The sequence below is a fragment of the Melampsora larici-populina genome, assembly GCF_000204055.1.
Source record: "Melampsora larici-populina 98AG31 unplaced genomic scaffold MELLAscaffold_92, whole genome shotgun sequence".
Taxonomy (NCBI): Eukaryota; Fungi; Basidiomycota; class Pucciniomycetes; order Pucciniales; family Melampsoraceae; genus Melampsora; species Melampsora laricis-populina.
This window is the reverse complement of record NW_006768856.1, coordinates 73,712-142,631: the sequence shown is the minus strand read 5'-3', so window position 1 is coordinate 142,631 and position 68,920 is coordinate 73,712. Positions and strand designations below refer to the sequence as shown.

Here is a 68,920-nt window from a genome sequence, read left to right as displayed (position 1 = left end):
AACAATTTGAGAAATTTATCAAATGAAATAGGACACCATCGAGGAATACCTTCGGTTCCCAATAGTCTGTTATTTGAGCAGTGTCGTAATACTATCTGTGGTAGGTCCTGATTGACTCGCATGTTGTTGAGATTTCTCGAATCCTGATTACACATGTGATACTAGGCATACCTTCCATTCATTTACCTATTAGTCATAGATTCGCGTAAACTTCGTATCATGGCGGAAGTTGAGAAAGAAGAAGAGACTAAGTCTTATTTTGACGATGAAGCTGAGCGGATAAGATACTTGAACAATAAAATTCGACAGCAACACGACGCAGTGCTACAACATGTTGTGATGACCTACCTTTCAACGATAGTTTTTGTTCCAGTGCTCATTTGGCTGGTAAATCAATCTCTTTGAGAAATCTATCTACAACTGATGATCAAAATATGCTGATATTGATCTGACTTCTTGATCCTCAGTTCATCGGCTCATTTCAAGCTGCATATACAGTCAAGCCACATTGGTGGAACATTGCCTTGATTGTGAGGAAACTGATCTTTGAATCTCTGTGTTTGAACCAAGTGTACTGATTTTGACCTTTGTAAATCTACGTATCCAGGGGTTGCATGGTCCCTATGCGGTTGTAACTGCCATGTGAGTTTCAACTTCCACCTAACTGATCCGAATTATATTCTGATCAATTTGAATTCAATCATACTTCCTTGTAGCTCTATGTTCCTTCTGCAGAAGACTACGTCCTCAGTTTAGGCGGGCTTTTCGGTACGTATCAGGATACCAAAGGAGTATGTTTTCACCCCATGATGTGGAAGAAAGTTTGATTACAAACCTTAAGCTTTGGAAATTTCACATCTCCTCTTTCTTATAAACTGAATCCAATCTCTTCACATTCATTTCTTAATTTATAAGACCCGGTTGATCCAATTATTTGACTTGTCGACTTAATACTCATATTTTATGGTTCCTAATTTATTCTTCAATCACTCGAGTCTTGTTCTTGTTGATGAATCCATATCCGTATGAAGTAATTTAATCTTTTTACAAACTAAAGCACGAATTTCAAGTTCAACTACATAAAAGACTGAAATCATGATCATTGAGACCCTGTAACCGGTGACCACTAGTCCCACTGGTTGGGGAAATTTGAATTTTTGGTTATTGCTTTGCATTTTTCATCTCCTTGTACTTTTTCAAGTGTGAAACTGATAGTATGAGAAATTTGTATGCCAGACGCAAGCTACATCTTATGGAATTACCCACATTCCAAATCATACAACAATCAAATAAGTAAACCTCTCATGCTCACTTCTTGACAAAAATCAGTAGGAGCGGATGATTATTTTGATGGATAATACCTGATAATACGTCAAAAATATGAGCTCACAAATCCTTTTGAGTCTTGAAGTTGACATGATCAAAGAGAGTGATTCTCAATCTTCAAAACCCAAGATTTCTGAAATCCACTTCACTAGGTTTGAACATCATTATCCCTCCTTATATACAGACTGTAGGGCACTTCTAATCTCACAAGCTTAGTGTTCTGAGAAAGAGTTATCAAATATCTGATATTTAGGTACAAGACATATCACAGATGATGTTTGCACTTTTTAGATAGATCTCAGAACTCATCTAACAATCAATCATCATTAAGCAAATCACCCTTTAAAGAACACCTCGATCCTTCTCCACCAGCCCTGTTGAAGTTCCCGGTCTTATAACACCCACTTAACTTGTGATTTTCATCAAGCTATGATTCTATACAATTCTTGAGCTTCTCATCTATAGTTTTGATACCATCCTGGATTTCCTGTTATGTCAGAAGAGTATGTAGTACTAGTACAAATCATTATGGTGGTGTCAGTGGTACATTGTGAGGGTAGTGGCTCTTTTAAAGAAGGCTACACTCACTCAAAGGTGGTATTGGGACTAGGTATGTTATGGAGTATAATGGTTTATTATTATATTTCACAATATAAGTAGTTACAAGAGAAGAGGAAGATAAGAGGAAAGTGAGGTCCAGGAAGGATGATATGAGCATAAGATGGATGGAAGATACTTTTGCAACTAAGAGTCTGCTGGGACAAATCCTGGCAGACTACAGTTAGTTGACTCTTAAATAGGAGATTTAATTATGGAAAGTAATTCTTATTGAGAACTGAATACCATCCTTTCAGTAACAGGATAAAGAGTGATTATGAAGATCACTATCTATAAAGATTTGAATGAATCACTGCCTCAAAACAGGTATGACCTTTCAGAGGTATAATGACAATGAAGCTCTAGGAAATTGAGAAAACCTGAGGGCACAGGTGACATGTTAGACTAGAGCTACAAAGCTGGTCTACAAAAAAAGGTACTAAACTGACCTTTAAGAGGATCAGTCACCCACACACAAAGAAATAAATAAAAAGAGAAAAGATCAGAAAACACTATCTTGATAAAGACAAAAGAGAAAACTAGAAGTAATCTACCTGGGAGCTCAAAAGTAAACAAGATCACGCATAAAGGAATGTTTAGTTTTAAGAACAGACAGTAAAACTAATGAAGATCTTAAAACATAATCAGAAAGAGAAACATAACATAAAAAGATAAGAAACATTAGTGAATTGAGAAAACACACTGAGTTGAACATGAAGTGACTTACTGATTCTTTTTGATAAGGAAAAGAAATCAGAAGTGTTAGGGACAACACAAGCATATAAGAGACAGCAGAATGAAAAAAATCCACCCCTTGATCAATACCGCAACCGCTCCGCAACGCTATGGATTTTGGGCTATCTCCATTGCGTTGCGGAGCCTCCGCTATAATCCGCTCCCCACTGTGATCGCTATAAAACTTTAAAAAAGCCTCTTTGACTTGCGGAGCAAGAAGACCGCTAATTTTCCGCTACATAGCGCGCTATAGCGGAGGTTGCTATATAGTGCACTATATAGCGTTTCAGAGCGCTATAGCGCGCTATAGTGATCGATATAGGGCACTAAAGCCATAGAACCGTGTTCCAAATATATGTATTGTAAGTAAACAAACAATAAAAGGAAAGGTGGGCGTGTATCTTTAAACGTTAACAAAAATAAGAAATAGAACCTTCATTTTTATTTCAAATCTTTATCTTGAAGTTCAGAGGATAGAAACAATTTTTTTTATTTTTTAAATGATTATCTTGAGGTTAAGAGAAGGAGAATAGAGACAAAAAGAAATGATTTAAATCTTGATCTTGAAGATGAAAGGATATAAATGAAAATCTTGATCTTGAAGATGAAACAAGATAAATGAAAAAAGCTACTTTTTCTTTTTCTTGACAAGGCTTTTCATATAGACCTCAAGAGCTTCCGCAGCAGCTGCAAAATCACCGTCTGGTATGATGCCCTCTTTCATCCAGGATTGAGAGCCGACTAGGCGCTCCATGGTTTTGGGAACCATGCCGCCTCGTGAAGAGGTACAAACGTCAGCAGCGGCGGAAAACGTCTGCTCGCATGCACAAGATGTGGCAGATATTGCCAAGTAATCACGTGCGAGTGCTGCAAGAACAGGGAATCGATGCTCGTGTTCCTGCACAAGCACAAGAAGTGTGATTAGCAAAGTCAACAACCAAGAGTGAGAACGATGAGATTCAAACCTACCTTCCACCAAGTAAGTGGCGTTTGGTCCTTCCTGATAGGGCATTGCCCTTTCAAGTAATCGCTGAGCTCAGAGGTGTGTGATGATTTGTTTGTACTGTCATTGCAAACTCCGAAAATATCAAACGTGTCAGCATCGGTTGGGTCCAAGTCATTGTTTGATCCGTCCAGGCTTTCATCTTCTTGTGGTTCAGTTTGTTCCAAGGCTTTTTCAAAAGCGTTCTCAATGATTAAATTTGCAGATACATCGTGTTTGGGATAATGAATGGAAAAGAACTTTCCTCGAAATCGAGGGTTCAGGATGGTGGCCAAAACCACACATTCGCAATTGAGGGCCTCATCCTGGTATTTGGTAAGCCAATTGATCATCTCATTGATGGATTTGTCGATGCTAGGATAATCAATTGATTCATCTTGAAGCAGTTGGAGTTCGGTAATCACACGCTTGTATTCCGCAAGAAGTATGCAGCCGGTAGGGCCGTTGCCCTCGACTCGAGACGTCGCATCGACAAACGTCTATACATACATATGTGTATTAGATGCTCATTGTTAGTCTGATGTTCGATTTGGGCAAATTTATTAGAAAGAAACATTACTTGCCTTTAAAACCTTGTTGACCAATTCAACAGTGTGCCATTTGCCAGCTGAAATAGTGACACCCTTAAAGAAACATGCTTTGCAATCCGCGGCGAGCATTGAGTTTATTACCTGAAAATAATGGAGGACGCATTAAGAACAAGGAGAAATGTAAGGAGAATGAATGAAATACCTCGTGTGCTTCACAAGCGATCTTACAACTCTCTTAATGGCTATTCCATCGAGTCTTGCATGGCCGCTTGAGCATTCGTCCTTTGTATCCCATCCGAGAGGCACGTGCCTTGAAATTGCTTCGTCTAGCTGCACTACTAGCAATTTGCCCACTAACTGTATCAACCTTCATCAAGAAACAACAGTATATATCAATTATTTATCAGGCAGCTTGAAGAAAAGAAACCGAATAGAACTCACCTTTGCCAATGCAACAGCGACGATATCATCCTTCTCACAAACCAAGGCATCTGGATCACCCTCCTCGCTACCATCCTCATCATCAACTCCATCTGGCATTGCGGGTAAGCCTTCTTCATTCTCTTCGTCTGATTCAGAGTTGTCAACTTCAAGATTGTCCTCACCCCCGTTGATCTCGAGAGTTGGAATAGGGAGACATTGACCATGTGGAGTCAAAGCCTTTGAGTGACTGACGTTCTGCCCGAGTGCTTTGAGTCCATGGCCCACTACGAGATTCAGTTTGTGTGCATAGCAGCGCACATGGTGCGTGGAGCAATTCCAAGTAACGGGTTCTTCGGCGTGGCGAAACATGTTCTGTAATTCAGCAGCCATAGGTCCATTGTTCCCTCCGCTGTCTGTAGTCTGAGCTAGAATGTAAGCATATAAAATAAGGTTAGCTGTTTCACGTATAAGATATATTTGGAAAAAAATGAAACATAAGGGAATGGGTACTTATTTTCTTATGGAGGCCATGGCGGATTAAGAATTGGCCAATAGGCCTAGCTAGCAAAGCGCCAAAATGGCGCCAGGCTACCAACTTCAGCGTGAGATGCGTGGATTTGTAATTCCATTCGTTGTTGATGTAGTTTGCCGACGCCCCGATAAAAGCATACCTGTTCCCCTTCGTAGTCCACACGTCGTGGATAAGACAGAACCTACCTTTGTTGTCCTGTTAATATCAATATGATATCAAAGTTCATCAAGAGCATTAGAAAATAAACAAAAGGAATCAAGAGTGCATTTCACTAAAAAAAAACGAGTATAGTAAAAAATGAGCTTACCTTAACAGCATTAAGAGCCTTGTGGTGCAGCGCAGAGTGAAGCAAAACTGCTTGCTGAGCAGCCCAGGTTCTTGAACGAATAGTAGCACCTCGATTAACCGTATAAAAGGCAGCGCGCAGCGCTGGGTCTTCAAACCGAGACCAAGGGAGGGCGTGTTGGACAAGCCACATGACCAAGATCAGGTTTAGCAGATCAGCTGTGAACTTCGGTCCATTCAGAAAAGACGATAAGTCTTTTACACTGTTTTTCTGAGATACCTGCAGTTCAGAATAAGAAGGAGGAAGATCCCGTCCGGCAGAGATTGCTTTATGTCGTTGCCTGCAAGCGGGGCGACTAGCATTTCCGTCACGATGACCCCTTAAGTTCCAATACGAGGTAGCTCCACCTTGATATACATTGTGACACCATCGGCACTTGAAAGAGAGACCCTACATACAAAATAGAAAAGGCATATTAGCTTTGAACATAAATCGGACTGTTGGTGCACATGATATGAGATAACAGACTTACTTTGGGTTCATGAAAGAATTTGAGTAATTCCTTCACATCTTGTGACCGAGACTCATTATAGCCAGGGTCATTATTGGACCCAACATACTCAATATCGGAATCTTGAGACAAATCCATTTCCGCTGGTACCTCATAGACCTGGATGAGCAAAGTGTGAGTTGTTGGTCAACAGCTTGGACCGATGCATGAGCTGAAGACCAAAGACACTCACATCGTGCTGTGATGCTTGATCCTGAGAAGTGTCGCTTCGGCTTGGTGATATGGAACCTTTGCTAGTTGTTGGCCGATTCTGATTAGATGAGAGAAACAAAACAAAACAAAACAAAACAAAACAATGAGCATATAGAACGTTGTATTGAATAGAGATCACATTTGAAATGTGACTTACGTTTGTTTTGGATCTCTTAGAGGTAGAGGGTTGGGGTGAACGTGATTGAGGACTGGGTGATCTGGCACGTTTGCCTATTGATGAGCAATTCTAACATAATGAATTGATTGCTCAATCATCAGTGTCTTAATCAACCCTAGCATTAATTTGTAAAACGACTTACTTTTCCTGTGACCAACGGCTTAGGCTTTGGTTGGCCGGCTGATTGACGCTTCTTCTTCGGGTTACTCGAATGGGGTCGTGGTGAAGCAGGTCGACGGGAAAGGGGACCAGGGGATCCAGCATCATCTTCACGAGATGATGCTTGACTTAGAGTGGTACGCGAATTGGTTGGAGTGACGATGAAGCCTGGCGTTGTGCAAGCTGGGCTTGCTGGGCGAAGATTGCGAGTAGTCGTCTTACCGGGAACCTGGAGGCTGTTTTGAGACGAGGTTTGCGGTAGAAATCTGGACATGGTAATGATGGAATGCGGGAAGATCACAAAAAGATGAGAGAATCGCTGGGTCCTACAACAAAAAAAAGGGGAAACACACCTGATCTTGAACCACCCAGCACGGATCGAATAGGTTTGTTTAGGGTAGGAACCACGGCTTGGCCCAAATCGATCAGTCAAGGGATAGTTATCCAGTATTCAAAGGTGTGGAGGTTCCGACGCGCCACCATCCATCCTGTTGGATCGATGGAGAGTTGTTGGTGATTGATGTCGGAATTTGGGGGAATGTTTGAGGTGAGGTATGCCCTCTACCCCTGCGCCTGGGTACAGGGTTGTGCCCCGCTATATAGCAGGGCACTCACAGGCCCGACCCGTTGTGGAGCGGGTTTGACCGCTAAGGGGTTTCTAGGGCTATGACCCGGCCCTGGCCCTGACCGGCCGAGTTTGCCCGAGCGTTTTCTAGGTGAGGTCGAGGCCGAGCCCGGGGCCTCAAGTCCAGCCTGGGAATAGAAAAAAAGGCCCCGGTACAGGGCTACTCGGGGCCGGGGCCGTCGCAAAAAATCTTTATGGAGGCAATCTTTTGGAAAAATTGACGTCATCAAGCATCCTTCCCGAGCTCTCAAACACGCTTTCAAGGGGATGGTCCGAGCCAGGGCCTGCCCGGTGCTGCCCGGCAGCATCCTTGAGTATTGCGTGGCCGAGGCCGGGCCTGAATCGGCCCCGGGGCCGGCCCTGACACTTCAGGGCCGGGTCATACCCCTAGGGGTTTCTCACCCTGGGATTGCGGAGCGCAGTCACCGCTATGTATAGCGGTGACGTAGCGGTGCCAAAAATTGCTCCGCAACCACTCCACCATCACAATTTTGAGTGGAGCGGTTGCGGTATTGCCTTGATCCAATACACAAATTGACCCCTTGAGTCCACCACACATCTCAACCTATCACCTATAGACACTTGCCACATTTGGCAATGAGGTTTGAATACTCCCAAGATAAGTTTACATATCTTGGCACTATCTTGGTTATCTCTTAGAGGTCACCAACCTAATTGGTTATCAACTTGGAGGTCACCAACCTATTTGTTATTAACTTGGAGGTCACCAACCTAATATTGAAACTACTTAGGGGAAGTAGAGGATCCAGAAGTGAAGTGTATAGCTTACTAGGATCTTGTCAGAAAGGGCATAAGCCACCTTAACAGCATATCACCTTCCTTACAAACAAACCAATTACATACAAAAAGCTACATGTAATAATGATAAAAGAAAGGTGTAAATTTCTGATTACATACATAAACAGATAGGTAATCATTGATTATACAGAGAATGTGCACACTGTTTATTTCTACACTTCTCAATATTCAATTATCATTTATCTATTTCAATTATATTTTCTACCTTCTCTTACTATGTGTTATTCAAAAGATATAATCATTGTTCAATAAACAAAAGATTCACAGATCAATTTGGAAGATGGTCCTGAAGTGATTTGTTTAATGATAACCTTTCTAATACACATGTGTGATCCTACTTCAAGCTACTAAGGTGGATTGGGAACCCAACTTAGTAACTGATCATCTAAAACTGATTTTCTTGACATGTGATGGCCACCAAGAAAGGATGTTTAGGGTTCTTGTGCCAAAATGATAGGTTGTTGTTGGAGGATTAACAAGGGTGATTCAGGACTAAATGGCATTAAAAGCTACACATGCTAAAATAGATAATCACACATAGACCTTAGCCCCGGCCCCGGAATTTCGGGGGCTCCCCGCATCCCGACCCCGCGAGGTCGGGATGCGGGAGGCAATTTGGGACAGCAAATCCCGCGGGGAATTGCGGGGGCGGGAGTCGGGAGCTCAGCGAAATCCCCGCACTCCCCGCAGTTTGGAAGACCCTCTGGGGGGGCAGAAGAAGGTGGTTTTGCATTGACAAAGGGGTACATTTTTGTACTTTCAATTTCATAATATTCTTGTATTTAGCCTAATTTACTTATAATTCTAATTCCTAATCATCGAGGCAATCAAAAAAAACTGGCCCAAAGGCACGATACCACTCTTTAACACAAAGAAGACGCTCAACGGTAGCCGGATGGAGTGCTGATCTCTGATGTCGGAGCACCGCACGCCCTTCAGAGAAGACGTGCTCAGAGGGGCAGCTGGTTGCCGGAATAGCAAGGAAAGCCTGTGCCATCGCAGACAGGACAGGGTAAGCCTTCACCCTTCCCTTCCAATAGGCCAGGATGCAATTGTCCTTGTGCTCGAGGGGCTCCAAGAGGTAACGGGTAATCTTGTTTGTGACCGAATTATTGTCACCGAGTTCTGGCACCCAAAAAAGTTCGTCGTCGAGTGATGTAGCAGGTGTGAGAGCTGGAGCTTGGGTGTTGATGATGTCAGGAGTTGCAAACCTGGCATAAGCCTGTGCCGTGTCGATAAAGTCCGCTTTCAAAGAGTCCGAAGAGTGACCACATATAGAGAGTGAGTCGAAGTGAGTTTTGTAAAACTCCAGCTTCACACGAGGATCAAGGATTGTCGCACAAACGGGGCCTGGCTTCTTTAACGCAGCAGTGAGGTAAGTTTGAAGTTTATTGATCATGTCGTCCGCTGCTGGGATAAGCTGAGCCAAGTCGTATGTGTGCCGAACCTAAGTTTGGGAGAGATATGTACAAAGTCAGTGTGGCGAAGTTAAGGAGGTGAGGCGAAGTTAGAACCCACCGCTTGTAACTTATTGATCACAACCACATAGATCGGAATAACGGTGTTGATCGTAGGATACCTGGTCGCACAGAGACGCTCGGTAGCATCACTAAGAGGTTTGAGAAACTTCATCATAACTTCGAGTTGCTTCCATTCGATTGACGATAACTTGAACTTTGCGCCCTCTGGAGTGGCCGAGAATTGTTCGCAGGCAGTTCTACACGATATCAAATCATTGAATATCAGTGAAATGTTGATGATCATGAACAAAAAAAACTTACCTGAGTAACAAGGCGCGCTCAAACATAGCGTAGGTCGAATTCCATCGAGTTCGAACATCAAGGATGAGACACTCAGCCGCGGTTGGAGAGTCGGGTGGAAAGAGACGGATGAAGTTCCGAAACGCCTCGAGGCGCTGAGGACTGCCACGAGTGTAGGTAGCGAGACCGTGGACTCGTTTGTAGACAGACGCCATGTCGACATGGGCTCCATCGGGAGTGTCAACAAGTGCGTTGATCGCCATTCGATTGGATGGAGTATCCTCGGTCGATTCTTCAACAAGAGGACCGAGGACCTTGAGGCCAGCTTGAGCAGCTAAGTTCAGTACATGGGCTACACAGCCTAAGAGTTGCTTGTCAGCCTCAAAAGTACCACCCGAAGCGTATTCGATTTCTTTGGCCATCGTGTTGTTCGATGACGCATTGTCGGTAGTGATCGAAGCCGGGTTTTTGAGACCACCGTAACACTTGATTGCTTCCATAAACAATTCAGCAAAGTTCTTTCCAGTGTGAGCTCCTAAAAATGAATGTCAGTAAAAAAACAAAACAGAAAAGAGGGTAAGAGATAGACATCTTACCCTCTACGTGCGGGATACTAAGAAGGACATCGACCTTCTCGAACTTCGAATTGATCATATGAGCAGTAATAGCCATAAAAGCGGTGTTGTTGGGGGCGGTCCACGCGTCAAGGGTGTAAGAGACAGCAGGAGCTTCGGCAAGGAGTTGTCCTTCGAGGTGATCTTGATGAAATAGAAAGACTTCTCGTAAGTGTCGAGACAGAGCATCCTCCTTGACTATCATAGACGTGGTTTCTTGGTTACAGAGACGAAGTAAGGTGGTGAAGGACTTCTTCTCCATCATCGCAAAAGACACATCACTAGTGATCCAAATGAGCCTCAAGATTGAAGATGTAAAACATTTCTAAGATGTTAATCTTGTAAGTCTTGCTGTCTTGACCTTGATCACAGAGTCCTGAATAGTGGTCCTCAGTGTATGTACCACAAGTTGAAATCATGATAAGAAACCTTTAAAAGCTTAAAACCTTTCTCAAAACATTTCACCCTTTGTGTTTTGCTTCAAAAAAAACTCTTCAAAATTTGTTTGTACTTACTGATCAATCCAAAAAACAAGAATATATATCACAAATCTTCCTAATCTTCATGATCCACAGTGACAAACTACTAAAGAAGACAAAAACATCATCCACTTAAATCTTCACTGCATTCATTCCACTTAAACTTTCAAGTCCAACTCATTCCCTTTCAAATTCAACAAACTTCAAAAACCAAAACCAAAGAAAAACAAAAACCAAAGAAAAACAAAAAACAAAAACAAAAGAAAGGGTATATAAATTGTACTAAAACAAACAAACCTAACCAAATGATCAACCATAATTTGATAACCATGATGATCAAAAACCAAAAAAAAAAACACAAAGTATATAAACCAAAACCAAATCAAATAAATTACTCTCCAAAGAAAAAAAGGAAAAAAATTCAATCCAGTTAAAAAGAAAGAAAAAAAAACAAATCATCTTGATGGAAAAAAAGTCCAAAGACAATAAAAAAAACCAAAATCCTAATTTAAAACCCCTTTTAGAAACAACCCCCCCTCCCATCATGTCTTGAAAACTTCATAAATTCCACTGATTTCATTCTTAATAATGAAAATATGAATCACGGAAAATGAAAAAAAAAAAAACTTAATAAAAAAAATTATCACACCAAATCAAAGACACTAAAATGTACCCTAATAACCAAAAAAGAAAACCTAAATTAAATCAAGATCTTCTTTATACTTTGAAAAAAAAAACCGAAAATGATGTGTATGATTAAAGATTTAAGAATTCAAGGTTTGAGAATTTGAGCAGAGGTTTCAAAGGTTTCAATCATATTCCATTCTTAGGTTTTTACAAAAACCAATCTGCTGGTATAACACCTTCAACTCCATCTGCTCTTCTTACCAACCTATCACCAAAAAAAGAAAACAACCAAACCAAACATCAATACACCAAATCCAAATCCAAACATCCAATTCCAAAACAAAAACAAAAAACACATACCACCAATCTGGATTACTTCGATCTTTAATTTCAACAGATTCACCAGCTCCTACTCCAATTTCACCCGGCTAAAAAAAACGTTCAACGAAATCAAATTAGACCACTTGTTTTTCTTTCTTCGATTTTTTCTTTCAAAAAAGTATCAAGAAAATTTAAAAAAAAAGAAAAACCAATCATACCAATTGAGGATCAAATGACCAACGAGCTCTTCTAATATCGATTTCTTCATCAATACCATCATCACCCTCACCTCCACCACCATCACCTTCACCTTCACTAAACTGAGCTTGATCATCCACCCGATCTCTAAGATCTTGATGATGATCATCTTCATCATCATCATCATTAATCTCTACCATAGTCATCTGATTCTGTCCAACCATCGAATCACGTTCTCTTTGTCGTTCATTAGAATCACTCACAACAGGTGAAACATCTTCCATCAATCTCTTATTCCCATTCGTCTCACCAGCACCCTTCATGACCATCACACCCAATCCCGTTGGTTTTTCTTTTTCTTGTAAGTTTCTCATTCGATCCGTCATAGCTGCAGTAGCTGCATCAATCGTCGCAAGTAATGAACTAGGTCGACCTCTTTCTTCTTCTTCTTCTAATTCATCTTCATCTTCAATCGAATAATTTCCCGCTTGATTCACATGAGCCGATTCTTTTGATCTCATCTTCAAGGCAATCAATAATCCAATCAGTACTCCAAAAAAGACGATTCCTAATGAAATTGCCATGGAGATTGCAATGATCACTCCAACCGAAAGGAATCCTATAAAGTAAAAAATCAGTCATCGATGAATCTAAAAGCAGATCTCACACTTTATCGCAAAAAAATAAACACTCACTTCGAGCAGAACTAATAAAACTATCAGCCACAGAGACCATCTTAGAAACCACACCACTCGTACCAGTCTCATCAACCGTAACAAAATAAGGAAACCAATTCGTTCCATCCCAAAGTGCCACACTAATCTTATTAGCTTGGTTTTCCAAAACCAATGATCCCGAAACCATCAACATCCTATCATTTTCAATCCCATTCATCACATTACTCTTCGGTCCATTAATCGATTGAAGTGGTACAAATGATAATTGTTCAATCAGCGATCCATTCAACAATCCTCCATTCTCAATTATATTTCGCCATTGGTTTCCATCCCATCTCATCAAGAATGGGAATCCAGTAGATTGAACTTGACCAGCTACAAACAAAGTCGAAAGTGATGTACCATCAGTCACTAAAGCCTTCACGATCCCAGGTATCGAATCTTGATTTCCAATCTCATTCCATTCCATCGTAGTCGAATCAAAATCCCATCTGACCACTTTTGAAATCGAGTTTCTTCCCGCATTAAAAAATCCTCCCACAATCATTTGATTACGATCTTTACCCGTGAAATCAATCGAATTCACCACTCCTCTCAATCCGTTTCCTAAACTCTGCCATTGACCGGTAACACTCGATCTAAGACAAATAGATTGACATGGTAATGAACCCAACGTTCCAAAACTTCCTCCGATAATCACATCTGATCTCCAATTCCCAGGTCTGTTCATCACCACTCGTACACTCACATTCGTGTTAGGATAAGGTTGCGGTGAAGGCATCAGATCACTGACCCATCTACCTGCTTTCAAATCATATGTATCTAATCCGGTTTTCCCACTAGGTGAAATGAAACTTCCACCGATCCATGCAGTGTCATTGATCACTTTGACCGTAAGGACTGTACCAACCAGTTTGCTCGTTCCATTCAAAGGTGATAGCCTTCCAGTAGATTGATCATAAAGTCCTACATTTGAAACCGGTGAAGCACCACTACTGACAAACCTTCCACCAAGGACGACTTGTTTATCTTTCCAAAACGATCCAGCCAAGATTGCAGCTCCTGGTGTTGAAGCAAGAGCAAATGAAGGAGTAGAAGATTGAGTTGGACTTGTTGTAGTTGTCTGACGTCGAGTAAAAGATTTTGGTAATGATAAGATTGAGAACGGATTGACGGTTTGATCTTCTGATGTTAATGTTCCAAAGATCATATCCTCCAATTCAGTATCTCTACCAGTATCAAACATAAGGCCTGACTGTTCTTCCTCTAGCACCCAACGTTTTGATAATACCGGAAAACTATCAGGATTAGTCGTCATAGTCTTATACACTGCGGTCTCGTTGATAGTAGCTGTGTCATTCATTTGAAACCCTAATGGGGTAACGGTGGCTAGCTGAGGATTAGTCGAAAGGAAAGCACCACCCGGAGCAGCGAAAGACGCAGCTCCGGCAATGTTTCCAGCCAGATAGAGCTTGGTCGCACCAGATCCTAACATGGCTGTCAAATTTCCCAAAAGGAATCCATTCGATCCTGCGGCCCAACTCGAATTCACTGGATCATAAGCCGCCATAGATCGACCGGATTGCTGCGTTGTGCCTGCGCCTGAACTGATTGCAAAGATCATATTGTTGAGTGCCGTTAATTTCACAATTTGACCAATCAAACCAGATCCATCCCTAAGTGGTTCCCAAGATGTGCCAACTTGACTGTAATGCCAACGAGCGAGCCCATCCAGTCCAACAACTTGTCGATCGACTGTTGATGTAAAGTTACCAGCAACATAGAGATACCCGTCCAAGATGATCGAACTATCCACATTTCCATTTAATCCACCATTGGGAATGATAGCAGACGAGCTCGTGCTAGGACGAAGGACAGTACCAAAGCTCGAAGAGGTATTTAACGAATCTCCAGACACAAAGACTGTCGATGGATCACTGAATACGATACTCTTGACTGTCACATTCGAATCAAATTGAGTACCGAGCGTGTCCAAAGCTGTGGTGGTCGTGAGTTTGAGAGCACTAGCAGTTGAAGCTGCATCAAGTCCAGCAGAGGCGACCGCCCCATCACCAAACGCGCCAGCTCCTTCCATGACGAACTCAAATAGACCATGAGAAAGGATACCACTGGTGATTCCGTTAGAAGAATGAGCTCGTAAGATGGCTTGATCTGCTACAATCACTACATCGCGTCCGGCGGTCTCAGCGAGTCGCATAGTGATCCTGACGCCTCCACCTTGACCGGTTGCTGTTAGAGTGCCATTGTAAACGACCACAGAAGAATCTTGCTGGTTTGACTGATCAACTTTAGTAATAGTCGGTGATGTATTACCTGCGCCGAGAGGTTGAACCATCACATTAACTTGTGTACGCTTATCACAATTGCCCATGTTTTGACAACCAGGTAGATAGACTGAGATGTCATATACTCCAGATTGAGCTACAAAAACATTCCAACTGAGACTAGGACCATTATTGGGAGATGTGCCACTCTGAACAGCCGACATCAAGACAGGTTTGGTTGTACCAGGAAGATTAGCATTAGTGGTCGCTTCAGTCCAAGTACCCGTAGTTGAAGAAGAACTGTTGCCACCCATTGAACCAAGTCCACTTGTACATTGATTATTGCTATCACCATTGAGACGACTGACCGCATAAGCAGTGTTGCCAGTCGAAAGTAATTGAATAAGATGAAAGCCAGCCACATTTCCATATTTTGATTTAATCACGATTTGAAATCCAGTTAAAGTAGTCCCATTGGGGAATAAGAAATCTTCGTATGGTATAGCAACATCTCTGGCCAGAGTACAATTAGTTTGACAGGTTGATAACTGTTGGGTGATTGGGTCTATTAATGTGAGCTGTAAAACAGTATTATCGGGTATAGAGACGATTCTACAGAAAGATAAAGAGCAAGTTTGTCAAGGTGAAAGAGGTTCATTGAAAGATCAGAATGATTCCGAGCTTACTGGAACTCGTGAGTAGCACCTCCATCAGCAAAAGTGTTGCCCAGCCTGATTCCACCAGCTTGAACTGCCTGACCAAGATTGACAGTAAAGAGACCGTCATTATGAGCCCCATCAAGTAGCCAACTGCTCCCAGGTCCATCAATACCAGGCGGACAAAAGATATTCTTGGCCGTGTTATAGCCATCGAGAGTTGAGCTAGGTTGAGCAGAGACCGAAGCTTGAGTTAATGAGATTGGAGTGAGTGATGAGCCTAAAGAAGTAAAGTTGGCAGGCGCGCCAGCTTCTTGTGCAGCTTGATTGGCAGATGTAGGAGAAGAAGCGATTCCACCTTTTGAGGTTGTGCCATTTGGAGAATCGATGAGGACAGAGAATGAGCCACCTAGGATAAGACTACGACCTGATTTCGATGTGGTTTCTTGAATTGACCAAACAGGACCATTGAGACCTACGAAAGGAGCAGGTTTCCATGAAGAGCTTGAAGGCGACCAGGTGATGATATTAGGACCGAATGAAGAATCGGAGACTCCGACGGGCGAGTTGAAAGATCCACCGATCCAGATCAGATTAGGATCATTATCACAAGAGATAGTATAAACCGGACCATCAAGACCTTGAGCAAGACCTTCAAAAGAGTTTGAGCTAGGATCATAGACTGCAATATTAGAGAGAGGATTGACAGAGTTGATCGAATTGAAAGAACCACCAATGTAAAGTTTATTGTTTGATTGACAGATGGTATGAATCGAACCACCTTGATTTGTAGTACCGAGAGAGATTAAAGGTTGAGGTTCAGATTGAGATGAAGTATCTAATGAGATGATGGTAGAATGAGAAGGATCGAAAGTTGAATTTGAAGTTGAAGCGTTATAGATTGATAGACCAGAGAAAGAACCGAGTAAAGCGACGTTCCCGAGTGCTGACCAATCGATGATAGGAAGTTGAGATGATTTTGATGAAGATGCGGCTGAGACGGGATGAGTTGGGATTAGAACGATAGTGATAGTGATGGTGAAGAGAATTGAGAAGATCGGAGGATGAGAAGTGAACATGTTAAGTGAGTTGGTCAAGAGAGTGTGAAGTGATTTGATGGAATGAATGAATGAATGAATTTAACGAAAATGAGAGTAAACAAGATAATTTCTCAATCGATTCTCAACTTAATCCTGATTTGATGTGAATCTGATTGCTAGGCTACCTATCAATACCTACCTAGTCGTGACTCGTGAATCGAGACGCGGATTGGGTCTTAAAGACTTTTAAAAATGTAATGATCGTTTGGTTAAAGAAAGCTCATCAAACAGCAAGAGACCCCAGATCAACATCAAAACTTAATTTTCAATTTCAAATTTAACTCTGAAACACTTCTTCATCCAATCCAAATCAAAATTCAATTCTCAAACAACACCTTTTCAATCTTCATCGATCATCAAAACACTTCAGCTCAGCTTCTGTGGAGCCCCAAATCACTCAAAAAAAATCAACCTGAAACTAGACTCCAGTCTATCCCGAATTTGACCGACAACACTTTGCCCGTTTTCACTCACTGTCCGCTCAATGTTTATTCCACCGAGTGTTGCTTTTTATGATCAGCTACAAAGTCTTTCTCTGGACTCATTATAAGGAGCATTGGACTTACAATGTGCAGAGATTCTTTTTCTGAGCAAGTTCTGTTGAAAACAAGTTTGATTTTTCTTCTTGGTGTTTGCTGTAGAAAAGCAAGTTGTGGCAATTATTTAAAAAACAATCATCATGCATCACAGTTACAAGATGACATCACAAGGAAAATCACAAGTATATATATGAAAGATTTGTATGATATCCATCAACATTACTCATGAAGTTTAAGATGATTTCAAAGATCATCTTAAACAACTGTATTCTTTTTACAAGGTTCGGTTTTCTACAAACATCACTCACTAGGTGAATGATGATCTGAGAATTAGGACCAATATATCATACATAGTGATTGGCAAACAAATAGGAAAAGAATGATGGATGTAAGAATGAGATCAAGTGGAATGAAGGGATTTTTTGGTTTGGGCAATGCACTTGCACTTGGAATAGGCTTCAGCAGGCTATCAGGGAGAGTTTTATATGAAACTGTCACATGTTTACAGTTGTTGTAAGACCTATTGGCAGATTTTTGAAAAGTTGTGAGTTTGTGAGTAATTAAGTAATTTTCAAAAAAAACATTGCCAAACTCACAAATACCTCTCACTTCACAAATCAAAATATTTTCGGGGTCCTCTTCTTCAGACCTCAGAGCTAGTTGAAAATATCTTCAGAAGACTAATTTTTGAAGTTTATGATTTTGAAGTTTATGTTTTTGATTTTGATTTTGATAGTCAAGGGTACACCAAAATGAAATTCGGGTTGTTTGTTATAATTACAAATCAACTGGTCTGTGGCTTCTTGCCTCTTGGTGGTTTCCACTATACATTTATGGTCCTCAAACCTGTGCAAAAACTGTGCAAGACCAAATGTGCAAGATTCCTTGCACCAATATAATATTGTGTGTTAAATTTTGTGACAACCCAACTATTTTGTTCCAACTGGCACAAGAACCGTGCAAAAACAATGCGCAAAAACAATGTGCAAGATCCGTGCAATATGAGTGCAACTTCTATTCATGTCTTGCACAGAATTTGCACAAAAACTTGCACAAATTTTTGCATAGGTTTTAAAATCTTACCTGTGACCATAATCTTGAAAATGAGTGTCAAACATAAGTGAAGTTGAACATAAAAACTCTGCTGAGAAGGTGTCCAAAACAGGATATGATCTCCAAATTGTCATCATGGATTGAAACTCAAACCAAACCCTTCTCTTCTGTCTTCCCTAACCTCAACTCATGATCTTCATGCATTAACAAAATAAAAATAAAAATAAAGCAAATCATGCATTAAATCTTTTATCTTTTCTTTGTTTTCTTAATTTCTAAATTCCATTGAAATGCCCATCCATGACTTTCACCAAGATCTAATTTGATTCTGATTTTTCTTTCATACCTTCTTCTAATCTCATGTGCCAAAAAATAAAACAAACTAATCCAATCAAAGTGAAAAGGTCTTGAAAACCAACGTGACGTGGTGGCACCGTGATGGTCACACTGCCCCAGAATCGAGCAAAACCACGTGATGACCGATATGTACCTTGGTCATCACACATGGTCGTTCGCTGAGTGGATTTTACATTGTCACCGAGTGAAATCCACTCAGCGACTCATCTTGATCACCTGGCCCGCGTCTCGCGCTCAAAAGTCGCCCCGTGATGTACAACTCAGCTTATTCTTGGTCTACTCAATCCTTCATGAAGAAGAGAGGAAGGCTTATCTGAGTTGGCTTGGTAATCGGAGCTGTGATCAGTCAGTCATGAGCTTATGTAATCTGACCACTTATCTAACGAGAAGATCTCCTTGGCCTTCTTGACTTTCAAGCTGATGATTTCGTACCCTGAAGAAGAAACCACATCGAGCTCTTCAAAAGATGATCACGACCCTCCAGGAGTGGTCAATTCGAATGGACTTCTGAGCAAGTGACCATGGTGCAATTCCCTGCTGACCTGTGTATGTTACTTTTATTAAACCTCGTGAGTAATGTCTAAGCCGGTGGTCTCAGTCTCCTTGCTCCTCGTGATGATGGCGTTGAATTGTAGTCAGCTGTGTGCTTATGAGGTTTAATCTGCAGCAGATCGATTCTCAATTTCATTGAAAAGCTGTTGACCATTAAACACCAATCAAAGACTTGAAGCTCGATGACGTCAGAAAGATAGATATATGCAATGGTTACGGAAGCCCTGAGCGTGGGGTCCGCCAACCCTCTTAAACACATACACAACACCACCGCTCAAAAGCTCACCACTTCAAACTTCAACATCTCTAAAATCAAATTCAACCCATTTCTGTGGTGCTTCCACGCGTTTGGCGCACCAATTCGACTCGGCCTACATATGTAGAGGCTTCTTCATCTCCATCCATCCCCATCTCTTTGCGCATTGAGCTCACCCTTGGACGACAGAGCAAGACTTTGATTCAACTAACCCCAACGATATCAAATTCACTACCTCTGTTCAACTTCGAACGCCTTTCTCTTTTTCATTTCACTTATAATCACTAAAATTGTAGAAAACAGCAAAAACAAACATTCTACAGCAAAGCTCGCAAGCTGGGTTTTCAACAATGAACAATTATTGACTAAGGTTAAACTTATAATTCTCTATGACAAAATTCAACAGCTAGAGACACCACTTGATGAGACAGTTTTTGAAAAAGATTGTAATCATTATTGAGAGATGATTTGAGAAAGTCTAGCCTGCAATCACAGCCAACATCTATGGAGCTAGAGGCTGGTTCAAGCCACATCAACACTTCCTGACCTTCAAACAGAGCCCCACCTTGGATGTAGTAATTTTATCAAAAGACTGAGTTATGTAGTGAATGCGCAAATTTGAAATGGGCCAAAGCAACTGAGTGTTGAAGTTGAACATGAAAATTTACCTTCCTTCTATCGAGCTGATCACCTTACCATAAAGATCCAAACAGGTTGGTTGACCAAATCCCTTTACTGCTCCCCAGTCAACGTTTCATCGTCCTGTTCACCTTCTTGACAGATTGCCTGTTAGCTACCAATCGCAGGCGATCCAGATTGGAATACATGGGGTTGCCTTTGATGTAGGAAGTTCCGCACGTCGAGTCTCAATTGTGTAGCTGGCGTTCAAACGAGCAAGAAATTCAAGTTCGGACATCTGCATTTCGCCCGTTGAACGTTTTGCCTCAAGTCGAGACCAGCAGGGGTGGTTATCCTTTGTGATATCGCGAGGTCGAGCCAGTAATGTGATCGTACTCATTGGGTAATCTACAGCGAGTCTAGAAGAGTCATCACAGCAAAAAGCACCCCGATTCCCTTGATATCATTTTGCCACCATGTTAATCTTGAAACCCATCCATTGGGTTATCATGTTTTGAGTGAGGATTGGTATTTGCACGTGACTTCTGGAGCAGGATGGACGATATCGGAAATACAGCTTGAGGTCGAGTGGAATGAGATCGTGAGCAGCAGGTGAGTCGAAGAGTCGATGACGGAGAGGTGGCTCAAATTGGTGATGGGCAAGGATGGGCATATGAGATGTGACGTTGGATGTATGTAGTAGGCGGTAGTTGTATGTATGTGTTTAAGAGGGTTGGCGGACCCCACGCTCAGGGCTTCCGTAAATGGTAAACTAATCCATACTTCTTTTACATAACCTCTATGATGATCAATTTCTCAACATTCCTTTTGGAAATCAAAAACTTTCATTAAGATCCATTATCATCATCATCAAAAGAGTCTTACTTACTAACACTTTACTTTTTACAACTTCATCATGAATCATGATCCTGAAATTGCTCAAGCAAGCTATAAGAAACCATCATCATCATCTCGTCCATTGATTTTGTTGATTCATTGTATAGCAGAATTAGTAGGTGTATTCTTGTACGTTTTACCTGGTGAAGCTGCTACTGCAGGTATAACATATCTTCTTTTTTTCAAAAAAGTAATCAAATATCTGATATATTCGTGTCGATCTGAATCTTGAATGTCTTTTTTTGGATTTGAAAACGATTTCTTGGAAAGCTTTTATACTTTCTTCTGCTACTAATAGGCCGGGGTTTGGTAGTCTTTTGAATGTGAGCTTTTGTTTTCTTTGATTCATCAATCATTCACACTGTATTACTCTTACGGTTGAAGTTTTTCTCCCTTGATATCACTCATTTGGTTCACTCCCTTGGTGTTCTTACGGCGTGCATACATTTAGATCGCCTTCGCATATACGTACGTCATGTTTTCCTTCTCTTCCACAATGATCTGAATTTCTCGTACTGAAGCTCTGGTTGACCGAATTCGATATCTTTGTAGGTTTGGAATTATTATTGGTATCATCCTCACAGCCCACGTCTCAGGCTCACATTTGAGTCCAGGTGTATCCCTCAGTTTTGCCGTTGGTTAAACTATTTCCTCTTTATTTGTCCAAAAGAATCAAACCTAACAAAAAAACCGCAATAAATTTCTACACCTTTTTTTATAGATTTTTAGAGGGTTTCCAAAATATCGAGTTTTACCATATATACTTTTTCAACTCTTAGGTTCAATTCTTGCAACCCTTGTGGTTTATGGTATTTATGGTCAATCTCTTAATACACTTGAAAATGCATTAAGATCAAATGGTAGAGAAGATTTGATTTATTCTTCTACTGGTCCTGCTGGTGTGGGTGGATTCTTTCCTGGACCTAATCAAAACCTTGGTCGGTATGTCATCATCTGTTTAATTTGTTTCTTCTGTAGGAAATTGAACTGACTGAGCATCTGTGTGAAATTTGGCTTCCAGTGTGTTCTTTGGTGAATTTATTGCTAGTGCTGTACTTGGATTATTGATCTTTGGAGCTATTGATTTGAGAAATCCGTTGATGAGTAGAGCTAGCATTCCTTTCATCATGTACGTCTTTACTTTCATTTGCTTATACGAAAGATATGAGAAAAGAAAATGAGGAAAGATGGCCAGGTGACACTGACATGATGAGACCTTGAAAGACTGCTGATATATACTCGTGAATCTTTGGTATGTAGTGGTATAGGTTACTTTATCGCCATCATCAGTTTCGGATTGAACACTGTTGTCCTCAACACAGCTCGTGGTTTAGGCGGGTAAATATACTCTCCTCGTGTACCCAATAAATTCCGCAAAGATACTAAAGAAAACCTCCTTTATACTGATAGACAAATAGGAACCAGCATGATTTACGGTGGTAGAGTATTTTCAAATCATCGTTATGTGGCCCTTGCCACACTTACTAATATCCCAGCCACAATGGTTTGTGCATTTATTTATTTCTTCCATTCTCTTGATTTGGAACTCCTTACGATTTAAAGCTTAAGGTATCTCGTTGATTTGGTTGTTGGATCTTAGTTGGGTGGTTTAGTTTATAAACTTATCTCTTGGCATTATGAAGAAGGAATTAATGCGAACCCACATCCTGGACCTAATCCGAGAAAAGAAACTACAGATTGATATTCTTTTTATGTACTCGGAATTCCACATTCAATTTGTAAGTGAATTGTTTCCTTACAGTTTGCTCTCAAATCCCTTATTTCTTTGGTTTGATTCCAGACCTATCCTTTTGCCATGATTGATGATTGTGTTATTGACTCCTTTTATTAATTGAAGGTATGTGATTCTTCTTCATAGTATTATTCATACGGTATTTTGATTCTTTATGATGAGCTCAAGCGAAACCGTTTCCTTTTATGTTTTATGATCGAGACGATCGCGTGATGAGATTATCTCAAAACCATGACAAAAGAAGTTTACAAAGTCTACCAATCCTTTGATAAGCAATCTCCATGATACTTTCAAACCCTCTTGATCATGCCAAAGAAAACACCATGAAGCCAAGTTTGACCTCCCAATCCTCATGCTTTTGACAGCTCTCAAATCAAAACTCCCCAAAAACAATGAAACCTCAAAACTGATGTTTCAAATTCTTCATTCATTTCCCCAATGAAAAAAAACAGAATATCAAAAAATGCTCAATGGCTTCAAGTGAACAAAAAAGCAAAAAAAAGCTTTACAGAAAAGAAAGAAACAATAAATAAATCAATTTTCAATTTGTAAAAATAAAGATTGATACTCTTGATTTTCTTTTTCCAAAAGAAAATATTATCAGAAAGCTTGATTTCGTTTTAGTAATTTAGCACAACAATTTCTATCTTGAAAATTTAATCCATCATCATTTAATCAATCCTAATTCTTGAGTATATCCTTTGTAAAAAGAAAAATGTAGCAATATATCCTATTGATCCCGTCACCTAAAAGCATCCCAAAAGAATCCCATCAATACCTAAACCATCACGACAGGATGGCAATTCGCGAGAAAAGAAAGACTTACCAAAAAATCTAAAAGAGCAATAAGCATTAAATATCCCACATAAAGTGCAATCGAAGCCAATCCATCAAGTGAAAGTCTAGTAGCATAAACAAGTCCATATCCAATTAACCAAAAAGCACTTGCGCCACCCGTCACAAATGCTCTTTCTTGCCATCTATATTCTTCTTGACATAAATGAAAATAACACATCAAAATCGTGACTGTAGCTGTAGTGAGAGCCACCACTCTGAATTATAACCAAGAAGAATCAAAGGTTTCATCAGATGATAGATAATGAGTACTGAAAGATTAAAAAGATATTCAACTGACCCGAATGTAAGAAATAAGAAACCAGCAGCATAATAAACCTTACTACCAAACAAAGAAGACAACAAAAAATAACCTAAACAGAACCTCAAGACGAACCTCAATATCTTCAAAGTACAAAACCAAATGAAACCCTTTGAAAAAAACAAAGAACCCAAATACTTACATTCAATAAACCCAGCACCAAACGGTAAGATCCCAGCCATCAAAGCTGAAGGCCAGAACTGCATATACCAAATTGTTGGAGGGATTTGACGTGGGATTTGATTGACTCTTACGGGAATCTTGAGTGGTCCTTTTCTAGATCCCATGATCGAACCTAGAACGTTTAGAGGAAGAGAGATGAGGAACCAGAGGACGATGACGGCTAGCATTGTACCTATTTTAAGTTTATTAGGAAGAGTCAAATTCACATTTAGGTATCAAAGTTTGTGTGAGCGAAATGAGGGGAGAGACGTACCGAATGGTACTGCTCCAGCAGCTCCAGATGCGACCAAAAAGAAATTAAGGAAATTGAGGACCGCAAATAAGATTCTGTGAGGTGATATAAGGGATCAGAGATCCAAGAATTCAACGTCTCATCACAAAGAGATTTGATCTTACGTTGGAAATAAGCAAGCTGTGACCACAATATTTTGTTTGAACGAGAATCCTCCTAAGGTTTGATAAAGCCTCGTGCTCACGTATCCAGCTATATAACTGAATAAAGTCCAAGTGATGATCATCACAGTAGATAGACTACCACGATTAGCAGGCGAGAGGAAGCCCAGCAGAGCAAATGCTACGGCGAGGATAAATGGTTAGTGTGATGTTAAGGTAAGTCGAATAGAACGATGGCTAACCTAGAGTGACAGCTGCCATAGCCACCAATTGAGCACCGCTACCTACAGCGACTGATAATAACATTGGTCTTTCTGGTGATCTAAAGACTTCACCGTGAACTAATTTCCATCCAAAGTCTTCTTGAACATCATCTATCTGATCGATTGCATTGTATCTTCCAATATCCCGATTGACGGTTCTTATGAGAATCATACCGACCATCACGCACAAGAAGAGGGCGATCACTATAGAACTAATGATTAGGGGAGTCGAAAAGGTAGGTGTAGATTCAGTAAGTGTCGAGAATAGATCATGCTTTTAAAGACAATACAAACTTGACTAATGAAAACCAATGTATCTGAGGATCAAAGATATATAGGTAATTATCCCATCGAGTTGCCCAAGGAGTCTTGGATTCCTGTGTAAATGAAAATCAAAAGGTTCAACATCAAGAATTTCTAAAAACGCAACAGTCCAGAAGATTCGATTACTGACAGTCCAAATGACACTATATGTGTAGCTGATCGGATTATCGCCATCTTCTTTCAGAGTTAAAGTTTCTTCAGATTCGCAAGTTTGTTCTCCGCCAGAATTCTTACCAACCGAGGTTGGCCAAACCAATACACCTACCACACGATACTGTCCATCTCGCATGTGGTATCTAAGTTATAAACCGAAATCAAAAGTTAAGGATTTATCTCAAATATGATACCAAATGAAACTCATCAAAACTAACTCTAAAAAGATATTGTAATGATTATGAAGCGTAGGAGGTGGACCTTCTTTTCCTAAGCCAAATCCAATCGAATAAAACGTCTTTCCCGTCCGATCATCGCGTTTCATTTCAGCAGCCGGAAGACCTATAAAGATTATCCAAGGGTTAATGTTTCCATAAGAATCACTTGATCATCAGAAGAATTGAAAAGATTTCGCGAAATTTTGAAGAGAATGTACCATCAACTAGCCAATTAAGAGCATAATGTTCTCTGATGGCTGTATTCATAAACTTTGTATCTTGTCCTCCAGGAATGACCGTATCACAAAGTTTTTTACATGTTTCATTTTTCCTCATTCGAATCTATTTGAAATACAAACCATATAAATTCATAGATCTTCCATAAACGAGCACAGGTTGTTAAATGAAGTTTCTGATAAAAATATAAAAACTCACCTCAAAAGGAGAATTATAAAGTCGATCACCAAACAAAATACTACCAAAAGATTCACGTTGACTTTTGGGTTCATCATTCAAAGGTTTACAAAAATGAAATTGAGGATGATAATAATCAAATGAAAGTACACTTTTCAATTTTGAATGTTGAGATAATTGAGGAGTGAGTGCATTGACCAAGAGTGGAACTAGATCACCTTCTGAATAATCTTTAGGAGCACTTCCTGGTAAATAAAATCCAGTGATTAAAGTTGTGGTGATGATTAGAATTTCAAATAAGATGATCAGTTTATGTTTTAGGCCTTCTACCATGTTTCAATGGTTGGATTTCTTGTCTTCACTGGTTTGGCTTGGATTGAGATATTTGATAAATTCAGTTTATGAGTTAAAGTTCAGAAGATTTGTTGGGTTGAGTTGATTGAGTGTCTTGAGATGTTGATGGATTGGTTCTGAGTCTCATTCAGACTGGTCACCGGTGTTCTGATGAGGATTCGTTGATCGATTCAAGTTTTCTTGTCGTCATCATCACACACTTCATACCCGCCTTTCCGGATATTCCAAACTCGATGTGCGCAATACCCGACGGATGTCGGTAGCTCGGTACAGGACTCCATAACATGGCAAATGCTGGCAAATGGGCAACGCCGAAAAAAAGTGGCTCTCAAACCTGACCCAGTTTCAAAAAACCCGGTTGCCCCAGTTGAATTTTTGGCTGGGAGCTGTCAACAAATGTCAACTTGATACACAAAGTTACTGCCAAAAAACAACTGGGTCAACTGGGTTTTTTGAAAACTGGGGCAGGTTTGACAGCCACTAAAGCCTGCCATGCTGAGCCTAACACCACTCCTTATACTTCAGATGTGTGATGAAGCTGATAGAACAAGATCTACGTTTTTTGTCCAAATTTGCCCGCAAAACTCGAGCGATTTGGCAGTGAATTTGTGACAAGCTTTTCGAAAACGACTGTACTAAAAGCACAGGACCAAATTGCATTCAGCAGCATTCAGCACTCTTCATAGACCAGCAGTGCTCCTCAAACACTGCTCCTGTTGTAAGTTAATCTGTGAGGCGTACAATTCAAGTCCTTCGGCTCTTGAAGTGAACAAGCGGACGCAGATATATTTCAGCTCCAAAGAAGGTCGATGTTTTAATTGTGCTCTTATAAGTTATTTTTGACCTGTTTGTGAAAAACAAAACAAATATTGCAGTTGCAAGTTCCTTTATCACCGACGTGGCATTCGACTTTCACACATGTAAATTCTGATTTCGACTCCAAAAGCAAGGTAAAACAGTGCGACACAAAGTAAGGAATACGTTTTTGCGTTTGGGATTTCTCTGTGATGAGTGTGAGTTGATAAAAGGAAGGATTCAAATTATGATCACAATTACAAGTACAACAGCAAGATAACAAAGTACAGATTAGAAGAAGGAATATTTTTCTGTTTATGATGTTTTTTGACGAGGTTTGATTGATAAATGAAAAGATTCATGGAGGGTGGGAAAGTCAAGAAAAATGAAGAGAAGTGCTCAGAAAGAATAAAATGGAAACAAGGATTGTCTTTTCTGACAAATTCGAATTCTCCTTTACTTAATGGCATCATGACCTCCTACGTCGGCTTTTTTTACACTTTTGATGCAGAGATTTTTTGTAAGTAGAAGTATCTAATCACTGTCTTCACTATCCTCACTCTCTTCCATTTCATCACCGTATCTTCTGTCCACCATGTATGCAATGCCGTAAACGACTTCCATCTCTTCACCGTCTTCCATCTCTTCACCATCTTCCATCTCTTCATCGTCTTCACTGTCGTAAACGATTTCACTGTCGTAAATGATCTCGATATCTTCACTATCTTCAATATCATATTTATCCTCACTAAGATGCTGTATTCTCATGTTCAAGTCGAGTGTGAGAGATACGTGTAGTCATATGAAGAGGAGAAAAACAAATGAGAATTATTAAGAAATTGATGATGTGTGAGTGCTAGAAAAGAGGCTGACCTGAAAGAAAAAAGATTCTTGATAAGAAGACATGATGACGGATTTATCAGATCGAATCGCTTGAGAAAAAATGATTGGAATCTTTAGGAGTGTCAAACAGAAGAAGGCTGCTTTGTAGGTTGCTGATGCTGATGATTGGGTGAGGGAGATAGGAGACCGAATTGAAAAACTAGCAAGATGGATCGAGGAAAAGCTATAGAAAGTTTTGTGTTTGATGAAGATTTATTGAGGAAAAGTTATAGATAGAATATTGGTGGGTAATTGGTGGGTAATGGTGGTAAACTGTTTTGTTTTTTGGTGTGATGATAATGACGATACGATGAAAATGGTGAGGTGCTGAGGACCAAGAAAACTTCGAGTTTGAACATTGAACATTTATGATCGAAAAGAACAAAAACACGGCTGATCGGTAGATTTTTTCTGACTCGAGACTTTTGATTGGGGACTATTGATGAATACCAAATCCGGCCGTGCTTGCGAGTTCTCAAGGTCATGGAATTCAGTGTCTCTTTTGATTCTTTGTGCTTGTGAAGGATTAACGAGTCCTTTGGGCCTTTACTTGTCCTGGATCATACTGCTTCTTTGTTAATGTGGAATGGTCGACTTTCTACTCATTATCATGATCGATTCGTCGATTCTCAATTGATCATCGTACTGAAACCCCCCTTCTCCCTGGGTGAAAGTAATATATCCTTTGGATGTGATATTACATCGTGTGGTGTTTAGGTTTTGAAGGGCAGAGAACTTGGTTGGCATAATGAAGCTGATAAAGCAAGATCTCCATTGCAAAACCTAAAGGCGCACGTCCAGACATTGCAAAGTAAAGCACGCCAAGTCTAAAAAGAAGATTGTCAATCTCTGTGTAGCAAGCGTAGAGAGACTCGAAGATATGCTGTGATATGCTCAGATAGGCTCAGATAGGAAGGATACGGTTCAAAATTTTGAAATGCAACTTTTCTTACAGCTCTCATACACCCTCGTACGAGAGAACATGGTTCGGAATTTTTTCATGCACGTACAAGAGCAAGGTAACAAAGTTGGAATTCATTCACAAAAGAAGATTTTACAAAAGAAGATTGTGGTTGATGATTTCTTGTGATGTGTGTGAATTGATAAAACAAAGTACTCAGATTATGATCTCAGCGATCTCAATTACAACAGCAAGGTGACAAAGTGGGAATTAGGATGAGGAACATTTTTTTGCTGAATTTTGTGATAAGTTTAAATTGATAAAGGAAAGGATGAAAAAAGCTATAGAAAAAGAAAGGAAATATTCCAACTGAATGCAGAAAACGAAGCGAGGAAAATGGCGTCATCGCCTTTTGCCTCATCCTTTCTTATACTCGAGATGATCTTTTGAAGGTTCACGGATTTAATCATCATTGTCCTCGATGTCTTCCATCTCTTCACCGTATCCACTATCCACCCTGTCTCGACTGTCTTCACTGTCTTGATCTTGTAAAGATGAAGGATCACCGAGCTTCAAGGAAACTGACCTGTTCCAATTGTTCTCTTCGTACTTGACTTTAACTTCAATGGATCTACCATCAGATGATGAAAGCCTGCCATATCTGCATGCGTCCTGCGCCGATAGCTCTTCATGCTGTCTCCACTCGGCATTTAGTACTCCAAACTTGAATGGGTCTTCTTTCTCCGCTTCCCAAATCGTCTTTTCCTCCATCTGAGGAAATTCTCTCTCCTCATCTTCCACATTGTTATAAGCGACGAGTGTTTGAAGACTTGGCCAGACTGGCTCAGATTTTTCAATCAATTTGTTGATGTGAGGAAGAACGTGATCATAGTAATCGAAATAAATTTCCAAGTGTTTCAATTTTGGAGCTTGAGCGATTTCATCAAGGAATGTTTGAGGTGAAAATGGAGCATCTTGAGGGGATGTTACTTCGAGATCTTTCAACACCTGGAGCTCCTCTAAAGCTTCGAATTCTTTAGCAAAATCAAACTCGGGCGCAATGACTTCATTCATGTTACGAGGTGTAGTACAACCAATGGTTAGACCCAAGAGAGTTTTTTGAAAAGCACGGGCGAATGGAAAGACGGCAAGTCCGAAAAGCCAGCTGCACTCGGCCACCTTCAAATATTCCAAAGGTGATTTCCAATCCAATTCACCCCAGGATGCCCGGGGTGCTACGAGGCCTTGTAGATGCAATCGTTTGAGGGTTGTCAACGAACTAAGTCTCTGTCCAATCAATTTGCTCATCTCCATTTCGTCGTCCTGCTCAAAAGTGTCATCGTGATCCCATCCTTGTACATCTATCCATACACGAGCAATCACAAGAATTTCGAGATGAGGTAACAGTTGAACCGTCTTTGAAATTTCATCTTCAAATCTCGAAGAAGTATCATGTGAAACATATTCAAGGGTGTTTAAATTGGTAAAGGTAGAAACAGTTTGAAGTAAATTCCTCGCATGAATCGCGTAACCGGGAGTCTCTGGATCAAAGAGATCAAAAGGAATCCATCGACCGGTGTGATCTCGTCCTACATCCCAATGTAAACTGAGAATCGATTCAGGAGTAGCGGATTTGATGATATCTTGAATAACTTCAAGTTGCTCTTTATTTTTATTGATTATTTCCACTGTGTCTTTGTCTAGTTCTGGTCCTTCTGATGCTAATGAATCGGCGCTTTGGTGGCCTTTTGAAGTGAAGCGTAGGTTAAGACTTATTTCACGACTATGGTCTTTGATGAGTTGATGATCAGCTTGATAGTCTTGAAGATCCTCTATCTCACTGCCGTCAAGTTCTTCTCGCAACTCGAGTGTCTGGAAGGTATCAGCCATAAGAAAAGGAGAAGCAAAAGAGAATAAATATCAAGACTTTGATACTGTGGCGAGTGCTGGAAATGAGGCTTACCTGGTATTTCAAAGCTTGATGATTAAGATCCATATTTCTTGTCTTTGTTTGTTGGATGGTGATGACGAAGATGCGATACTGAAGAAAGGAATTTGCAAATCCAAAGGAGTACTATTTATTGAGGAAGGTTTTAGGAAAGTTTGTTTGTGGGAATTGAATGATAAGGATGTTGATTCTATCTGCTGCTTTGGTTTGCAAGGATAATATCGATAAGGTTGGGGGTATAAGGCGCTTTCAGAGAGCATCGAGCAATATTTATGATGGAACATAATTCACAACAGAGTCCAACCAGATTTGTGATTTACTTTCCACCGATGACTATCCTTGTGAGTACCAAACCCGGCGATGCTTCCAAGCTAGTTATGGTTGAAAACATCAAATCAAAGTCGGACTTGTTAATAATTTGATTCTCGACTTTTTTTGTTTTTGAAGAAATAACAAATCCGATGGATGTACTTTTGACTCTTCGTCCATCTTACCGCTTTCTATCAAAGGGACTCAAATGGTTCACTTGTCATCAATGCGTCCATTCCTTCAAACCTTCCAAAAGCGCCATCTCGGTTCAAAAGCTCCATAGAATTCCTAATCACTCTATCCATGTGGATGAGTAATTTGCCTAAAACACTTTGCTTCCCATCAATATTAATCCAAGTACGATTGCTATATAAGGCCATCCCCCGGTTCCGGTACTCAAGCCTGCGCAAACCCCCCTTCGTTGGATCCGATGGGCTCACGTTAGAGATATGACCAATTATTGATGCAAGCCTGCAAATAGATATTTAACCGTGTTTTGTAGGATGCAAAGAAATTCATGCGATAGCGTCAAGAAAGCTTATTGCATCAGGCTCTCTTGCGCTTGCCCGAAGAAGTTTTTCATTGGCATTTACCAGGATTTGCCCACATCCATCAAATTTCAATGCTTCAGACATCCATCATGCAAGATAGATGCTCAGTATGACAATAATTGCCTGAAAGGGCGTCTACACATCTACAAATCCCACCACACCACCACCAGGACCTGGAATGAGGCTATGTGGTAAAAAAAATTGCGGGTAAAAGTTGTGGGCATTTCGAGCACAACGAAGCTTCGGAGTCAGGCTCCCTTTCAACCACTTATATTGTGTTGATGCCAGCTGTTTACCCAAAAGTCCCTACCACATCTGTGAATTCATTTTCCGTCCTTGCATCAAGAAGGGCAATGGATTTCAAATCTGAACTCCTGAACTTCTTGACTCTCAGTGCCACATTTACAAAGTCGATATCACCGAATGTGGTTGAATAAAGACTTGGATTGAGCGTCAGGAAGGTTGTATCATTAAATCCTTCTCATCGGGGACTCGTGTCCTTTGAATCCATAGGAGCCAAGTTTGTGCCACACTTTCATGGTGGGCCTTGAGTTGAGACCACAGGTGTCTTCAAGAACCCAGCAGGGTGCCAGAGTAAGTTTATTATAAGTATCTGTCTATGGACTCAGACTACTCGAATAAGTCAGACAAAGCAATCAAGTTTTGCCTGCAATGTTATACATGCTCAAATAGGCCTGGATTCAGAAGAGAATAGACATGTGAAATCTGCCAATGACCTTGTCTGTCTCCTTCATCCATCATCTATATATAATTCAACCAAACCTCAAGATATGCGGAAACCAATCATGAAATCTCACACCGCTGATGAACCTTTGTACTTTGTTCATCGGTTGAAAAGCCAAAACACAAAGCCTGTTTACCAATTTTTTTGTTACATATGGTTCTATCTTTAACAAGCTGAAATGTTCAAGCATAGTTCATCCTAGGGAGCATATATAAAGAAGCCATTGATTGCATCAGATGGGTTGGACTTTCTGACATCAAGATTCAAGAATGAAGACCTACATGGGGAAATAAGCATCTTTATTATGTGGTGCTGAGTCAACCTTTGTGTAACGATCTAAAAAAGATTGAAAACATAATAAGTAAAGAATGAAATCGATCACTTGTAAAATCAAAATCAACACTTAACAAGGTTTTCCAGGTGGAGTGGGAGGTTGAAAACTTGTAGTCGAGGATGTAGAACTCAAGAGTACAGCTGATAAAGAAGGACCGTTCCCATTTGAGTCTGCTGATACGACTGCATCTGTTCCGGTGGCAGCCTTATAAGCAGTACCAGGTAATCTGTTTGTCAAATTTTCATCCAGAGGTTAGAATTGATACATCAAAATGATCTTTTCGAAGTATAGGATACTACAAACTTGAGTTGTTGAGGTGCATTGATCAAAAGTTTAGATAATTCAGTTTGATCAATCATTTGAAGTTTAGGATACATTCTTCTAAAATCTCTTTTGAAGTAATCATTTTCAGCTGGATCTGAAGCTTTTGAAGCAGGTGTAACTTGTACTGTTGTAACTGATGCAGGTGGTGGTGATCGTACTACTTCATTTAAAGGCATACCTGATGAAAATTCACTTTTATTTAACAAATCCAAAAAACACTACATTCAGATTCGGATCGCTTTTGCGTTATAGGAATAATGATTGAACTAACGGATTAACTACTAATTTTTCTCTGAACTTCTCCCAAAAAGCTGATGAAGGTTTTACATGATACTTTGAAGCATCAGCTGAAGTTTGACGTTGACGATTAACAGTTGGTTTAGCATTTGTGATTTCTTGTTTTAAGATCCTAAAAGTTCGCATGATGTTCTTGTTCTTGTTCTTGTTCTTGTTGGTTCGAAAGTGTTTGGGTTGAGTTGGAGTCGTTTGATTGTTCGATTCGATCGTGTCAATTCGGTAAAACGGAAGGAACAGCTTGGTGAATTACACAGATCTATGGTTATGGGTTATGGTATTTGATAGACTCGACATTAGTCTATGTCACTATGACGTATTTTCAGTGACCGATCATTCGTCCGTCGGATCGATCGATGTCCTCCTTGTTTACCACTCTCCTGATTACCATTGATTGATCTCCTAATCGCCATTCTCCTGATTACCATTTCAATTCGAATCCTACATATAAGAAAACATCAAATCCACCCTCGTCACGTCAAGAGCCTCCGACAAGTCAAAGCGAAAATGAGTTATAGTCCACCTCAGGACCCAGCAAGTTTTTCAAACTACAGAGAAATCTCAATCATACATGCGTTGGTGATCAATTGAATTCCAGCTTATCATCAAATTTAAACCAACAATATCAATCCAAACTGACTGAATCATTCCATACAACAGTCACTTCGATTGGACTATAGATTGGGAAAAGTTTACCATAGATGGTTCAGTGGCTCATACCTTCAAAGCTCATTCAGAAGTTAAAGAAATCATTTTAGATACTTCTTATCTTATCATACATCAAGTTTCAATCTTGAATCCTCGTCTCACCGATCAAACTATCTTAAAAGTCCGTCGGATTTCAGTCTTTTTTTGCATGTGGTTTACTTGGAATTGCTTTAGCTCACACTATACACTCGCCATTAGACACATTTGGGCGACCGTCATGAAGTACTTGGGTCCCCATTGACCATTGAACTTCCAAATACATTGGCGGCAGGAGACCAAATTACGTTGCAAATCAAATATACCACTACCGATCAATGTACTGCAATAGGATGGCTTGATCCTGCGTCAGTATCAAATCCTTTCTCGATCTTTGGATTACGGGCCCCGCATCAAGATCAATCTTCTGACGATGTTCACTGTATTGTAAAGTCAAACAGCATCAGGCCAGCATCCATTCCTCTATTCACAATGTCAAGCAATCCATGCGCGTTCATTGGTCCCAATCCAAGATACTCCAAGTGTTAAATTTACATACACAGCTCTGGTTTGCCTTGTTCAAATCCTCATGCCTTCTACGCTCATATATCCAAAACCAGGACTTGGCGCTAATTTGATTTAATGCGATTCGTGCATTCCTTCTTTACAGGCTCACTCATATCTACCTGTCCTGTTTTCCGGATTGAACTCCAGTGAAACCAATCAAGCTGTTTCGATTGATAAAAACGTCGTAAGAGAATGGCGAGCTGAACAACCTGTAAAAATACCGAGCTACCTTGTTGCTATCTCAGCTGGTCAACTCGTCTTCCGGTCCATGGGCAAGGTAAGTTATTATCAGTGATAAAACTACAAACTTATATGGATTCTTATTCACTATCATTCTGGTCTGGGGCTGATTAGCGAACAGGTGTATGGGCTGACCCAGCTACGATTGACGCAGCGTACGATGAGTTTGCGACCTCAACTGAAGGTTTTGTGGCTGCGGCCGAAAAGATTATTGGAGTTGATTATGACTGGGGTCGATTCGATGTGCTCGTCTTACCTCCATCATTCCCGTATGGTGGAATGGAAAACGTCAGTAGCGCCTTTATTATTGAAGTAGAACTGAAAGATTGATATTAGTGAAGATTTCGTCTTTGTTTGATTTTAGAGCAACTTGACTTTTCTGACTCCGAGCTTGTTGACGGGGGATAAAAGTTTGGTGGATGTAGTTGCACATGAAATATCACATTCCGTCAGTGAGCTCTCTGTTCCTTTATTGTGAATTTTGTCTTCGTCACCAAAACTCTCATTGAAGTTCTTTTTCTGAACACTATCAAATTGTCAACAGTGGTTTGGTAACAATGTGAGTCTTTTCTGCTTATGATTCAGTATCTGCCGAAGATGTCTAGGTTTTGATTACGATAATTTCTTATATAGGTTGGTTGTGCAAATTGGGGCTCATTCTGGCTGAACGAAGGCTTCACTACTTATCTCGAAAGGTTGATCCTACGGGAGTTACACGGTGACCCAGAACGATCGTTTAGTTATATCATTGGTAAGAAAGCCTTGAATGACGCTTTGAGAGAATTTAAGGTGTGCATCTATCCGTTTTGTGAGTGGATCGGAAGTATGTCTGACGCGCAACACATTGCTTGATTGTCTGAGTAATTAGGATCAGCCTAGGTTTCAACAGCTAGAGATAGAGTATGAGTTTGGGGAAGATCCGGATTTAGCATTCAGCACGGTACCTTATGATAGTTGAGCTCAAAGTTTCATTGTGTTATCTTGCTTGCGTTCAGGGCGAATTATTGATCAAACCGTAACTTTGCATCTCCAGAGGGTGCCAATTTTTTGCTCTATCTTGAACAAGTCGTGGGTGGATTGAAAGTGTTTCTACCATATGTGGGAGCATATGTGCGAGCATTCAAAGGCAAATCATTAGACACGAAGATGTGGAAGGCTCACTTATTGGGGTATTTCTCTGAGAATGACCCTGTAGCACTTGCGAAGCTGGAATCGGTGGACTGGGAAGTTGAGTATCAATACGCTTTTCTTTGTGTCAGATGGGTCATATTTTCGCCGTGCTGATCTTTGATTTTTTCAGGCTTGGTTACATGGACAAGGATTAGAATTACCGGTTGAATTGAAATATGATACCTCCTTGGCTGACGCGGTAAGTCCAAGGCCCTCTCGACCTTGCCGGCATCCCAAGTCTTTGTAGCAGTCTAAGAAGTGGAGTGCTAATGTTGGATTTACAGGCCTATGCATTGGCAGCGCGATGGCAGGAAGCCTGCGATGCTCCAGAGAAAAGACTCTTTGAGCGATCAGATATCGCGCAGTTTAGTTCTAATCAGATTGGTAAGTAAATTCACACATACTCACAGCCTTCATCATGTCAACATCACTAGGCGACACAATCGCGAACCAAGACAGCTAACCACATTGACTATATGTCACTCACAGTGGTATTCCTTGAGAAGCTGGATAGTGATCAAACCTTACCCAAAGAGTTGATAGAATTGATGGAAAAAGTCTACGGGTTTGATTCATCAACTAATCAAGAAATCAGGTTAAGATGGTATTCAAATGCTCTTAAGGCTGGTTTGTTTACACAACAAGCTAGTAAATGGGTATCGGATAAAGGCAGGATGAAATTTGCCAGGTAAGATTTTGAGGAATTTGATTTGTTTGATGACGAGAGACCAGAGAAAGATTGACTTCAGTGGCTCTCTTTAGACCGACTTATCGAGCTTTGTATAAAGTGGATTCTGAATTAGCTCAAAAGACTTTTAAGGCCAACGAAAATTTTTATCATCCAATCTGTCGTGCAATGTGAGATATACATTTATATATCTTTGAATTAATTTTATTACTAACGTTTGGTTGATCATTATCATACTATTCTTATGACCTCTTGATATAATAGGTTGGCCAAAGATTTAGGATTGGCTTGAAGCATTTTTCGTCTCGATTTTTGAAGTTGTACTACATATGTATTTTTGGCCATCGAAACTCAAAGATGCAATACAACATAACTTTTCACAAGTCTTGCTGGTCTCGGGAGGGATAATCAGCGTTATTGTCAATGTGGGGGCGCGCTGTAAATTTTCTGAGCGTGCGTATGAAGCCAATTTGTCATTGAAGATCTCAACTCTCCCAGACTTGCATTGCTACATAGACAAAACAACTACTTTCGGCTCCAGGTGACAACTCTTCTTTGCGCATTGAACATTCATTATCTTGCTCGGCCTACTTTTTGGATTACTTATCATCTTGGTCTTCAACTTTTGGGCCAATTCTCTCAACATGTCTTGTGACTTGTGAGTGAATGCTGAGCAAAACATATGTGTCATCAAATGAAACCTGTCTACAAATTTCATGTATGCTTTTTGAGTTTGTTTTCTGTGGAGGGTGGCTTCAGGCCCCATGTGGAGAAAACCCATTGTATTTAACACAGTTGATGACCCAAAATGTATTGTTTTGGCATTATTTGTGTCATTTTGTGTTTTGGCTCAGAAACTGCATTAAGTGTGATCTGTCTTACCATGGGGAAAATCCTTCTTTTTTTCCTGTGTCAAGCAAACTGACCTTGCCTGATAAATCCTTGTAAAAGCAGCGTACAGCCCTGCATTTATGCTTGTATTTAAACCCTTTTGTAACCAGAGACATAACATGGGGTCTTCCATCATCCATGTGCTTGCACACGGCAAACATGACCTGGTCATCTGTCCTATATTTGTAGGCTCTATATATACCAACATCATGCCACCTGTCCCCCAGCGCTGTACCTACTGCAGTTTTGTACCACATTGTCTACCCTCCCACTCAGGCTCTATCAACACTCACTGCAACAAGCAAGACCACAACCTAAGTTTATCAACTTGTTTTATTTAGCAAGTCACTTTCCAATTCATTTTTCTCCAATAGAACTGGCCAGAGATGATCCACTAACTTACCTGGTTTCTTGCTTAATCCCTTTGTCTTTTACATTTGATGTTTTGCAACCATGCTTGTCACTGACTTTACCACTTGGCTCAATGAGGAACACCCCCAACTTGTAAGACGTCTGATACTGGCCAACCTTGTCCAATTTTTCAATCTTGCAAGCAAGGAGTAAAACTGTGCTGACCAAGCATTGCACATTACCTCTACTAGGACACTTGTCTCCTACCTTTCCTATTACTTGTCTTACAGCTCCTTGACATGCATGAGTACAAATCCCTGTGGAATCTTACATTCTCTTTGGTCCCATTTGCACACTTCAACCATGCCAGCCTAATACACTTGCATGGCCTGAACAACACCAAAACTGCAATGCTATTCAATGAATTTCAGCCCATTTCTGTTGTGTTGTGGAGTCAGCACATAAAGCGCTACAAAACATACCACAATTTTTCTTCAAAAAATTATATCAAGGTTGCAGTGCGCAGCAAAGGGCAATATTGCCGGAATATTGCACAGGATTTGGAGACAAAACACACAAAAAAGAGACCTTGTATTTTCTCCGCTATATCCGCAATATAGCAGGGTGAACCACTGTTTTGGTGCAGTTTTTGAGGACCGGGGGGTTTCAAGCCCAGATTGTGGTGCGCTGAACCTGCAATATATAGTGAGGCCATTGCAGTCCTCAAAAATGCAACACAACCACAATAAGTTGTGGAGCACTTGCGGTATTGGCCTGGATGTTACCCTTCCAACCAATTTTTGCAAAGTGTATCTCACTCCACTCACTTCAACCTGCCTAGTCTGCAATTGATACCCTGGAAAGTTGCTCAGGTAACACCTTGAGGTGATGACTACATGTATCATCTCAGCCGTATCCACTCTGCCAAGTTCTATATCTGGTGCTGTTTGGGGGAGGCCAGTGCATCCTGGCTACTTGAGAATGTTTTGAATTGGATTTGAATTGGATTTCAAAAGGATATCACCCATTTATTGAGAAGTGATTGAGATGCCACCAAAATTGAGGTGATCTCATATGGCATCATAAATCTGAACAGAACTGCTCCTGTATTTCCCTACCGAGGATATATAGTCTACTAACCTTACCATGTAAATTGACTGAGTTATTGAGGTTCAAAAACAAAGTGTGGATAAAAAATACTATCTTCGTACTATAATCCAGACTTGAATCTTAAGGTGAATCATCATGAGATCTTGGGAGGGACTGAGCCCCTTCTGGACCGCTGGCTAAAACAGCAACATATTCCAGCAATGTGCTAATTTTCTGGAGGTCATTGTTTTAGGAGATCTTCTACACCAGGCAAAGAAGGGGACTCACAAATACCTTCATGTGCTGTCTGCTAATGAAAAAGCCGAGTTCTTCAGTCACAATATATATGCAATTGTGGACCTGGCTTGCAGCAGCCAAGGGCTGGAGTAAGATGAAGTGGGACCAAGGAAGATAATGCTGAGCTCTGAAGGCTTATTGCAGCAGTCAAACACAAAGAAACTGCAAATCATCTCAACATACAGTCAATTCATAAAATCTTGACCAACTTTGCCTGCAAAACTCAAGCAAGTTTGGGAATTTGTGACAAGTTTTTCTGAATTGACTGTATTTTTTACTTACCAAGCCCTATCATCCAAGCTCTGACCAATTCTTAGGGATATGATTTGTATATTGGTCAACCCAGACCAGAGGTTCTCTCCAAATGGCTAATAATGAGGTCAGTATGGCACATAAGGAGAGAGAACTCTTGGCAGAGGATTGTTGCAAATTGTTTGCAACTAAGCATGCACATGGTGTTGACTCAGCAGTTGAAGGAGGAAATTTAAGTGTTCAAAAGGTCAAGAAAGCACAGACTTTGGCTTCATCCAATGCTGACATGTTCATGCCAGAAGTGATCTCCATCACCAGTGATATGAGTTGCTCTCACCTGTGGCTACTAGACCCTTGGGTAATTACCCAAAGAAAATCGAGTCTTTCCTCCCGGCTTCCCACCGAGCTCCCCCTGTAAGACTCCACGACCCACAAGACAGGTCTTGGGGTCTCATTTTGGCCAAGTCCCACACTCACAAGACACGTCTCACCCTGCTACTCCAGATGTGTCTGGAGTCTCCTCACTGCTGAGCCTTCCAGACACGTCTGGAGTTTTTTTTTGCCAAGTCCCACTTGCAGACCCGTCTGCACGTTTTTTTTCGCCAAGTCCCTCGTTTACATACCCCATCTCAACACTCACCCCTCCTCAATCTCAACGCTCATCGACGACATCATCTTCTCAACATCAACCAATCATCGCCGAACGTAAGAACTCACCACCAACTATCTCAATTCCAAGAACTTGACTCCTCGCCATCTCGAATCCTTGGTTTACAACACGTCAATCACTCAACAAGTCACTGAAGTAAATTCAAATCACCCAAACTACCACCATCACATCACTGATACGACGATCAGATTTCTTTCGACACCACCTCTCAAATTTAACTCAATCTTGAATAACCAATCGTTGAATCCATGATCCGAGAGTCCAACTCAAGTTGAGACTCCGGATGATGGATTCAAAGTTTGGTAATTCAAGATTTAACAAACTCATTATCGAAGATCCAACAACTAATCAGAAAACTATCATTTGTCAAAGATGAGGCCAATGAATCAATTAAGACAAATCTAGATCGATGGGAATTCTATATCTTTAGACCATGATCTCTTTTTTTCATTTTTTTCCTATAGGATCAATAAAAACAATTTGTGCTACGTAGACTCAAAATTTATCAGATTTTCAATGAAAAGTGACAGATAGGGGTCGAATCATACAAATTAGTCCATGGTGGTGTGTTTGTATCATATACTGTCCCCATGGGCCACATGAGAGAAGAGATATGTGTTAATTTTTAAAGCATCTCACATTCACTCAATATTTAATTGAAATAGATACTGATATAAAAAAACAATTTGGGTGATAGAATCACATGAAAAAATGAAGCCAATCGTTTGACATACAATCAATATATAGAATCATAAATGAAAAAGGAAACAAATACTTTGAAATACGATCGATAGATGAAAGAAAACTTAACTCATTTTATGAAATTACAATCAATAGAACTATTTTATATTGAAAACACATTTCATTTGATTCAAAACAAAGATAAGACTCCAAAGGAGTTTTTTGCCAATATTTTATGAATCCAATACGAGTCTTTAACACCAGGCCAATCTTGTGAGAAAACTAAAACAGACAAATTTGAGAAATAGAAAAAATATAAGAGTTGGCATTTGAAAATTGTTTAAAAATCACCCAATCCGCCCCACTCTTCCTCGCTATCCTCTTCGCTATCATCTTCACTGTCCTTATTTTTGTCAATCTGCTCATCGGGAATTTTCTGTAGCTCAAATTTACCATTGTTCAAATCATCAAGCCAAAGATTTCTTTTGCTATTCATACCCTTGAAGCCTAACTTCAATACTTCAGGCGTAAGCTTTGACCCAGGATGCTGAACAATCCTGAACCGAGGATACCTTTTTTTTAGAAGATCGTGAGGGTTGGGCCACAAGGAAATCCCTTAGCAGGACTAGCATTAAGTAATCATTCTGTTGATCTTTCATCAGTACAATACATCCAGCTGATTGATGTGAGAGGAGAACTTACTTAGTTCCTGACGCAAACCAGCAGATAATTCTCCCTTGACACAATCGGTAGGTGTGATTGTCTTTGTGGCAGCCTTAGTACCCTTTCCATTCTGTTGTGAAACCACTTCAGTAACCGCCAGGCCTTGCACATGAGTCGCAAACATCCTTGGAAAGTTGGCCTTGTTTACAACGTAGTTGGCCATCTCCTTGTGAGAGGTGTATTCCTTGCACCATCCAGGCTCCGCCAATTTACCATCGGAGGCTGCGTGAGTAGCAGCTGCAATAAAATAGTATGCAAACCACATATTGTTGGACTCGTTGTGGATCTACACGCAGAAATGAAAATTGAAGTTGATAGATAGATAATAAAATATAAGATGAAACAAATAACTCACTTGATCGTGCAACTGTTTAACACATTTGAGCGACTTTCGGTTGAATTCAGGGAGCGAATTGCCTATTGGATTCCCAGCAGCCACTTTGGCATAAACAGTTGCGACCTTTTCAACACATACCATCTCATCATATAAAGTCTGCAATTCTTTTCTTTCCTCAGGACTTAAGCTTTGAATCAATTCTTCTTCATCATGATCAGCTTTGTCGTCAGACTTTCGTGGAGGTTGAGGCAGGCCTGATAAATAGTAGAAGATATGAGGCTGAAAAACTTCCTGACGCTCGACCGGGTAAGCCTTCCACATTGTTGAAAGGTCTTTGTTTCGCTGACCGAGTGCACCAATCTCTGATGAACGTGGCACTATAACAACGGAGTGTAATGATGTCAGTTCAACATACCAATTGTACAGCCGTTGTTCACTTACTTTTATAATTGAGAGCATCGATACCATAACTGAGCCATAAATGCAACCCATCCTGCTTTCGTTTCCTTCCAACCTCGCCACTGATTAATAGGTCAAATCAGAAATCGACGTCTTCACAGGTGGTGTGTCAAGAGGGTGACTCACATTGCTTTGTTAAGAGTATATAAACTTATATTTCCCATCATTGCCAACATTTTCTTGTGATGATGATAGAGCTCTTGAATAGCTTGCATCTCGACCAAAATTTTCTCAGGGACCACATTATCAAGCTTCTTACCCCGAGTGTAATTTGAGATTCGAGTTTGGGGCCATTGCTTGGCAACTTGCTGGTAAGTGGAGATGGTGGGTAAGCTAGAATCCGAGTCGGACACATTTGTTCTCGGATTTTGTAGAGGGGGAGGGGGAAGCGTCCCGGAGGAAGGTTGAGTTTGCTCAAGATCAGGGCGAGGAGGCAGTGGTGGAGGCAGAGAGAAAGGGTCATCCATTTCGTCATTGATATCGTCGTCATTGATATCATCAAGCCTGTCCGAAGGGGTGTAATCATCATCGTCCATATTGTCATCATCAGTGTCAATCGTTGCTGTCTGAGTATTGATAGGTTCCGGATCGACGACTGCTCGAATACGCTTGGATTTGTCTCTAGTCGATTTGGCTGGAGCCGGACGTTTGTTTGATTTTTTTTTCGATTGTGATGTTGTGGACTGACGGGCATCTTTTGACATGTTTGACAAAGACTGATTAGTTGGAGACGGTTGTTGAGCTCCTGATCTAGTTATTTGAACCATTGTGTTGATAGCGTCCTAAACACAAGAATTAACGATGATTCAAGAGTGATTATCTATGAGCTATTGATGATTATGTGAGTTGAATTTGAATTGTTCAAGATTGATGATTGCCGTTCAGGAATCCAAAGGCCTAGAAGAACCAAAACCAAAGATCAACAGTGTAAATGAGATGGTGATTGTAAGTGAGTTTATTTTGAGATGATTGTGAGGGTCGAAAGAAGAGGGATATAAAAGAATAAGTTGATGATGAGTTGTACTCAACAAAATTTGAAGAAACTTGCACTTTGGACTCGAAGTTTGATACAGGTGTACGTCTTGATAAATTGGCCAGGAATTTAATGATACGAGAGGACCTGAGAGAACTGGTGACTTGTGAGATCAAAGGTTCTAGTTTGATGTTCAATCGTGTGAGCTGTTGGTGTCGTTATTTAAGCTGTGAAAACCGTGTGAGCAGAAGGCCTGGGTGTGTACAGCCCTTCGGATGGAAAATCAGGTCCTTATCCAAACTGTCAAGTATTGACAAAGACCCTAAAATGTAGTCACGTGATCACATGACTACATCTCTGGATTTCTCCGATGCACATCTTTTAGCTGCAAAGCCTGAAGTGTATATCTCACTCAAATTTGGTACAAACTGAATGCTTCAAAAACAAAAGTTGTACAGGAACAAAAATCAATGAGGGTCTAATAACACCTTTCTTGAAAAAAAAACATTCATTGATAGTCCTGTATGGAATTTTGTGTGGTTTTGGGGTGCCGTTAATGCTACAAAGTGCGCATATCTTGCTCAATTTTGGTCTAAAATTAAAACTTTGATAATGAAAGTTGTATTAAAAAGAATTCCACTCAGAGTCTTATTGTGAATATTCCGAAAAAAATGATGTCTTGGGGGTCATGAGGGGATGTTTGTGTAGTTCTGGGGTGCTGTAAATGTTACAAAGTGCGCATATCTTGCTCAATTTTGGTCCAAAATTCAAACTTTGATAATAAAAGTTGTAGTAAAAATAATTTCATTTTCCATTTAATAATAGCTTTCTTTGACAAACCACCATCTTGACACACTTATGGGCAATTCGAAATTTAACACATATTTTGCTGAGACTATATCTCAGCCAATTTTTGTCTTTTGGCTTCGGGAGCTGTTCCAGTGTATTCCTGATGTTTTTTTGGGGGGGGGTTTGTTATTGAACTTTAACCTGGAAATGACTTTGAAATTTCTCAAAATTTTGAGCTCTTAAAAGCACATATTTGTTGATTTAACGTCAAATATAACAACATGACACCATTCAAGCAAATGATCTCATGTTGGAGGAAGGGAGATTTTTTGTCAGGAGCACTTATGGCACATTCTAAACAGCTTTGAATATCAGATAACCCGTCTTAACCAATGACCACTGAATTAACAGGGGTTTTGTGGTTTTATTGAGGTTTGTGGACAAGGGGCTTCAATGACCTCTACCGCAAAAAAACAACAATGATGACGCTTTTTGTCCAAAGTTTCAAAATGAAACCATCTTCAAATTTATATCTGAACAATTCTCATAAGAACTTTATTCAATTTGGATCAATATTGGATGAGCTGTGCATCTTTTGTGCACATACAACTTGTAAGAGTTTCACTCTCTACAAAGCACGAGTCATTCAAAGACCTTTCTCAATTAGAGATATCATATGAATGATTGTTGCAATTAAGATATATATATGGCACTGATTACCCCTAGAACCATCTTCTTATGATAACACCCATAAAGTGTTATCACAATTTACTTATCAAGATTTCCTACGTCAACAAAGCCATTGAAAAAGCCATCAATATTAATGTACCACTCACGTATATTTCTCTGCTTACTGATCCATATTTCTTTGCTTGCTGATCCATTGTTTTCTATGTGTAAAGGAGGAAATCAAACTGTTTTCCATTGTAGGTATGATGCTGGTCAGTCTGACAAAGCGCTTCATTCCAATGAACATGCCAAAGTCATGAATATGACCGTGGTATAGTTTCTTTGAGACAATGAAAACCGCAGGTGAACAGGTACCAAAACGGACAGTACCAAAACGAACATCTCAATTCAGTCATAACTAATCGGGAAGAATGAAAGTAGAACACGTACCCCTTGGATAAAATGAATAAATAAAAAAGCCATTGAGGTCTCAAGCTAAAGCTATTGGTTATTGCTTTTGGCCAGCGTATTCATATTTGTTTTATTTTTTCAAAAATGCCATCAAAGGGCCGTACTATTCAATGCCCACTTGGACCTCAAAAGAAAAAACGCAAGCCAGAGGTACCAGAAGGCTCAGCTCAAGTTGTCGCTGAACTTCAGGCAAATGAGTCACGCTGGGTTCAGAATCGGATAGGTCAAATTGAAGAGGCTATCGCTGCAAGACCACAAGTTCATCACCCGATTGAAGCTCCAGTGATCGATCCGACAGGAAGCTCAGATGAAGAAACCGATCATCCTCTTGAGCAAACGAATAATATTAATTTATTATCAAATTCTGACACTACTGAAGAAGCTCCGCCAAATTCTGAGTCTACCTTTGTAGAATACATACGTGGTACTTACTACAAGAAAAAGCAACTATCGGCAGCCAGAAATTGGACGAAAGTTCTTGGTCCAATGTTCCTCACCTATATGATCTGTTCTCAAAAGACCTCGCAATGGGGAAACAACCAATCTTGGAATTCAGATCGCAATGTGACGTGTTCATGTGGAGAAGGAGACATACGCACTCGAACGGTGGATATAGTTGACCTACTGGGTTTGTCATCTTGCTTTGATTTGTTTGATTTCATTTGATCGTAGACTTACAAATGTGATTTCTTGATCGCATAGAACGAAAGCAGGAGCAGGTCACCTTTTGCAAGTGTACATGCGATCAAGTTCGTTTAGTCCGACAGGGATACATTGGTGGGTCTCCAATTCACCCTCAAACGGCCTATTCAATCCGTCTTCTTCGTTTTCATCATATACTATGGAAGTACTGCACCGTTCGTACGCAAGGATTTTCCCTTGCTCTGGATGAGTTTCTCGACACATTCAATGCACTCATTCTAGCAAGGGGTTTGAATGGTTCGAATAAGGTGATTCCAATATGTCATTGTTTAATTTAATCACTTACTTACTGACTGATACACATGTGTCGATGTGTTTAATGTAGCCTCGACGGTGGCGGCAAACTTTTTCTTTGGCCATCGACGCTTATAGACACATGCTGAGACTGGAAGACGAGCTTTCGATAAAGGCATTAAAACTGACTTCTCTCGAGCAGTTGGCAAAGAACTGCCCAAGATGTTTTGGCCCCCTTCAAGATTATGAGAACGATAGTGAAGATCTGGATGCGCCTCACTATGTGGTGTGTGTTGACGGTAATTTTCAACACCGCCGACACAAAGCTGCTAGCCAGGAATACGAGGAGAAAGAAATCATTATACCTTCTCTGTTCATTGATCCGAAGAAGGTTGTTGAGTGGGAGGTAGGAGGAATTAAAAAGAACAAGGATGCAATCAAATCAGTATGTCATTTCAAGAAAGAAATCAAGCTATACATTCACAGGAACCATACATTTTCAATTGTTCTAACTTAGTATGTATTCTTTTGTTCAGGATCCCTGTAGTGCTCAGCACACTGCTGCTGCCGATCACAGAGGTGGTGCAACGTGGAAAGGATGTGATGAGACAGGCCTTATTGGAATGGCTTGTTGACACGATCACATCCTTTCCTACGTGAATGTGGTCCAGACAGGTGAACGGTAAGCTTCAAGCTTTGATCATAGTTATAAATGTTTTACTCATGATCTATCCACATATGTAGGCAGTGTTATGTCCTTGCGATGATTGATCAACTTTTTGAACGGATCTACGAAGCTGATAAGCCAAAAAAAAGAGTGGGTGTTCTGTATGATATAGGATGTACTTTGGAGAAAAGTATTCACAAGGTGAGTTATTTTTTATATGTTGCTCCTTTTCATTACTCACCAACTCACCGGTGTTTGATTTTAGAACAAATTATTCCAAGACGAATGTCAAAGGCATGGACTTAAGTTTGGAACAAGTGCATTCCATGCATATGTGCATGAATGGTCTTGTCAGCTTCTCTACAATCCAAGACTGAACAAGGGGTGGGGCCTTTTGGATGGCGAAGGCTTGGAAAGGAATTGGAGTTATCTTTCTCCGTTGATCAGTCCAAACCGTTATGCAACAAAGCAACATCGAATGGATGGTATCAATTTGAAAACCACCCATCGAAACGAAGTTTTGGCCATTAACGCGGGTAAGTGTTTTTTGTGTAGAAATGTTTGAAAGTATCTGAATGACTGAGACTTACATTGAATTTTGATAGCTCAATCCGCATCTACAAAACTAAGTACTGCTGAGAAGACTCTTGCAGAGGCTAAAGTAGTCTTACAGAGACTACAAACTCAGAATCCCGAGTACACGACCGATTACTTTTCGAATCAATGGGAAAGACAGAAAAAATGTCAGTTGGATGCGATGTCAAATGGGACGCTGAAAAATTTAGAAGAACAATTGATAAATTTGCTTGACTTGGAGGAGAAATTGAGGGATGCTCTGTGAGCTTCCAATTTGTAAGATACCTACCAAGGCTCAAGACTCACTGACCTGATGGACTTTCAGTTCCCAGCTCAACAACTTACGCAAAAAAAAGAGACGAAATCGTACTGAGGCTGAGAAGGAAGCGGCGATCACTCTACCAGCTTCGATAGTGGCCATGGAAAGTGCGATAGGGGATGTTGTCAAACAGCTAGGTAGTGAAGACTTTCGAAAACTCAAGCAAGCTACTGGTTAGTATCTTTTTTACACTCCTATGAACTCTTCAGCCTCATCGATAACAAGAAACAACTGTGTAGATCCAAAGGCCCGTGCTCTTATTCGTGTACGGCTGGCAAAGATGAAGTTATACGAGGCCAAGGTTGGAATTATAGTTGCACAAAAGCAATGGGACAAAAACGGTCAAGGTGAGTCATCTTGATCCGAGCTACTATCTTGCCAACTACTAATACATATGTTTGACAGGTACAAAAATTCAACAAAATTTGAAAAAACTGATGACACGAAAGCAGTTGATGTTCAAAAGGAAGTGGGAGTCGTATCGGCTCCAAGTGACCAAGTATAATGCAATCAGGCCACTGAGTCATCTAACATGCCCTAAAATAGACGAGAGCAAAGCTTTACCATTCGAGGACATTTTTTGGAATGTCGAACCTCTATCTCACCCATCGGAGAGGTGGGCAGTTGACCCAGGGACCATTGAAGGAATCCAATCGTATTTGAAGTACCGGAGCAGCTGCGAAGAGCTTCGCCGCATAGGGCGTGAAGTCCGGCAGATGGTCTTGGCAAGTCTTCAGACTGACAACAAGCTAGACAGCTTGCATAATTCATTGGATAGCGGTGAGTGACCTATCCACCTGCTAATTGATTTTCAATTGTAAAGAACTCACATTTAACCACATTTGCCTACATAGATTGGGATCGTGATAATGGTGGGAAAGAGCTGATTGAGCTCATTCAACCTGGACAAAGAGTGTCGAAAGATGTGTGGGAAGCAAGTGTCGAGGTGATGAGGACTGTCTACCGTAACCTGCGTCAGAGTTATTGCCGCAAGTGGATGGATTGGGACTCTGACATGGGGCGTCTACTTCGAGCAACACTCCAGTACACTACGTGTTCAGAAGATGATAATTTAGTCTTGTTCGCGCGCTGGCAAGCACTGGTGAGGAGAGGTAAGATGTTGTGGGAAGTAATTGTCGATGCGACAAGTGTTGAAGCTTCGGGTCTTGACGAACTGGAAATTATTGAGCAGAACTTGATGCTGGCCGATGAAGAAGATGATGTAGATGATTTGATGCGGTTGAATGAGTTGTACTTGATGGATGATACAGATGATAGTGACGATGAGATGGATATCGATGATTACATGAGCTGATTGATTACCGTCAATAAAATCCCTTTCGGTCAAATTCTATCATGAATACGCTAATTTCCCAAAGCCCAGTGAACAAATTGAGTTGTGATGATTCTATGTTTGCTATTTGTTTTCAACTATCAATCAAGCATGAATAACCAAACTTTGAATCCATCATCCGGAGTCTCAACTTGAGTTGGACTCTCGGATCATGGATTCAAAGTTTGGTTATTCAAGATCGAGTTAAGTTTGAGAGGTGGTGTCGAAGGAAATCTGATAATCTGATGAAGCACGTTTCAGTGACTTGTTGAGTGATTGACGTGTTGTAAACCAAGGATTCGAGATGGCGAGGAGTCAAGTTCTTGGAATTGAGATAGTTGGTGGTGAGTTCTTACGTTCGGCGATGATTGGTTGATGTTGAGAAGATGATGTCGTCGATGAGCGTTGAGATTGAGGAGGGGTGAGTGTTGAGATGGGGTATGTAAACAAGTGACTTGGCGAAAAAAAACGTGCAGACGGGTCTGCAAGTGGGACTTGGCGAAAAAAAAAAACTCCAGACGTGTCTGGAAGGCTCAGCAGCGAGGAGACTCCAGACACATCTGGAGTAGCAGGGTGAGACGTGTCTTGTGAGTGTGGGACTTGGCCAAAATGAGACCCCAAGACCTGTCTTGTGGGTCGTGGAGTCTTACAGGGGGAGCTCGGTGGGAAGCCGAGAGGAAAGACTCGATTTTCTTCAGGTAATTACCCAAGGGTCTAGTAGCCATGGTTGCTCTAATCAAGCTGTATTGACTTCTCAGAGCAAACAAAACACCTGTGTGAATTGGCTATATGAAATTGAGCTCAATATAGCTGAGGAATCAGCAAAATCTTGGGCACTACATTGCCAGGCTGAACTTGGGACACAGTGTTCCAAGCCTCAATTTGAATCCACCCAAGCCTCCACCTCCAATCAAAAAATCAAAGCACTGGATGCCAAGCTTGATTTTAATATGAGCTCCATTGATCAATCCTTTGCAATCATGATGAAACACATTGTAGGTGGCTTCAGTACCCCGCCTACGCCCGGGCCAAAATTTTGACCTACTAGTGAAAACAAGATCAACCAATGCCTCAGATGATCCCACGGACATATGGATTGGACAAGCCGCTTCTTCCAATCATACCTGTCTAGCATTGTGGTGGTGATTTTTGAGCTCACAATCAATTTTTTAGCTTGTCAGGAGGTAGTACACATCAGACTTTATCTACTGTATAAGCCAGCTGAGTACAGTCATTATCAAGGCTGGATCATCACTGGGGGTCTGATCAAGAGTAAGTTTACTGCTTGTGATCACATCTCCCCAAACTCATGATGTTTGTTTATGCCCAGTTTTCTTGGCTGTGCCAGTGGGACTAGGGCTATGACCCGGCCCTGGCCCTGCCCGGCCGAGTCTGCCCGAGGCTTCCCACAACTAGGTCGTGGCCAAGCCCAGGGCCATAGCCCTAACCAAGTTATAGAGACAAAAGCCCCGTCCCGGGGCTTCCCGGGGCCGGGGCGCCGGTAAAATTCCAGTACGGAAAAGGGTAAAGGGCTTGCTGAGTAACCCTCAACCCTTTTCCGAAGTCCATACCCTCGCACCCTCGTATCTGAAGACTCCCAATACCCCATCGGAATCCTGTCTCGATGTCCCGCCGAAGTCTTCGCCGCGAAGTCACTGACCTGAATGCCACTATGTCAACAACTTCAAGTCGAACTGCCTCTATTGCACCTTCTGATTCGGTCTCCGCTGTCGCTAGTGCAGTCGAATCGGACAATACTGCCACCAACCGAACGTCTTGGGTGTGGCAGTATTTCTCAACAGTCACCTTCTCCGACGAAACGGTCAAGAATATCTGTCGTGCCAACAAGGGCTTTGCTGATCAAGTCAATCAAGATGGTCCTATTGTAGTTTGTAACGAAGAAATCTCCATCGATAAGACATCCAGCACGAAGTCGATGATCCGTCACCTCTCACGTGCTCACCGCATCGAGGCTCCAGTTGACACTTCTCAACAAACCCTTACGACCTTTCCAGAAACGGGGAAAGCATCTAATGTAAGTTCTTAGTTTCATTTCTTTTTATTCTTCTTATCGTAACTCTGGCTGATATTCATTTTATCTTCAATCTCCAGTTAGGAAATATCAACCGAAGAAATCTCACGAATGCTGTGATCCGCCTTATAGTCAAGCAAGAACTCCCTGTCTCTTTAGTCGATGCCCCAGCCTTCCGTGAGCTCTTGTGCTGGATTAACCCTGCCGTGGCTCCTCTCCTATCCAAACAAACCGCCATCACCGATGGTATCGTAGCTCAATTTTGACTCAGCCGAAATCGACTCACTTCCCTTCTCGCTTCAATCGATTATATCAGTATTACCTGTGACGCTTGGACATCACCCAGCAGTGTACCTATGCTTGGAGTTACCGCGCACTGGATGACCGAAGATTTTCAAATGAGATCAGTAGTTTTAGCTTTGAAAGAGATTGATGGATCTCATACCGGTAAGAACATGGCCGCCCTCCTCAAGCATACCTTAGATCAATTTTCTATCACCGAAAAACTTTACTGCATCACTGCAGACAATGCATCAAACAACATCACCATGGGACGCGAGCTCAAGACTCTTGTACCTCATTTCGACTATGAGAAGAATCTTCATGGGTGTGTTGCCCACGTCATCAATCTCGTCGCCAAAGCTGGAGTCTCAATTTTCGACAGCAAGACCCCACCAGATCCTCTCAGTGCTTTAGATCCTCAGCTACCTCAAGATCACAACGATGATCTTCCAGATGGAACTGCTTCATTAATCGAGCCTACCCCCCATCTCCAAGTCCATTCTATCTTAACTCGAATTCGTGGGTTTCATAAGCGAGTCCGTTTGAGCACTCAGCTCAAACAGGCGCTTGACCAATGTATCGCATCCTCCTCTCAGCCTCGAAAGGTTGGACTGATCCACGAGGTCTCAACTCGATGGTCTTCAACGTTTTACTCCCTTGAGCGATTCTTTGAGCTCAAGAAAGTCCTGCAATATTATTGCAACATCAATGATTCCTTAGAACCTTACCTCCTCACCGAAGATGAATGGATATTAGTTGGCACCTTGGTCAAATTCCTACGACCTCTTGCAATTGTCATCAAGGAGATTGAAGGTGATGACTATCCCACCTTCTCTCAAGCAATGCCTGATTATCAATGGCTTGTTGAGAAACTCAAAAAAGTAAGTCTTTTCATATTAACTTTTTCATATTTATTCAATGTCTAACTCATCCTTCTACCAATCATAGGCTTGGAGCACATCTGATTGTACCAATCTGAAGGCTGCAATTTGTCCCATGGTCAAGAAGCTAGTCAGATATTCCACATTAGCTTTGAAGAAACCGGTCTACATATGTTCTCCAATACTCGACCCTCGCCGAAAGCTCAACGCTGTGACCGCTTTTACTATGGAAGAGCTTGGTTTTGGCAAGGATCAACTTATAGCATACTTTACCGAGCAAGCTTGTCATTTCAAACGGGCTCAAGATCCTGATATTGAAATTGTTGAACCGGACCCCGTGCTCGAAAGTGATGACGACAGACCACACCATTTTATTAAACGACGCAAATTTATCCAACTTGAAGACAAGGTTAGGGAGTATCTCCTTGCCCCTCTTGTGGATGAACGCACCGACATATTAGTCTTCTGGAAAACTAATCAGTCGAACTGGCCAATACTTGCTCGGATGGCTATGTTCATGCTAGCCATCCCTGCTTCGGGTGGCCCTTCCGAAAGGATCTTTTCTGCTGGATCAAGGGTGATGTCTGATTATCGTTCAAGTATGACCAATCAAAACTTTGAAGCTCAGATTTGTCTCAAGTCGTGGGGGTTTGTTTTGACCATGTAGTTTCTTTTTCGAGCTTGTAGTTTCTTTTTATTTCTCTACTCTCGTTAATTTTTTTTTCTTGTTGTTTCTTATTTCAATTTTCTACACGCTCCTTTGTTTAACTTGTTTTGTTTTTGTTTTTGTTTTGTTTTTCCTTTACATACATGCTGAAATTGATCGATCTGGTGCCCTTGAATGAGCTCACAAAAGGCTGGGCCGAGCCAGGGCCATCCCGAAGCTCCTCGGTGGCCATCTTGAGTGCCTCGTGGCCGAGGCCGGATCCTACCTGGCCCCGGGGCCGGCCACGCAGCTCCGGGGCCGGGTCATAGCCCTAAGTGGGACGCAAATTTTCGAAAGAAAAAAATCAACATATGAAACTTTAAAGTCCGAGGACCGATGCTCCCATGTGACTGCGCTTCACGTGCTTCATCCGTCGGACCTACTTAGCCGGACCGGGACGGGTAGGCACCACATTTGTTACAGGGCCAGCTGGTATTCCCTGCATACTTGTGTTTTGCCAAAAGCAATTCTTTAACTTCTTCTGATCAGTTTCTGAAGCTCATAGGGAAATTCAGCAGATACTTTGAAATGATACCTTCATCTTGGTCGATCGTAGGACGTGGCTCTCATCAATTTTTATCAGCGATCAAAACTTCAACCGAACAAGGTGTAACTCGTTATGGACAATGCTGTTTCTCTTCTTCAACTTCATCAAGATCGAATGATACGATGTCTTTATCTCAACTGATAGAAGGAGAGGCTAAGAATAGGAAACTTGATGGATTGCCTTCGTTCAGTAAGTACTTTTGGATTGCATGGAAAGCATGACACAATGAATTGACTATCATTTTTTCAGGCTTTAACCGAGGTAAAAACTTCAGTGATGGAGCTCGTAGAATACCATTCAGCCCAACTCAAGTATGTGTTTTCTTACTTTCAAATTCTAGCTAAACTCTTTTGTTCAACGTTGATATTGGTCTAAATTGGCATTGTTTGTTTAGTTATTAAAACCAGCAGATTTAAAACCGATCAATATGGTACATCCATTAGACAGAGAAGATAGAAAACCAAGACCAGTAATCCGAAGACCACCAACAAAAAAAGAAGTGAAATTTACAGATCCATTCAAGTATTACGAATTAGATATATTAAAAGAACCATATAATCCTGAATTATTATCAAGTTTTTTAACTCCAATCGGTAGAATCAAAAATCGAACTCAAACTGGTTTATCTAAATCATCACAAAAAAAACTTTCTAAATCAATTCGAAGAGCTAGGTGTATGGGTTTTTTACCTTACTTTGGTAAACCTTTAGATCGATTTTCTGATGAATTTCAACAGAGACGTGATGGTAAAGGGGTCGATTTACCTAGTTTTGCTCGCTAATAATTCATGCTTTTGGAATTATAATATATCCTGTTTTTGGTCTTGATGATTCTTGCTTGACTTTAAGACTAAGCCAATGGAAGTTCATTTTTGGGTCTATTAGATGAGCGAGACAATTTTTATCGATAGACGTTGAATTGCAAGAGGGAATTCCAAGGTGACTGTGAGACTTATTGCTTTGTCAAGAAAGATTTCTGATTGCACATGACTGCAAAAATGGCTCAGATGTTTCCACCGAGGAATGTGAGAAAAAATCCACTTCCTGCAACTTTCCTACCAGGTAGTCTGATCATTCGAATTTCCCATTTTGAGTGACTTTCTCATCCATTCATTAAGGTTGGTCATTAATCACTGTGCTCAAAAGGGTTTGATCGTGATCATACGAGAGTAGCCGAAGATGATGACCTGTTATCGAGTCTTTCATTCTCGCTATCTCAAGCTTCGCATCAAGGATCAGCTCAGCTCAGCTCAAAGGAGGAGACGCAACGCGTTCGCTAAATGAGCTCAACCCATATCAGGATCCATCTCCGTGCGTCTACGTGAGCTCACACTCTAGAGCTCAAAAAATCCTTTGTGGGCTTTGATTTGATGATCTTGACTTCCTCGTTTGTTTCAATCTCTTCTCATCGAACATTTATCTGCTCAAATATTTATAAAGCCTCTCCATCTGCTTCAGTCTTACTCTGCTCGGCTGTTTATCAAAAATACTTACTTTCACTTTACCCGCCTAGAAAACATTCTTACACTTACTCTGTTTCAATCTTTATAAAGCCTCTGCATCTGCTTCAGTCCTACTCTGTTCGGCTGTTTATCAAGAATACTTTCACTTTAGCTGCCTAATCTTCCACATCCTTATTTATCTTATCATGCGTTCCTACGTACTTTGCTTTAGCTTTGGAGTTTTGAGTAGTCAGTCATTGTCACTTTAGGGGTGTCGTTCTCATTTGGTTTCTGTTTGACTCAAGTCTTTTGCTTTCTGTAGTTTTGGGTCTACATCAAATCGACGCAAGGACTCACAGGTGATTGGATAAAGATTTTTTGCCCTTGATATCATGGAGATAGCTAACCTCAACCAAATGATTCTTGTTTTTCGATTCAGTGGCTTGAAAGCTAGAACTGATTCATACGCCTCCAGCTCACCATCAGCCCCAACTTGTGATACAAAACATCCTAAATCACAAATCTTTAATTTCATGAAGACTTGTACTGATAAATTATCAACTCAAGCTTGTTCTGTTCGAGAACTTTGTGAAACAGTCACTTCTGAAAATGCTCAAGATGTTTCAGTTCAACTTTCAGGAGAACTTAATACTACGTTAAACCTTTTACAATCACAGTTGAATAATATTCAAAAATGTGGTATGGATCCTTCTCCTCAAACAGTTGATTCAGGTGTAGGAATTGTCAGTTATATTTCTTTGAATCTTGATTCTCAAAAGCTTGAAAATGATTATCTTATCAATCAATTTCATTCATTGGGATTTGTACCAACAGACGGATTTGGCTTGGTCTGCTTTTCAAATTGTTTTGAACCTCAAATCAATTTATCAAGTCGTCTTGAAATTAGGTGGTCAATTTAAAGTCATCAATGACTCTTGTGAATGTAAGTCAATCATCTCTTCAAAAACTTTTATCGTTCTTTACTACAAGCAAGACTAAATTATTTATCTCTGTCATTTACTTTTTAGGTATTCTTATTAAGATTTCAGCTATCTTAGCTAATTTGATTGGTGCTTGCTCTGAACAATTGAATTTATTTGAAACTGGTTTCTTTGCATTAGTTACACCTGAATTGAAAACTTTTACTGATATTGGTGCTAATTTCATTAGTTTCTCTGGTACTTTTATTTAGAAAGTTTTCATTTTCATTTTCTTAATTTTTCGACTTCCTCTCTGAGATGTATCTATCCATGTTAACATCTCTGCCAAGATTTACTGTCATTTTCTTGTATTTGACGTTGATTCTTTTTGTTAGTTTTTTATTTATCTGGTTTATTTAACCGAACCAAGAACATTTTATATAACACAAAGATACCATTACATATGTTCCAACTTCCTGAGACCCAGACTAAGGCAGATCACAGGTTAGGAAACCTATGTTTAATTAACTTCATTGTCATTTCTCGCTACTTCACTTGTCTCAAGTACGTTGATTGCATCCTCAAGGTTATGCCTTTAGCATATTTCATTTATATTATTATTTATAATCTTTTCGAAAGCCAGGATAGTGTCTATGTGTCCAAAGTCTGAGAATAGATCCGTGTCCCTCTTTCTCCTCTGTATCTATCTCATGCCAACGTGTGTGTAGGTTATGTTTTGCAAACACATCTCAGCAGCAAGGTATGTGGTACCTGCGCTGCCCAAGTCAAGGAAATCCAGTCAACGCAAAAAAGGGCGCCTACACTTGATAATGGGTACATATATTTTATATTGCAGGTACTGCAGGCAGTAAATATCAGGAGCTTTTGGTTTCTTCTTGCTATTCACAGGTAGAAAAAACATCCAAAATCTGGACAGAAGCTACATTTTTGAAAAGGATCTTAGTCTCAGTTCAGTCACTTGATTCAGACAGGGTTGACATTGCCTTTGGTAATCTCGAAGTAATACTAAATTGATCACTGAATCAAAGTTTTGAATCTCTTCTCTGGTGGTCGGATAAGATCAAATGACTGGCTTTCTCTGCAATCATTAGGACAGTGATCATTGGGTTTGGTGTGACCATCGTCTACGGAAATTCAATCATTTGGGATTATAAATTAGTCGATGGGGCTTTGTGGAATGAAAGTTAGACTTACTGGGAAAATGCTAGCATCAGCTATTCTGATGTTTGAAAGACCTCGGATCTTTAGATATGGGTCAACAACTGCATCATCGTCCTTTTCATCACCCATTTTGCAGGTTCCCTGTTCAAAGTGAAATAGACAGACCAGTACATCAAACCTGACCACAGTCGGCATCTTTGGAGATATTTGACAAAAGGACTTACTGCCGGATGATAGACCGTATGTGCTACTCTTCTTGCATATTCATTCAATTCTTCATCAGTTTGTAATTTCGGACCAGGTGCGATCTCTTCAATCAACCAATCTTTCAAAGGTTTTTCATTAGCAATTTTTCTTGCTTGTTTAATTCCTTCTACTAAACATTTCGCATCATAATCCTCTGGGTCGGTAAAATATCGAAAATCCAAGGCTGGTTTGATTTTTGGATTTGATGAAGTTAGGTACAATCTTCCCTTTGATTTGGGTTGTGGACTAAAATTCATGAATTTGAAGTCAGCTTATGATTCTTGTAAAGGGGTTGAAGACGGAAGACTGACATGTTAGGAGTGATACAAAATGCATGCTCAGGACGACTATAACCTAATCTAACCGTGTTATCACAGAATGGAACTTGATCTATAATTTTTCGACCAGGCTCCAGGGGCGGAAACCATCATCAGAATGTTCAGAATATACACTTTGTTTCAAGTAATTGGCTGACTGACACGTATGACTCATCATATCTGGACGATTTCCTTTAGCTGTTGAACGTCGATTGAAGTAAGCCGCGTCTGATTTCATCACCGTTTGAGCAGGATGGGGTCCAGTCTTCCACATGATAACTGTGATCATAGGGAAATAACCAATAGATTTATGTCATCAAAAGTTGTCAAGCAAAAAATCTTTTTGCGAAAGTTGACGAACTAGTTTCAGGATGATCTAACAAATTTTCACCTACTCCTCTCAATTCGTGCAATACTGGTATCTTTAATCCTTCAAGTTGAGAACGAGGTCCAATTCCAGATAACAACAATAAACGTGGGGTATCAATTGCTCCAGCGCATAAGCAAAACTCTTTCTTAGCTTGAACATATCTTTTTGTACCATCTTTAAGTTCTACAATCAAACCTGAGATTCGATTCTGTTGAGGTTTGAGAATAAGTTTAGATGCCCAACTTTCAAACCAAATTGTTAAATTTTTACGTTTATCAATGATTTCGTGTATATAAGCTACACTTGCACTTGATCTTTTTCCATCTTGAGGTGTATATGCTACGCTTAACCAACCAACTCCTTCAATCCAAGGATTCTGACCTCCTTCTTTGGTCTTCCAAGCTGCAAAATCTTCAATTTGTTCGATATTTAATGCTTTCTTAGTTGATTCAATAAAACTCAATGCTAATTCATTTCTATCTTTTTTCTCAACTGGTTGTATATGACATTTAATCTTATCACCATATTTTTTGAAATTTTTCCATTCCCAACCTCTTGCACCTGATTTTACCCAATCATCTAAATCTTCTGGGAAAGGAAAAAAACTAATAAGAGTATTATGACTGCTACATCCACCTAAAACTTTAGCTCTACTATGAATAATGTGACTATTTCCTCGAGGTTGATCTGTGGTTGGGTATGCATAATCTAATGGACTATTGAGAAGTTTTAACCATTGTTTTAATTCAAGGACTTCTGGTAAGTTTTGATCGTTGGGACCTCCTTCGACCAAAAGAACTGTGATGGTAGGATCCTCTGAGAGCCGATTGGCCAACACACATCCTGCTGTACCACCTCCACTGGGTTGATTGAAATAAAGCCACAACAGATTTTAAGCAGTCAATCTCAAGTCAACAACAAAACCATTCAATAATTAAGGGATTCACTCACATAATCACGTAATCAAATGCATACTCTTCCATCTCTTTCTTTTTCTTGCTTGCTTTTCACGTCTCAAAACGCTGGCCTTTTAATGATATGCGGATCCAGCTGATTTTGGGAAAAAACGATTTCGCCCAGAAATCGACTTGTTGGTTTCCGTGGAATAGTGACTTGGAAAGTACAAAAAGATCTTGGCACTAATTTCATTCATGTTTCTCGAAGAGTAAGAGGGATGAGAAGGGGTATATGGACAAGTTCAATTGAATTCCTCTAATAAGGGTCTTCCTCTTTCGCTGGTGAAGTCCCTGCCAAGTGTGTGTAGTTTCGGCTGTTTGGAATCTCTTCCGTTTTGGGATACGTCCTGTTCTGTCAAACCGTGTCGAAGCAAGTGTATTTATACACTTTCGAGTCGCGAGATAAAAACTTCGAAGAAGTGTGACGTAGGGGTTCCCTAGCTTTCCCTGGTCGGTGAGTCGAGGAAGTCGAGGAGAGCTGGACAGACACGATCAGGTGAGTTATGTGAGGTGAATGCCGTTGATTGATAAATTAAAGATGTCCGCTGAGTGCAGGACTCATCACCAGAGCTCATCATCTGAGACTTTCGAAGAAACGGGCGTCATTTGCATTCGTCCTGGCAGACATCACCGCCAGAATTTTCCGGTCAAGTGCGCAGAACATCAAGCTTGCTTTATCGATCCCTCTCAAAACAGTAGCGATCTGTTGCGATATTCCATCGGCTCCAAGAGGGAAAAAACATTGATAATACATGATCCGCACCATGCATCCCAAACAATTCATATGACATTGTTCGCTGTTATAGATATCATCAAACCTCCATCTGAAGTTAAATCATCAAGTCCTTCAGCGACTTGAAGACGAGTCGCTCAGCCCAGGCCAGGGCTCTCATTTGATTATCTCGCGGTTGGAACTATAAAAGTCACATGTGTCACAAATTTTTGCATTACCACATTTCACAATTTAAAAAAACAGATACAAGCTTTTCTGGCTAAGCTTGAACAGGTGCAGCAAGGGTAGACTCTTTGGCAACCCTCTGTTCGTACCCATAAGACATATCGTAGTGAAGCTTGTTGAACTGTTGAAACAAAAGACAATCAAAAAATCCAAATCAGATTAAAATCCTCGAGCAAATCAGGGTTCTAAAATTTAGACTTACATCGTAATTTCCGATAAATTGCCATCCGTCTTCTTTGACGTGATATAGATTGAGGGTGTTACCGGAGAAGGCATCACGATGACCAGCAGCATAGATACTCCTTCGACCAAGTTCTAGCGCTTCTTCAACCTCAAGATCCCAATGGTAACCTTGATCCAAGACCCCATAAGCAAAAGTAGATCCACTTCCAACGGAGAAACAATCTCCTTTCAATCGGGTTCCGTCCGAATCAACGTAGTATAGTGCAGGACCAGATTTATCCCAACCACAAATCATTGTACCCATTGATAATCCCATACCCTTGTAGCTGTACACAAGATTAGAAAGGTGTTTAGATGCAGCGGCCACTGAGATTCTGGACTTGTTACGAAGTTCGTGCAACCGACATTGCATCCCAAGATAAGTCTGTTGATAACACAGAAATGTAAGCTAACTCATAGACGAAAATACTATCAATCATGTGTCTTCTACTTTATAAGACTCACCTCCCAATATTGACAATCGGCCGCTCCACCGGCCATTGTTCCAAGGAGAAACGGGTTTATCTCGATCACTATCGAACGTTCGTCGTCAGAAAGAGATCTTTTCAAGAAACAAAGCGGTTGGTGGAAAGTCACCCACCTTTCTTAACGGTTCCACTAGCAATGTAACTTCCAGCAGTAGCTCGAGAGTCAACAGCCACGACGATTCCATGCTTAAATCGAAATGCCAAGGTAGTGGTCCCATGTCTAATCTTGATTCTAGAGTCTGGTGAGCGATCATCGGTGTGAGCGCGTAAGAAGGCTGCTGGCTATTTTTATTCGAAAAAAGAGAAATAAATCAGTATTGGCAAAGAGAGGGCTCAGTAAAGTCTGGTAGCAAAAAACACTGACGTCATCAACAGCAGGGAATTCAAATGTAGGTACTGGGTCAGATTCATGAGAAATAGATCCTTTGTGTTGAAGCTTCAATGCATAACCGCATTTCGATTGAGAACAATCTTCTTCTTGTTCTCTCTGATTTGATGTTGATAAAGTTTGAATGAATTTGTTCATGTCGATATTGACGATCAGAATGAGGATGAGGTTATAAAGTTGATTGAGTCTTCTCCAAAGTCTTGTTGACCGGTCAAGAGAGAGTGGTCTTCGATTGGATTGGATCGATCTGTCACGTGCACACTTCACTGATCACTGCGCAAAGAGTGACGCGGCTGTTACTCAAATGATGTCATCTCCTCAATCTTTCAAGAGACCTTTCGCTTTGATATCCCGTCTGTGAACCTACATCAGCTGACATCTTCACCCGAATGCGCTCTCCACATGGGTTTCACGTGGCAAATCAGCTGACACTCCTTGAAAGTTGATTTGTGGATTCCCCCAACGTCTCCTGATCCTCCTGACTCCAACGCACAATCCTATCCTCATCGTAATTGGGCAACCTACCCCGAGTTAACTCGTCCAATTCTTGCAATGCTTCCGATATTTGGGGTGCGCCCGGAAAAGAGCTCGCATGATTTCTCACACTGACACACCGCCTCAAACAAATTCATACGACATCGCTTTATCATATACGGCACTGCTTCGGCCTATTGTCTTAGAGTCCGGCGATCGTGAATCTCAAGTTGACACAGAGGCTGTGTGGCGGGCCGAATGGCACCGAGGTGGAGACCGTAGTCTGTCATAGTTCAAGGGTATGGTCGCCAAGCACCCTAAGTACCTCCTGAGACGAGGGCGTCAGGCTCTGAGGCCTGCGGGACGTCTCTGCGGTTGGTGCGGTGAGCCTGTGTTAAGCTAGCCAAGCACCGGACTCAAATTCAACGTGTGGAGTCTGGAGATCTTGTGCTCTTGGATTGTTGTGAGCTGCGGAAGTGGCTCGCGAGCTGACTATAAAAGGGATGGCTTCATCTCAAAGCCTCGTACAAATCCTTTACCCATCTCATCATTTGATCAGTCTTTACAAATCTTCCCAAATTTTACAAAAAAACTACCATTTAAGACCGAATTTATCTCGTCTTGATCATATTGCATCATGCTTGCTATTCTCAAATCTATCATTTTAGTTGTGGCTTTGACTCATGGTGTGGCAGCAACCACAGTTGCAGAGGCCTCTTGCATCTCAACTGCAGATACCCTTAACCCTGTGGCATGTGCAAGGTCCGTCTTCTCATAGCCCGTCCATCACATCATCAAAGACTTTATGGCTTTTCCTCCTCGCTGATCACTGATATTGATTGACTCCTTCTACCGCTTCGACGCGTTCTTGCTAGAGCGCTCCAATCTGTGAAAGCTGGCGAATACAACACCCAATCAGGCACCTCTGTGGGATACGGTTGTGGCTTTTGTCAGGTAAGAGCTGAACACTCTGAATACTAAACATGATTGCAACATTTGAAGTGATTCCTGATTTGATCCAATCTGTTGTTTTCGCATACAGGTCCTCATAACCCCTGTTGGCAATACCCCCATCCTGAGGTGATTTATTGAACTACTCTATATATACCGATGGTGTACATTCCATAGAACGGATTTATAACTAACCATAAGGCTGATGGATCTTTTTATGTGGTGATTCTATGGCTCTAATCAACTCATTCACCTGTTACTACTTCAGTACGCCCGAAGAAATCCAAAGTGCCTACGCCGGAATCATCAACAGTTGCCGCATATCAGTACGTCGCATATTTTTCTGGGCACTCAGTCTCCAGTATCCGCACAGGTTAACAAAATTAAACCTTTCAATTTCTCGTTTCTATAAAGCCTGGTAGCACCCGACCAGGTAGTATCACAATTCCTCAACTTGTTTTGCCCAATTCCCCTCGCGGACCCGCCCCCGTACTCAGCATCTCGCACCAGGAAGTCAGTGGCATTTGCCCTCCATGAGAATGGACATGATCTGAGATTGGAGGCATCCTTTGTAATTGAGTCCCACACATTTCTTCACTTTTTCGTTGTATATATCATCACGATCATTGTGACACGAGATATGGGCAATCTTTTTTTCACTCATCTCAATTTTCAAGCTCGGACACTCACTCTTCCTCATTTTTGAACTATCTTGTATGTCCATATCTATCTATGCAAAAACAATCTTAGTAGGGCCTAAGTGTGACTGAATTTTGAAGATTCTCTAAAGATAGACAGCGTTGACTCTTATGAACTTATTGCCACATGCTACCTTCACGTACAAACAAAAATGTAGAGACAATTTGAAACATAGAACCTGGGAAAGAAATGTAGGTTGCTCAGTATAGTGCCTATCACCTTGAACCTTAGAGTTTCCTTCAATAGCGTAGTCTCACAATTTCCGGGATTGAACTCTTGGAGCTGATTGAAATCGTTTGATCATGTGGCCTTGTTGGAGAGCCCAGGAATTCGTTTAGATGCCATCAAGATGCAACTTGCGAGGAAAAAGATGAGTGAGATGGCATGCCAAAACCAAGGCACAGGGGCGAGAAGCCCAAATATATCATATGCTATCATAAAACAAGATACCCTAATATTTATCTGCACAACACCCTTATTGAGGCGCATATTAACATATGACTCGATTTCTGACCACATGGCCATGGGGAGTCTTACCCCGAGTTCAAATCAGTTGGTTGTTCCATTTGACTTGCAGGATGTGGCTGAACCTATTTAGATCCCTCATAGAGGCGATACTTTATGTCCAAGGAGAGTGCCAGCTGTCCTTTACAGAGTCACATCTGGTTATATTTTTGAAATTTCATGTCGAGGGAATGTATAATCTTGTTTACAAAAAGAATTAACTGTATTTTGCTTGTCAGTGAAGGAAATGAACGATGTGAAATAGAAGATATAAAGTCTATCATGTAATGATAAAAGGTCTTGTCCATCCACAGTTGTTTGTGACATCCGGAGACTTAGAGCCTGAACACATCAATCAGAATTTTCATTTCCAAGAAGTTGGCCCGAAGCCATCCGTTGGTACTTGCCGCAGAGTGCACGTCGCAGCGTCGCATCCCGCTGCAAAAATCTCATTTCCAACCTGTCAGAACGTTGTAATAGCAAATTCAGTATCCTTTATTCAGAGAAGCTGTGTGTCCGATGAAAATGTATCAATAACTTACCCAGGGGTAGCTTTGCCCATTGAATTGGAGCGCAAAGAAATATATTAACCCAAAGATTGCGACACCGGAGCTGATTCCAGCGGTGAGTGTAAGAGCGTACTTTTCTGTTTTTTCCATTATATCCTTATCAGTGTACTTTTGTTTAGGAATGGAACAAGAATTCGATCTCCGACATACCATACCAAGCGGTGTATCGCTTTTTCACAAACCGTTGAAAGAAGAGTGCGAGTGGAATCACAGGCCTAATTGATACAAAACGAAGTTTTATAAATACATGATTACCCAAGGCTTTTGAATAGCATCCTGGCATGCTCTACTCACGTATAGTAACCCAAGTTGCAAGTCCCGAAGCTCAAGAAGCCAACAAAGATCACGGGGGTATGTACTAGCCGCCATGATGACCTAGGCCAGAACTTTGAGAAAATCCACGGAATGAAGGGTGCAATGGCACCAACTCTATGGTTGTCATGCGCTCAGTACTTTTATTTCCAAAGTTCTTTACATCACTTTAGGACAAGCATGTTGCCTCACTTACAAAAACCCATACAGGCAAAACCGGTATGGCGCATCAGGTCCTGTGAACATTCGTCGCGATCCCACGGCGCCCCATAGAATACTTGAAGAGAAGAAAGCATTGAGATCTGGGTAGATATGCACAATCTTTGGGTGATAAGTGATGAATGAATTTCAACAAGATACTTCTTCACAAGACTGACCTGGACAAGTGAAGTGAAGGGCCTGAGTTGGTGAACACAGGTCGGGGATATTCATGATTTGCCAATCCATAACTACATGAGGTAAACAATCAGGCTGTCAACGCTACCGTATAGAGATGATGTGTCAAAAGTCACTGTACCAGCTATGGAGATGAGCGAGGATAAGACAGTCCCAGACAGCTGTGCTGCGAAGAGAGCTTTAGGAGGAATCTATGACAAATCAATAGCGCGGATTGCCCAAAAGGTGACCAAAATCACATGCGGATCAGTTCCAAAATTGTCCGATTGTGAATTTGTAAAAGACCATCATTCACCTTCACATAGTGAGCAAGCTAGTACACAATGATAAAAATAAAGTAATAATGAGCATGTGCTTGAATTTGTCATGCTACAAAGATACTTACTTTCATATCCGAGGTAAAGCCAAGTGCCTGAACCATTGTCATGCATCCGTATGCTTTAGGAGGGTATCTTTGTCAACGTCAATGTAGGTTTTACCAAGAAGTTCGGGTAACCTTACTTTTAAAGAGCATGAGCCCTAGTGGACTTTATGATGAGCACGATCACCAGTCAGAATTGAACCACGGGCAAGGTATGCGAAGAAACCAGACCTACCGACCAACCAAAGCATACCCGCCCACAAGCTCAGAGAGAACCTAGAGTATCAAGGGTCAACAAAGCTCTTTATTTTTGGGTTTTTGAGTCAAGTTGGGGTAGCTCACGTTCAGTGAAGACGCCGCGGAGGCTACCGCTGTCACTACAAATGGAGAAATGGTGAGAGAAATGACCATCTTCGTCTCAAGGCCAACTTACTAGTGCCAATGGGGACGATGAGAGCGAGAGTGATAGCAAAGGCGAATGCCTAGCAAGGGAGAACAGCATATACAGTCAACTCCCTCTAATTACATACAGTTTGGCGGGTGGTTTTCTCATGCACTTAAAGGAATATGCACTTATAGACCTCATTTTGGCTGGCAAACCCCTTTTTGGCGGCAAAAAATCCTATGCACATAGAGAATTATGCACTTACAGGGATATCAAGTTAGAGGGAGTTGACTGTATAGCTTTAGCGGCGGGAGTAAAGATGTTTAAAATCGGTTAGGTTAAAACACTGACTAAACCCCATACTGGCATCGTGGGCATCTCTGATTCACTTGATTGGTTCAAAAACATTGGAGGTCAGTTAAATAACCTAGAGCAGACGAAAGTACATAACTTACTAATATTTCAGCATGAAAATGGCCATTGCGATGGAGATGACTCCGACAAGCATGAACCACCATTCAGGTACTGTATGGGGTTAAGCAAAAGAACCCATTGAAAAGCCTGTTATGTATGAATATGAAAACAAAAGCTGACCTTGTGGGTATACTTGCATGAGGCGGTAGTGAACGTCGCTGTGCATTTGATCTTTTAGAGGCTTCTCTCCATTTTTCCTTCGCAAGGTCTTAAAAAAGTGGCTGGCTTGAAGAGAAGGTAAGAGGTGATACAATCCAGACATGATATGCTTTCGGTAATAAAGGGCTGCGTGTACAATGTTACTGGTATACAATGCAAAGAAAGCGGTGTAGCTAGTAAAAATTTCAAACAAATTTTTATAAGTCGACTCGCATTGTCCAAAGCTGTTTCTGAGTACCTGTCCATGTATAAATCTATCTGTATACTTACCACACAATGCTGGACGCCGTCATATAAGGCGGTGAATACGATTCATACCGGACCTGAATACAGCATCATTAGACAATTGTCTTTGGTATCAATTCATTGTGAAATGCTGGAAAAGCTTACCTGATCAAGAATGTTTGATTTATCAAGAACCATGGTAGCGTTGTACGGAGCTCTAATCACAGAAAAATAAAAACTTGTCATTGAGACGAACCCAGGGGTCGAGAGTTAGTTCGCGTACCCGTATCGATCAAATACACCTAATGCATTTTGAACAGCCTCATCAGTGTTTCAAAAAGTGACGGGAATGAACGGGAATAGATACTGACCCCAAGTATTGATAGGTAAGTATGATGTAGATCTGATGTTTTTGAAATATACTGCACAGATTGTCAAAGCCCCAATCACAGCCCCTGCGTAGAGGTTCATCTGATAATTCAATTATATTTCAACCCACAGCTAATCATCTGAGAGAAATGCTCGGACGCTCACGATAGACCAAAGTGGAGTGACTATGGGATCCATAGCCTGAAAATTCCAGTCAAGAGTAGGGAAGGGGTTGAGGCCAAGACCACTGATGGTACCTGTTATTAAAGCCAATTTGGCGTTTTGGGGTGCAATCCATGTTGTCCAGCTAGCTTCCAAAAGAATTAGAGCTCCGGCAGAAGCAAGAGTGGGGGATATCACGAACGTATCACGAACATATCACGTACTTGAAAAATGCTAGACTTTGGAAGAAGACACCTGGAAGAATGTAGTCTGGAAGACCGGAACAAAAATGTGAGACTTGACCTAGCGGGTGTCTAAGAGACGAACTGACAAATCCCGTATGCAATCTGGAAAGCAAGTTTAGTGCTCAATGCATTGCCAGCAAGGAATATATTTATGACGATTTGAAAAGGTAGCAAGCAATGTTGAACTTACCGCGCAGAGAGAGAAGAATCGCAATCGGGAGATGCGCCATCCATTGACAGATTGGTCTCTGTCTTTGGCATGTAAGGCTTGCAGGACCGATATCTCCGAGAGGTTCCCCCACCATACCTTGGATGGTAAATCACCGTCAGGCGGGATGTCTCTCAAAAGAAATAAATCATGAGCAGTGGCGACAAGCTTACCATTGCCTGTGGATCAACGAGAAACCTAGATACCGTACACAGAGAAAGTGTTAGCAATGTGTACCAAGAAACTTGGCAGTGACTCTAGGGTAAAGGTACTTACTTTCTCGTCATACCAGCTAAAGTATAACCCATCAGCTGTGAGCTCAATACCAATGTTAATTGAAATCCGATCTTCTCAGCCAAAGCAGAGTTGTTGAAAAACCGGCCGATTCGAAGGACGGCAATGATATCGGTTGCCTGCACCAACAAATTCTTATCAATTGGTGGTTTCAGGATCGTCAGGTTTTCAACTCACATACGCTCCTCCGAAAGAGACGTTGGCCATCTGTTAAGAAAGAGAAATATCACAATCTTCCACTTAACATCTCTGAAATACATGACGACTGACAATACTGATCAGCATGTGTTCTTTCATACTGGTATCAACATGATACGATGTGAGTAAAGAGCTTTCTTCCTGTCAGAATGTGTTGTGAAATTCTGACTTGAAAGGACCAGGATTTAGAGTGAATGAATGATCTCCTATACGGAAAACATTCTTCGGTAGATATCTGGCCATCAAACCTGTGGATAAAATATCAGAAAAAGTTTACAACGAGCAAAGAACCACTGAAGCAACCTACATCCCAGCGGATAAGCCACCAGCTGAGCCGAAGTGACGCTCAGTCCAATACTTGGCATGCGCGGCGCAAACAGTTGGTTGACTCCGGTACCCAAGCACACCAGCAGGATACCGATCGTCCACACTCTGAAGTCAAACATAGTCAATATTTCTCCTTCCTGACTAGATGGCGGTGAAACTTACCGAAAGGTGAGCACTGGTATCGTAGGATCGTCGAATGGGGAACACCCGGCCTTCGGGAGATTACTGGCACTACTGCCAGTGCCAGGTACTTACCCCTTTCCCCAAGATTTCACCCCTCCGTGAAATCCCTCCAAATCAATTGCACAACAACTTCACTCGCACCACATGCGCCCTGAAACCCCCATCACATAAGAGCTGGTTGAAGGCTCTCGGGAGAAGTATAGCCAGGACGATTCCCCCTCACCACCATCATCTATCTTGACTAATACACCAGTTGCTCCCAGCATTCTCGCACTGGTCTTTTGAAAAAAAACTGAAGCAAACAGTAAACTCAAGTACGAGATCACTCAAAACCAGATGAAAAATCAAAATCTTATGGAATCAAATTGATCAAAACTCAGGTACATCATCAATTTTAT

At 41.0% G+C, this 68,920-nt stretch overlaps 15 protein-coding genes across 15 annotated transcripts; 7 read left to right on the top strand and 8 right to left on the bottom strand.

Annotated features, from left to right (window-relative positions):
• Positions 1-11,663: 11,663 nt before the first annotated feature.
• MELLADRAFT_96067 (uncharacterized protein) lies at positions 11,664-16,672 on the bottom strand (the record flags this gene model as incomplete). Its single annotated transcript, XM_007418436.1, has 6 exons — positions 11,664-11,721; positions 11,817-11,884; positions 11,996-12,594; positions 12,671-15,549; positions 15,624-15,840; positions 15,952-16,672. The coding sequence occupies 6 exons, from the start codon at positions 16,670-16,672 to the stop codon at positions 11,664-11,666; spliced, it is 4,542 nt and encodes a 1,513-aa protein (XP_007418498.1).
• A 4,205-nt stretch (positions 16,673-20,877) lies between these two features.
• Positions 20,878-23,029, top strand: MELLADRAFT_58129 (uncharacterized protein; the record flags this gene model as incomplete). Its single annotated transcript, XM_007418420.1, has 10 exons — positions 20,878-21,126; positions 21,236-21,288; positions 21,417-21,433; positions 21,518-21,599; positions 21,687-21,907; positions 21,987-22,094; positions 22,226-22,303; positions 22,376-22,469; positions 22,566-22,704; positions 22,824-23,029. 9 exons carry the CDS (start codon positions 20,985-20,987, stop codon positions 22,665-22,667), a joined length of 897 nt encoding a protein of 298 aa, XP_007418482.1.
• A 102-nt stretch (positions 23,030-23,131) lies between these two features.
• Positions 23,132-26,301, bottom strand: MELLADRAFT_46095 (uncharacterized protein; the record flags this gene model as incomplete). The annotated part of the gene is made up of 12 exons (XM_007418419.1): positions 23,132-23,464; positions 23,545-23,770; positions 23,854-23,926; positions 24,017-24,229; positions 24,311-24,384; positions 24,454-24,631; positions 24,693-24,925; positions 25,008-25,090; positions 25,168-25,333; positions 25,409-25,532; positions 25,627-25,750; positions 25,844-26,301. The coding sequence occupies 12 exons, from the start codon at positions 26,153-26,155 to the stop codon at positions 23,390-23,392; spliced, it is 1,881 nt and encodes a 626-aa protein (XP_007418481.1).
• Positions 26,302-29,216: 2,915 nt separating this feature from the next.
• Positions 29,217-30,750, bottom strand: MELLADRAFT_69454 (uncharacterized protein; the record flags this gene model as incomplete). The annotated part of the gene is made up of 2 exons (XM_007418423.1): positions 29,217-30,626; positions 30,718-30,750. The coding sequence occupies 2 exons, from the start codon at positions 30,748-30,750 to the stop codon at positions 29,217-29,219; spliced, it is 1,443 nt and encodes a 480-aa protein (XP_007418485.1).
• A 2,157-nt stretch (positions 30,751-32,907) lies between these two features.
• On the bottom strand, positions 32,908-33,388 carry MELLADRAFT_40931 (uncharacterized protein; the record flags this gene model as incomplete). The annotated part of the gene is made up of 2 exons (XM_007418417.1): positions 32,908-33,157; positions 33,237-33,388. 2 exons carry the CDS (start codon positions 33,386-33,388, stop codon positions 32,908-32,910), a joined length of 402 nt encoding a protein of 133 aa, XP_007418479.1.
• A 378-nt stretch (positions 33,389-33,766) lies between these two features.
• MELLADRAFT_96062 (uncharacterized protein) lies at positions 33,767-36,900 on the top strand (the record flags this gene model as incomplete). The annotated part of the gene is made up of 16 exons (XM_007418435.1): positions 33,767-33,834; positions 33,920-34,088; positions 34,166-34,311; positions 34,397-34,511; positions 34,614-34,787; positions 34,865-35,038; positions 35,115-35,198; positions 35,295-35,309; positions 35,384-35,539; positions 35,619-35,703; positions 35,784-35,977; positions 36,051-36,119; positions 36,205-36,304; positions 36,410-36,608; positions 36,683-36,778; positions 36,873-36,900. The coding sequence occupies 16 exons, from the start codon at positions 33,767-33,769 to the stop codon at positions 36,898-36,900; spliced, it is 1,872 nt and encodes a 623-aa protein (XP_007418497.1).
• Positions 36,901-39,600: 2,700 nt separating this feature from the next.
• On the top strand, positions 39,601-40,595 carry MELLADRAFT_113705 (uncharacterized protein; the record flags this gene model as incomplete). The annotated part of the gene is made up of 2 exons (XM_007418453.1): positions 39,601-39,776; positions 40,457-40,595. The coding sequence occupies 2 exons, from the start codon at positions 39,601-39,603 to the stop codon at positions 40,593-40,595; spliced, it is 315 nt and encodes a 104-aa protein (XP_007418515.1).
• Positions 40,596-41,360: 765 nt separating this feature from the next.
• MELLADRAFT_96061 (uncharacterized protein) lies at positions 41,361-43,125 on the bottom strand (the record flags this gene model as incomplete). Its single annotated transcript, XM_007418434.1, has 5 exons — positions 41,361-41,491; positions 41,542-41,848; positions 41,918-42,276; positions 42,341-42,420; positions 42,485-43,125. The coding sequence occupies 5 exons, from the start codon at positions 43,123-43,125 to the stop codon at positions 41,361-41,363; spliced, it is 1,518 nt and encodes a 505-aa protein (XP_007418496.1).
• Positions 43,126-47,341: 4,216 nt separating this feature from the next.
• On the top strand, positions 47,342-49,073 carry MELLADRAFT_96060 (uncharacterized protein; the record flags this gene model as incomplete). Its single annotated transcript, XM_007418433.1, has 6 exons — positions 47,342-47,399; positions 47,469-47,700; positions 47,765-47,931; positions 47,998-48,105; positions 48,164-48,538; positions 48,613-49,073. The coding sequence occupies 6 exons, from the start codon at positions 47,342-47,344 to the stop codon at positions 49,071-49,073; spliced, it is 1,401 nt and encodes a 466-aa protein (XP_007418495.1).
• A 4,588-nt stretch (positions 49,074-53,661) lies between these two features.
• Positions 53,662-54,320, top strand: MELLADRAFT_69451 (uncharacterized protein; the record flags this gene model as incomplete). Its single annotated transcript, XM_007418422.1, has 3 exons — positions 53,662-53,728; positions 53,789-53,850; positions 53,934-54,320. The coding sequence occupies 3 exons, from the start codon at positions 53,662-53,664 to the stop codon at positions 54,318-54,320; spliced, it is 516 nt and encodes a 171-aa protein (XP_007418484.1).
• Positions 54,321-54,916: 596 nt separating this feature from the next.
• Positions 54,917-56,749, top strand: MELLADRAFT_73632 (uncharacterized protein; the record flags this gene model as incomplete). The annotated part of the gene is made up of 5 exons (XM_007418428.1): positions 54,917-55,229; positions 55,303-55,339; positions 55,420-55,723; positions 55,815-55,923; positions 56,009-56,749. 5 exons carry the CDS (start codon positions 55,187-55,189, stop codon positions 56,170-56,172), a joined length of 657 nt encoding a protein of 218 aa, XP_007418490.1.
• Positions 56,750-56,943: 194 nt separating this feature from the next.
• Positions 56,944-58,998, bottom strand: MELLADRAFT_69449 (uncharacterized protein; the record flags this gene model as incomplete). The annotated part of the gene is made up of 7 exons (XM_007418421.1): positions 56,944-57,045; positions 57,116-57,223; positions 57,307-57,574; positions 57,640-57,718; positions 57,808-57,924; positions 58,007-58,875; positions 58,967-58,998. The coding sequence occupies 7 exons, from the start codon at positions 58,996-58,998 to the stop codon at positions 56,944-56,946; spliced, it is 1,575 nt and encodes a 524-aa protein (XP_007418483.1).
• A 965-nt stretch (positions 58,999-59,963) lies between these two features.
• On the bottom strand, positions 59,964-61,165 carry MELLADRAFT_113700 (20S proteasome subunit; the record flags this gene model as incomplete). The annotated part of the gene is made up of 5 exons (XM_007418447.1): positions 59,964-60,050; positions 60,132-60,536; positions 60,617-60,684; positions 60,753-60,921; positions 61,004-61,165. 5 exons carry the CDS (start codon positions 61,163-61,165, stop codon positions 59,964-59,966), a joined length of 891 nt encoding a protein of 296 aa, XP_007418509.1.
• A 973-nt stretch (positions 61,166-62,138) lies between these two features.
• Positions 62,139-62,989, top strand: MELLADRAFT_124555 (uncharacterized protein; the record flags this gene model as incomplete). Its single annotated transcript, XM_007418454.1, has 5 exons — positions 62,139-62,263; positions 62,377-62,455; positions 62,544-62,581; positions 62,721-62,778; positions 62,867-62,989. The coding sequence occupies 5 exons, from the start codon at positions 62,139-62,141 to the stop codon at positions 62,987-62,989; spliced, it is 423 nt and encodes a 140-aa protein (XP_007418516.1).
• An 807-nt stretch (positions 62,990-63,796) lies between these two features.
• MELLADRAFT_118568 (putative oligopeptide transporter) lies at positions 63,797-68,523 on the bottom strand (the record flags this gene model as incomplete). Its single annotated transcript, XM_007418446.1, has 29 exons — positions 63,797-64,115; positions 64,198-64,301; positions 64,375-64,439; positions 64,519-64,653; positions 64,733-64,838; positions 64,914-64,985; positions 65,021-65,123; positions 65,318-65,384; positions 65,547-65,569; positions 65,636-65,670; positions 65,727-65,775; positions 66,030-66,066; positions 66,134-66,203; positions 66,273-66,484; positions 66,582-66,634; positions 66,702-66,753; positions 66,820-66,838; positions 66,908-67,007; positions 67,071-67,212; positions 67,292-67,337; positions 67,399-67,414; positions 67,503-67,619; positions 67,694-67,718; positions 67,797-67,933; positions 67,992-68,021; positions 68,085-68,112; positions 68,182-68,260; positions 68,320-68,444; positions 68,502-68,523. The coding sequence occupies 28 exons, from the start codon at positions 68,375-68,377 to the stop codon at positions 64,020-64,022; spliced, it is 2,076 nt and encodes a 691-aa protein (XP_007418508.1).
• Positions 68,524-68,920: the final 397 nt, after the last annotated feature.